General features: G+C 37.3%; 2 protein-coding genes, 1 long non-coding RNA gene and 1 pseudogene across 5 annotated transcripts; all 4 read right to left on the bottom strand.

Annotated features, from left to right (window-relative positions):
* Positions 1-5,405: 5,405 nt before the first annotated feature.
* Positions 5,406-21,321, bottom strand: LOC136258309 (uncharacterized). Its single transcript, XR_010702744.1, has 6 exons — positions 21,206-21,321; positions 20,257-20,357; positions 12,926-13,016; positions 12,712-12,785; positions 11,911-11,965; positions 5,406-6,183 (listed from the first exon to the last, which is right to left on the bottom strand). It is a non-coding gene; the product is annotated as an uncharacterized lncRNA (long non-coding RNA).
* A 4,078-nt stretch (positions 21,322-25,399) lies between these two features.
* Positions 25,400-26,477, bottom strand: LOC136257809 (uncharacterized). The gene is made up of 2 exons (XM_066051116.1): positions 25,744-26,477; positions 25,400-25,624 (listed from the first exon to the last, which is right to left on the bottom strand). Exons 1-2 carry the CDS (start codon positions 26,400-26,402, stop codon positions 25,408-25,410), a joined length of 876 nt encoding a protein of 291 aa, XP_065907188.1. The 5' UTR covers positions 26,403-26,477; the 3' UTR covers positions 25,400-25,407.
* Positions 26,478-33,107: 6,630 nt separating this feature from the next.
* Positions 33,108-55,578, bottom strand: LOC136257922 (uncharacterized). Of its 3 annotated transcripts, XM_066051248.1 has the most exons (6): positions 55,495-55,568; positions 55,153-55,261; positions 41,940-42,020; positions 38,125-40,293; positions 38,028-38,070; positions 33,108-33,768 (listed from the first exon to the last, which is right to left on the bottom strand). In XM_066051248.1, the coding sequence occupies exons 4-6, from the start codon at positions 40,282-40,284 to the stop codon at positions 33,461-33,463; spliced, it is 2,511 nt and encodes an 836-aa protein (XP_065907320.1). In that variant the 5' UTR covers positions 40,285-40,293; positions 41,940-42,020; positions 55,153-55,261; positions 55,495-55,568; the 3' UTR covers positions 33,108-33,460. The 3 variants fall into 3 exon arrangements, with proteins under 3 accessions (XP_065907320.1, XP_065907321.1, XP_065907319.1); XM_066051249.1 differs by lacking the exon at positions 55,153-55,261 and having other exon boundaries at positions 55,495-55,578; XM_066051247.1 differs by lacking the exon at positions 55,495-55,568 and having other exon boundaries at positions 55,153-55,418.
* Positions 50,517-52,252, bottom strand: LOC136259416 (zinc finger BED domain-containing protein 4-like; annotated as a pseudogene).
* Positions 55,579-60,569: the final 4,991 nt, after the last annotated feature.

Genomic DNA, 60,569 nt, shown 5'->3' on the forward strand with positions numbered 1-60,569 from the left:
ATATAAATAATAAGCTCTTTTGTAGTACTGTGGTAGCTATACTGTAATAGGTCTGGTATGGAGTGTCATTGCATGCACCTACCTGTACGTGTATAAAACACTATACCATAGATAGTATATAAAAACTATATACTATCTATGACTATACCCACCTGCCGTTCCTTAGTCTGGCGCAGCCTCCCCCACAATAAATTAAAGGAATAATCGAAGGAGTAGCCGCGCCAACTGCTTCTTAAAATAAGCACTACCCAGGGGCGGATCCAGAGTTTGGAAAGAGGGGGGGGGGGCACCTTTCTGAAAAACAGTTGAAGACCAAAAAAACTTGCTGAAAACCAGTTGAAGACCAAAAAAAAAAAAATATGTCACGACAATAATAGCTAGTTATCCTTACCAACTATATCACGTCTGTTATGTAAAATAAAATCCTATTTATAGCTTCATAGGTAAGCTACACTGCCTCATGGACATTTGTGACTGCTTTATTAGAGTAATTGACTGCTCTATTAGAGTATCTCGATCTTGTATGCAATTTCTTGAAGGGGGGGCATTTGGGGGTCCTGGATCCGCCACTGCTACCGGTATTCCCTGTACTCAACACACATGCAAGATAACAACAGTTCATAGTGTACAATTAATTAAGATCCACTGTACTGGTGACAGGAAAATTAGATGAAATTGATTGATATTCTTTCCACTATCTGAAATAACATGTTGGTATAAAGTGGTCGGTCTAAACAGGACCTACTAGTGTTTTACACTTTACAACCTCTGATAAATGTGTATAAATTCACCACCACAACAGATAAAAGAATAGATGTCACTGATACCTGCTACAACCTGTTTGACCATCACAACAATTATGACAAAACCACATCCTTCACGAACCACTACAAAGAAATTCCTGATGTCATATTAACAAAAACCATTCTTACAAGTTGCACATGATAATACACAATTAAGCATCAGTTACTTGAATTTTCAATAAACTGAATACCAAATTGACACTGATAATAATACATAATGGTTATTCAAAAATTAAACTTTAGGCTTCAGCTGTTTGCTCATACCCATGTTGTTGATCATGACTATGTCAGATGGTAAGGAATTCTAATCATTAACAACCTTCTGAGTGAAGAAGTTTGATAACAATTGGTTTTTTATAACTTGAAATGATGACCTCTTGTGTGGCGTACAGGACTTATAGTGTAGGCCCAATATTGTAGTAGCCATCAGTATAGTTGTAATAGTTACTCAGGACTGCCAACTCCACCTCTCCTGTGTCACATCCTTGTCAACTCTTGTTGTTCACTACAGTAGAGCAGTCATGTGATGTACCTCACAACTAGTCATCAAATTGTTGTCATACTACACTACTAGTGATACAACAAAATAAACTATACAAACACCAAAACCATAAAAATTCCTATAATACGCCTATTGACTAAACATTCACAGATGATGACAATCTCATTCACATGCAATAAAACACCAGAATTGTAAATAACTATGTTAATACACAACCTATAGTCTTTTCTAAAGGCACTCTGAATTTTAGAAACACAGACCCCAGTAAAGCCTTTGGTGGTGTCAGTAAAGCTGAACAATGCAGACCTCAAGATGAAACTGGACACTGGAGCATCCATATCAGTCATCAGTGAAGCTACATACAACTGACTCTGTCCTCAAGGGAAAGCACCTGCTATACAAGAGTCCCAAGTAAAGTTGAAAACTTGCAGTGATGAGCAGCTGCAGCTGACTGTAAAGGGAGTGATTACAGTAGAGGTGCAGTACAAAGATCATTGTGAACAGTTGCAGTTAGTAGTATCTTGGGGAAATGGACCAAATTTGTTTGGAAGGTACTGACTGATGAAACTTCATTTGGACTGGACTCAATTGTGTGCTAACCATGTATGTTCTCTCTCCCTGCAGGGTATCTAGATGAACACTCCTTAGTATTTTAATCAGAGTTGGGAATTCTGAAGGATACGACAGTGACAATTTCCTTGTACCCTACAGCACAGCTACGTTTCTGCAAGCTACGAACAGTACTGTATTCACTAAAAGGGAAAATTGAAAAAGAGCTGGATCGCCTAGTACAGCAGGGGGTAATTGAACCAGTCACTCTTTCACAATGGGCAGCCCCAATTGTCCCAGTGCTAAAGAAGGATGGAACTGTGCGAATATGTGGTGACTGCAAGCTTACTGTGAAACAAGCAGCTAAAGTTGACAGTTACCACTTGCCCAAGATCAGTGACTGCTTTGCATCAATAGCTGGAGGACACATTTTCTCAAAGCTTGATTTAGCATGCCAGAAGTGATGGTTACTGACAATGGAACATGGTTTACTAGCAATGAGTTCCAAGAGTTTGCACAATGCAATAACATCAGGCATGTGTGTATTGCCTCTTACCATCCATCTTCCAATGGCCTGGCAGTACAGACTTTCAAGTTAGGAATCAGGAAACAACTCGCTGGTATGTTGCAGGCTAAACTGTCACGTTTTCTTTTCCACAACAGACTCACACCCAATGCCACAACAGGTGTTGCCCCAGCTGACTTTTTGTTAACCAGAAGACCTAGATCACATCTAAATTTTGCAGTTCCTCAGTTGAAGAACAGAGTGCAACGTCAGTAACAGAAACAGAAAGCTCAACATGATCAACATTCGAAGTCTTGCCATTTTACACACAAGGTGACTTAAGTGTTTATTGGTGAATTTCACAGAGGAGCAACTAAACCTACTTGGTTAGCAGGCACAGTAATTCAGAAGGATGGTGGACCAAACTATGAGATTAAATTGTCCAACAATTAGATTGTTAGAAGACAAGCTGATCATATTCGTTCTTGTGTAAATGATTGTGAAGATGTCTCATTGCACAAAGAAGTAGATGGTGTACTACCAATCCCTGTTGTACAGCCTACTCCAGTTAATGCCCCTGTCGCAATAGAACTGCATTATTCTAAGAGAGTTAAAAAGCCTCCAGAGCATTTTCAATCTTAGCGGGAAGAAGTGTAGTAAACAGAAGCTTTACCTGTGAACTGTTTTGTTGAGTTTCGTAAATAGGTTATTAACACTTATGTAAAACAACAGTTATTTGGTTGTGTATGTGTGTGTGTGTGTGTGTGTGTGTGTGTGTGTGTGTGTGTGCGTGTGTGTGTGTGCGTGCGTGTCACAGTCTATCAAACTATTATTATACTATATTATAGTATCACTGTACATGTACCACTACACATTGTAGTATAGTATACTCCTCTTCAAGGTCCCTCAAGGACAAATCTTGTTGAGATATTCCTCCAGTGAAGGAGCTCCTACACACTACTACCACACAGTGCTGGACTATGGGTCTTCATCAGTGACAGGATCCTCTGATAGTTGGCAGTGACTGAATGAGACAATAATACATCATTATGACATAATAGTATGGAGAGTAACAAGTTAGTCCATATTACTAGTAGTCATTCAAACCAGTATGTACCCACCTCTCTGTTGGGCTCATGATACTGTTTGTGAACAGATAAAATGGTTATGTAGTTAAGTAAATAAGTGAAGGTAAAATATACTGTATACCAATTTCATAGTACAAAAGCCACATTTGAAAAAAAATTGCTAGTCTGGATTAGGCCCAGCAGATGATGCAGACATGATATAAAGCATAATCAAGACACATGGTAGTGGGTCGTGCAGCCAAGAAAGCCGGTGCACCACACTGTGAGTATATATATTAACAGAAAAGAAAACAGTTTTTCATACAAACATAACTCCATGGCCCCTTCTCTAAAGCACACACATTATAGCTGTCCGCCAGGTACAGTAGGCCACACAGGAATTTTGATTAAATTTGCAGCAGCCATTTGTGAGATATGGGCATTCAATCAATTTTATTTACTTTTGTCTTCTTATGTCATATGAGGGCTACAGGATCATCAATTTCTTTTCACACACACACTTTGCAAAAATTGCTACAGTATGTGCAATTCAGTTGCCTTGATCTCTGGCACAAATAAAGAATGTATATAGGTGAATTCACCTACAAAGTTTGCTGTGAATCTGATGAATATCCAAGGAGTTATCAGTGATTATATTCACATTAAAAAGAAATCAAACTATTGTCATGGCTACCAGGTAAGCTGAGTGTGGGAATAACTGGAAAATTAGTGTGTACATAGGCTGATCATCATAACAGTGCCTTTTGATAGTTTTAATAGCAACATATTTATAGCTACAAAGTCATAAAACAAAAACCGTGGGATCAAGACACTCTAATGGGGCAGTTACTGCAGGGTAAAAGGTACAGAAAAACAGATGAAATTTCTTACTCCCTGCATATAATATACTGGCTTCAGTAACCTTAACTATCACAGTGTGAAGATTGTGAATTATATTTAAGCTGCTGATATATCTCTAGTACATAAAACTGGATGAATACATTATTATACGCAACCATAAATCATAGCTGCAGTCGTGAGATGTCTCAGCTAGGTATATAAACTGAAGAGCTTTTATTTTCAAATTCACTAATATGCCCACTGTACTCAACACACTTGCAATATAACAAGAGTTAGTGTACTAGTAATTAATGTACATTAAGTGTGTTGAAGGTCCACTGTATAGCTAGCTATTGGGAAAATAAATTATTTGATATTATATCCACTATCTGAAACTAACATATTGGTATAATGTGCTCATGTCTAAACAGGACCTACTAGTGTTTTACAACCTCTGATACATGTTATATCAATTTCAACAACCACTTGATTATACGGCCAAATGAATTCACCACTACAACAGACAAAAGAGTAGTGATGATGTCACTGATACCTGCTACAACATGTTTGACAATTATGACTAAACTACATCCTTCACAAACCACTACAAAGAAATTCCTGTACAATTCTTATTACACCAAAAAATAATTACATATTGTTTCATTCATACTAACAATTCAGTATCACAGTAGAACCTCTCTAATTTGACATCTGCATAATCTACAATCCTATTTAATCTATATAAAATGTCATATACCAACACTTTTGTATAGAAAACAGTCTCTAAAAGCTGTAATTATAATATTAATTGATGTCAAAGAAATTGTGTGATTTATTTTACCTGTAAATTACTGTATAATCTAACATAATTCTAGATATTGCACAATGTCGGATTACAGATATTCCAACAACCTCTCCCATTGATCATAGGATTAGAGAGGTTTGACTGTACATCAGTTATCTGAGCACCATTATTTTATACTTGGAACTTTTTAGAATGCCAAACTATACAGTGACTGTTCTATTAGAGTAGTCCCCAACTACTAAAAATCTACACTTAACATACAATATCAATGGTAATATTCCCAACCTGTAATAGCCAAAATATACATGAGCATATGCCAGTAGAAGAGGATCAGCTGCATGTAGTCCATAACTACACACCTCTTCAAGTAACAATTCATTCATACATGATAACACAAGATCTGTAAGACCAACACTAACTTGTACTTGTTATTCACAACAAGTACTGCTATAGACTTCACAAGTAGTATTCTGTATACAGGATGATTTGAAATGTAATGTAATAAACTACTTCTACTAACTGTGAAAATTGTTATGGTCATAACCATTCTCCATTTGAGTGACACATGTAATGAAATGTATGATAGTTGAATCTTCTGAACATGAGCAAGGAACAAATCATGTTAATATGAAAAGACACAACATAATACTGGGAAAGACTAGACAACTTCAGCATTATCACACTATACTGACATAATTCCACACATCTTACAGATGATCAGATACAAAATATTTCATACATGTTGTACATGGAAGAGTTGATGGTCTAGTTCCAGCTGAGGTCATCTCGTTGTAATGTGTTCTGTAGAGATTTCATGTTGTACAAAAGTTTACAATTTTTCTTAAGAGTAGTTGGGCAAGATGACTGTTTTGGTTTAACTGTTGTTATAATTTCTACCTCTCCATCAGCAGGAATGGTGACTGAAGAGCTTCTATGATGAGTGGCAGGACGTTTGTGTTGACAGCATTTAGACTGAGTGTTGATGATCTTGATGTGTTCAGCCTTGCTAGTCAGTCTGGCTTCAATGTAATAATACCATTCATCTTTAGTTGTAATAGTTCTTCAGGACTCCACTTGTTTCTTGTAACATCCTTACCAACTCTTGTTGTTCACTACAGTAGAACACAGTCATGTAATGTACCATCACAACTTGTATGAATATAATATTGTGGAATTGTTGTCATACCAAAAGTAGTGGGAGCTACACTTGTAGTGATGCAACAATTAAACACAAATACCTAGCACATCTGTTGTCTCAACATTCACAGATGATAATCTTACTCACAAATGTGATAAACACTTGTACTATACAGAATTCTAAAATAATTATGTATACAGGCAACCTATACTCTTTTCTAAACGTACGCCAACATTTAACAACACCGACTTAGACAATGATAATTACAGTCTCAAACTCAACTTTTAGTCTTAACAGCCTCCCTCAAATAAGTTTAACCTATCCCTACACCTAGAAATCTACTCTGAGATAATCTACTTTAGCTAACCTTCCTCATATTTGTTAGTTATCCATCGCCTAACAAGTTTAATATAAACTCGAAGGGTTAAGTGTTGTGTTTAGCTCCCATCACCTTATGCAGTATGATTCTAATAAATTCGGGCAGTTACTCGTGTGTGATGGCTGGTGTAAGCAAGTGTAACAGAAAGAACTTATAGTGTTGTAGCGATTGTGTAGTAAACTGTATTAGATTTAGCATAGATAGGTTATTCTAGAGTGGTTAGTTTTGTGCTTGTTCTATTTAAAGATTGCCCTAAGGATCGCCTTAGTATTGTCTGCCAACGTGATCACATTCTCGGTGGAATTGCTATGAGGTGAGTATTGTAGAAATGCTGTAGACAGTATAAATAATATTAAAATGTTAAGAATATAACTTTCGCTGATTCCGTTATTCCATATTCCGGGTTTTACTGCTTCCCAGCACACTAGGGCAAATACAGTACAGTTATGAGAATTTATTTAAGGAATGCTGCAAAAACAACACAATGTAAATTGCTAAAACAACTAAACTAATCCTACAAGTTCGTTCTACGGTTAGGAATACACTTACTGATCATCTGATCACAAAGCTCTTTAAACACAACTCCACTAAGACAGCATGGTTGATCATGTGCGTGACATTGTAAATCACTAAAACTATTCAAACTAATCCAGTTAGTTCATTCTACGACTAGAAATAGATTATATGAACACTTACTCACCAAAAATCACAGCAATTTGATGACTAGAGAAAATCGCTCTGAGCCAGACGACCAGGAAGTACAATATAACACTTAAAGCACTGCCTATGCTTATGTGAACGAAAAATACAGCACTTAGGGGTGCCTCGAGGCAATTATAGCACTTGGCTTCACCTCGTGCGGTATTAGTCTCTCAGCACACTCCCCCGTGCTGTATTGTCCATACACACAAACAGTAGTGCTTTAACTATAACATAAGCCACTTTTTAGGCTGTATGTACGCTGTACATCTCAATATGACAGGTTCCACTGTTTAGGCATACTACATTCAACAAATTTTAATAAGTGATACACACGAATGCATGTATGTACACACAGACGCACAAACTCATACACTCACGCATTCACACCCACAGCGATTGTGAAAACTTTGGTTGCTGTATTCACACCACAGAAACATAGGGACATTTGTGCACTACCAAGGTGATAAGTGTCAGGTAAATCCTCCTGGGACAGGACTAATACCCCACATATTATCCACTATGATATAACCAGCCACGTGGACATCACTAAACTACACCTCATCACATAACAAGTCATATCTCAGTACCTAATGGAATATCTGTAGCTTTGTACACAAAAACAATACTCATGTGCGCATGTACACACACACACACACACACACATTATCTGAACAGTTGATATGACTGTTCTATTAGAGTATTTGTTACATGTTTACAATGTTGGTGTATGTTCTATTAGAGTAATCTAACTGAGCTCTGGTCTTTATCTATCTGAACAAATTCACTAATTTGTAACTTGTAACTTGGCACACGGGTGTTCAATGTGTCACTGTTGATGTATGTATAGTCAAGTCATAGTAGTCCATATTGTATTACAGTGTAACCTCTCTGTAATGGACACAACAATTTTGGAATAATAGCATGATACATACTATCCATCAAAACATCCTCAGCTAGCAAAATTATTACCATCTCCTAGTAAAAACTGATTTTAGTACAGCATATACAGTATGATCTTTACTCTACTTACTGACTTTGGTATTGCATCTGATACCGACTGATGTATGCAATGATTGCACCACTTCCACATCAATCTATAGGAGTGTTACTTTTGTTACAAGAAGTAAGACACAGGAGCTGTTTCCATGCAGCAAACATTATAGTGCCCGTATAACTACTTTAGATTTACTTTTTTATTACACTCAGATTATTTGTTTTAAGTTGGTACAGTGAATAAATGTATATACCTGTGCATCGGTGAAAGCATCAGTTTGTTGGTCAGGTATACATGTTTGGGCTTGACGATGCCTAACCACACTGCCAAGCTGTTGTGAAGGATAGTTGGCCTTTGGTTAATACTTTTTGGCAGAATAAAAATCCTACAGTACTGTTGTGTTACTGTATGATTAGAAAATTTACACATAATTTCCTTTGATGTCTAGAGGCTTAATGAGGGTATTAAATCCAATAGAAACCTGTAGCAGGGTTACTAAGTAACCTGCGGCCTAGCTCATGGTTGTTTACTACATTGATCAAACGCATTGGCAAAGCCAAATACACAATAGCCTTACTGTTAACTTACTTTCTGGACAAGACACACATCATTTGGGCCAATGCACTAGTGCCACAAGTTGTGGTGCTGACACCATCAACTCAAAGAGTGTATCTTGATGCCAGTTTGCTAGTTTCTTCCACTCTTTCTGTACTTGCTTCACTCAGACAAAGTTTCTAAACTACTTAGAACGAGCCGACACACCGCTTCAGTACAGCTACTGTACTATACACCATGTTTCAATGTAAGTGTGCACTGACACAATTAATAAACTCGAAGGGTATCTCTCTATGCTAGCAGCCATTTTTCCACTTGTTATAGCTTACTTTCTATACTAGACAAGTGTCATTGGTGCTCATCCAGGCATAGTAGCTACTATGGTGTGGTGCTGATACCTCAAAGGATAAATCTCGATGCTAGTATACCCACAGTGCCACTTTCACTCAATCTTTCTTTGCCTGCTTCGCTCAATGAAATTTTCTAACTACTTAGAATGAGCCAACATCGGTTTCTACACTATTTAGTGCCCCTCTGATGATGTGACTAGCGCTCACCCACATCGTCATTGGGTCACTAAATCGCGTAGAAACCTTGTCAGCTCATTCTAGAAGGTGTGAATATGGCTTCTATCTTACAATAGTTAGTAGTACTATTCCAGTAAAAACGTACACCAAACAATTAACCAATCAGATCACTTGTTAACATGTTAACCACACCTCTGTAATTAAAGGACATCTCCTCTGAGCTAAGTCCATTTTGTTTAAACCATTACACTATACGTTGCTATGCTCTTATTAGCCTACCATTTGGCTATACATTACAAGTTACAGATATTCCATTAGGTACTGAGATACGACCTGTTATGTGATGAGGTGTAGTTAATGATGTCCACATGTTATGCGGATGGTTGTATATGTGGGATACCAGTCTTGCTCACCTAAAGGATTTACATGTACCTATACTGACTCTTGTCTCCTCAGTAGTGCACAAGTGTTTCTACGAATGTGTATATGGCAACCGAACCCTTCACATTTGCTCTGTGTGTGTGTGTGTTTGTGTGTGTGCGCGCTAGTGTGTGTGTGTGTGTAATTTATTAGGATGCCTATATACGTAGTGGAACCTCTCATACTGAGATGTACATTCAAGTTGAGTTGGTGGTATATTGAAGTTTGGGTGAGATGAAAGCACAAGGAGGGAGTCTAAAGGTTGTTGTTTACCTTTTAGGTGGCTTCTTTTCCCTTCGGTTGCTAGGTAATTAATACATTTTTACAATTTATTTTCAACTTTTCTTGTAGCATTTGAGTTGCACAATGATTGCATGGGGCATGAGCATGATTGTGGGCTTTAAGTTCACCAGGACACTTCCTTACTTAAGGTGGCGGTTACCTGACAATTTCCAGTTTGAAGGATATTTTTAAAATTCAGCTGTGAACACATTTGTAGAGCTACACGAAAGCAAACGCCGTTACATCGTAAACCAGCTCTTCTTCTACCTACATGAAGATTTGTATGACCATTAGATGCTGAACTATAACGCTATAGAGCCGATTGTAAGAGCATGCAAAAATATTTTCGGCATCAGTTTACGCAAAGCTTGTTGCACATTATGGTAAAGTAAAACATGTAATCTATTCTTTAGCAGCAAAAGCAGGGCGCAATCAACACAACTTCAGCCTATGCCAGGTTGAAACACAGCTATGGGATTTTGAAACCCTATTGGCCACCGTGAAGGGACCTAAAACCTGCTGTAACATCAACAGGCAGTACAAAAGTCTTTTTTTCTCGACATGCGGCCCTGCTACAATAACCAATCGCTTATTTTACACTAATACAGAGGTCTCCCTCACTAGTATACAAGAAAAAACTGACGCAGAAAGTTGTTCTAACACTTTAGCATACCATACAAAACCACAAATGACGTATGCCGCCTAAGTTTCGCGCGAACCACCCGAATCCTCGTGAACAAAGCTTCTAAACTACTTTAGCGAATGTCTTCTTTAATAAGACTCATACAATAGTAACAAATTTCTTCTTGTTACAAGGCAATGGGTCTTAGTACGCGCAGCTGCCATTTTAATTATTACGTAAACACTAATCACATGACGCAATATATGAATTTTTGTGGCAGGACGTATGGCTTCGTTTGCAATGGCTTCAAAACCACGACTTCCAGGTAACCGCCACCTTAAGGGGGAAAGCAACTATGTCCTATGGCTTCCATGAATAAAATTATGTGTTTTATATGAAGCTGTAAAACCAACACAGATACTGTTCTCCACCTGATGAATAACACATGCTGTAGTTGAGACATTGAACTTCTGTTTAGTGTAAATCTGAGTGAAATCCTCTGAAGTATGTACAAATTATGGCGTGGTTACAAAACACTGTAATTTTAACACTAAAATCAATTCTCCTCCTACAGCTAATTGTGAAACTCCCCAAAAATTCTTGCAGTGGCTTGTAATAACATTATCTTTAAAAGTATGGAAACAGATGACTACTATGGCTTCAAAAGAGGAGATAACTGTTTTTCATAGAAAATTTAAAGAGTTCAATAGCTCAATTGATAAAATGCTTTAAAAAATTACTTCCATACTTTTGTTACAAAAATATTTAGGTAGCAGATGACAAAGTTTAAGAATCGTAGAATTAAAGCTGTGAGACTAGATCTAAAATTTGTAGAATTCTCATTCTTTAGGTCTAAAATACTAAACTGAGTCATAAAGTCAGTACTTCTAACTGGAGATGGTGATTTTTAATTACCACAAACACAACTGATGCAAAAGGGAATGGAAAGCAAGTACAGATCAATGAAAACCAAGATTTTGCATATGAAGCCATAAGAATTAATAGCATACCCCCTTAAATCAACATAGGGATTAACACTACAGGTATGAGAACACTAGTAATGAGTATTTAAAGTACAGTACGGTACTATTCGAGGGTCTGGTACTATTAAAATTATTTTCAGGAACAAGGATAAAACCCTTCAAATAGTACCACACTGTGGTACTATTCAAGGGTGCACACAAAATGAGTAAATATGGTAAACAAACACAAGCACTTACACATTGGTAACAAGGTGCTCTTTTCTTCTCTACTGCAACCATTTCAGGTGCCATCCTATAGCAAGACATGTTGTCATGACAACAGGCACATCACTAGGGGCATGATTCATATGTAAAGTACAGTGGAACTTTTCTTATCTGGGTGGTCTGGTATATACCCACTGTCTGCATCTCAGAAATGTCTGTAACTAACAATAACATGCTAATGTGCTAAAGTGACTAACTTAAATGTTATAATTGCTGTCAGTTAATGCCATGCAGTTTAATGGGCAGAGGAGAAAGTCACTACAGAGCATTCATGGTCACTTCCCTGGGCTGTAAAAATGCAGTATCACCTAATCATTCACAGCATTGCCTTTGTGAAAAAGACAATAAGTAACAAAGTGAACTATGAATAATATTATGCTCTCTGCATGTTGCAAGGATTCGGAAATCTTCAGTACTTTAATGAGCCATGTACCTCTTCAGTTGAGGCTTCAATCTTTGGCAAAGCTACTCAACACATGACCTTTTTGTTGTTGTTGTTTATGACAGAATTGAGCACTTGCTTCATAATTACAGTGGTAATGTCATTTAGGAAGGTTTGTGAGACACATACAATATGACATGTAATTCACATTATTAGACTTGATATTGAGGTCTTGTCTAGCATAGTCAGATCCTCGACATAGCCTTACGACAAGGGAATGGTTGTGCCAGACTAACTGAGGTGTCGGGATTGAACTTATTCTGACATGTGACCAAACCACAAACACTACAACATGTGTATACATATTCAGGAATACTCTAATTAATACTCACCAGTAACAATTTTCTCCTCATTACATGTGAGACATCTGTGCTGTTATATCAGACAGGTGTTGTGCTGAAATCAACTACAAGGAAAATTGAAACATTAGAAAGTGGCCAGGCTGAAAATTGATACAGTCAAAAATCTAATGCTGCAATAACTTTATGCTAAACAGGGGGTAGACTACCAAACTAAACTTCTTCAAACAAACACAAAACAGCTTACCAAGATACACATCTTCCATTAAATGTTATGTACATAGCTCCATATATCACCAGGTCCCTGACTTGAACTCATCCTGTGTGTATTTTCCACCCTGTGTGTTAGATGACAGTGTGGCTATTTGTAGTAATAATAACAAGTCACCATTCAGGATAAGGAAAAATAGTCTATAACTGACCTCCCTTATATTTCACTGTTGCTGATTTCTATGGTCTCAACTCAAATGCATTTTTTGTGTGCCCACAGCTGCCAGCTGTGGGCGCGCACTTAATTGGTTTACTGAAATTCTTTTCATAAAAACATGTGCGTGTACCTATCTATGTTTGTCTGTACGCACCCACATGAGCAAATCGTTTTGGTGGTAAAAGCAGTCAGCCTATGAAATTAAACACTAAATGAAGCCCATATTAAACTCGAGCAATTGCACTAAGGTGGTTTCATTTTGCCGGTTTGAAATACGGGTGTGGCGACTCTCTATAAACTTCATGAACCACCTTCCCATTGGTCTCTTCATGTATTTAACTACCGAAAAACACCATAGCAGGCCTCTTAGGCTAATAGGAAATGTGCATCGCTTCGACTCGAAAGGGGCGTGTTCCTACGTACGTGAACGAAAATGAAGGGTAGCCTTGAGGTTTTGTGGAGAATTTGCAAAACACTATATAGACAAACTATAAAACTGTTGAGAAGATATTTCTGTGGTTAATAAGTTGTTGAAAGCAGTTTGTTCGAAATGCTCTTCCTTAGCAATGCATATATTGCAGAGAATTATGAAATAATTCACCAATCTGAAATTACACTAACTATGCATGCATAATTGCATTAGCTACTACAAAACAGAGGCCTTAGTTAAATATATTTCCAGCTATACAACTACTGCCTGACTTTTAGAAGTAGCACAACATCAACTTGTTTTATTTATACACTTGTGTGCTTACATTTGTGACCAGATCTGCGAAAACCCAACACAATCACGCATTTTTTAAATTCCTGTTTATTAAATATTTATAATCTACTTAGCCAAGTGTTCCCTCTGGCAAAGTTTCAGCCTCTAATGCCAATAAATTTAGGAGTTACAGCCCTACAAAGTAGCAACAACAGAAAAATCGATTTGTACAGTAAGTATAGGGAAAATAAATTACAGAAACTGCTGTTACAGCTGTTTTAGAAGTACTTTTGGTCCCATATCTTGCCACATATGACGAATTGAGGTACGGAGCTACAATTTTCACAATCGTGTTTGCCATGAACAGGGAATCAATTACTGGGTAAGTTGTTCCTTTACTCCCCTTTCTTCACTGCATAAAAAGGAAAAATTCGTGAAGAAAAATCAATCACGTACGATCACTTTGACGTGATGTAAACAAATGCTAATAACTTCCGTATCCTTGGGTCTACTGCAACGAAACAACTCCTCTTGAGCAGGCGAACAAGATGATATCCAGGGTTTTATTGTTAGTCCCTTCCTTCACTAAGAAAGATCGTTCAAAAATTAACGGAATTTTTCAATAATACGCAAGTATTTCACCCAATGTATTCAGTGCTTATACTGTAAATTTAGGCATTGTGTCGGATTTTTGCAGATCCGGTCACATTTTGTAACAACATGATTCATTACTGGTCAGCGGCGGAGCAAGTAGTTGATATGAGGGGGGGCTGGGCTGACCCAGACTTATTTCTATAGTTTGGTAAGGTGAGACCAAAAAAAAAAAAAAAAAAAAAAAAAAAGGTCACAACCAACTGACAAGAGCTTTCCACCTCATCAGCTACCATTTTTAGCTGATAAACTACATAAAAATCCTTACATAGCATTAGAGTGACTGCTCTATTAGAGTATCTCGATCTTTATCACCCCACTCCAAGAAAGATAATTTCGGTGTGATATCATTCTGAGGGGGGGCTAAGCCCCCCCTCAGCAGACCGAGGGGGGGCTTCAGCCCCCTAGCCCCCCCCTTTCCGCCGCCTATGTTACTGGTAACCACTAACCAGTACATACCACACCAGAAGACACCAGACACATTATAACAACTAGTTGTTGTGTGACTGAATATATCCCCTGATAACAATTACTAAACAGCACAAAGTGACTATTTCACTTCATTATCAGTTATCTACCACCTGTTATACACTGTTACTAGTGAAGGACAGTATGAGAACTGTCTCTGTAATCAATCCAGTTACTATGGAAATTACACACTATTCTCATTATAAACAGTACTGTAGCCATGACTTGTTACGACATAACAACACCTTACATGGTATAAAGTAGAGAGAAAGAATTAGGACAAAAAGGAACTCAAAATGAAAGTCCATGGTGTATGCATTGAAGCTGCCATGGTTGCACGTCTTGAACTGAAGTGACATCAAATTCCAAGTCCACAGCCTTAAGGGTGTTTGCAGCAATATGCAACTTTGTGTTACTACTTGTACTCACACAATGTGCAACTATTACAAATTGCTTAAATCAAAACTAGTCCTTCAGTTTTTACAGTAGCACACTGCAAACCACATTGAACAATCTTCAGCTTATAACTCACAACTCTACGTTTAAATAGTATTAAAACACAGTGTACATAAACTTAAGTGAGCACTACAAGTATGTTCCACCATTTAAAACCTTGTGTTCTCATCACCCTAACTAGCAAAGCCACAAGGCAACGCACAAAATGTAAACATAGACACTAATTCATCAGCAAATCTCGTCATTGTGTCAATACAGTGAAACAGTTCAACTCTACCAAAGTACACATACAGCTACCTTGTAGAAAAATACTCTATACTATAAAGCCTTATGATTATCATCATACAGTACGGTAGTACTGTATTTATTACTTTTGAAATACCATTAATGGAAAATACCGCATGAGGATAGCAGACATGGGGCCAAGTACATTTAAATGTACTGTAGTAAAGTACAAGTACTTTTGAGTTTTCAAAGTACCGTATATGACCGTATAGAAGCCCAGGCATTTATTTCCTATAAATCATTTTTGACCCGGCATTTAAATGAGACCGGCGTTAATTTGGACCCAGGTGTTTATTTCTTACCAGCCACTCGTTGAGAATGACAGGTGCCAGTACAAGTACCTACGAAATACAAAATCCATAGCCCATCACGTACATAAACCCATTTGGACTCCTCTGCTGGATGAAACATTGGAAGTTGGGCAGAAAGATGGCAATGACCACGATAAATATGCTATGGCCATCACCAGAAGAGAAGGCATAGTCGAACAAGACAAGACATCATAAGACTGGTGACCAGACATCACTGTATAGTTAGCAGCTGACACGAGTTTAGAACTCCTTTCAGTGCATATCATTAGCACCCTGGCATTTAAATGAGCCCCGGCGTTTATTATGACAGTCCCCTAGCTGTACCCTGCGTGTATTTGAGCCCGGCTTTAATACGGCCACATACAGTACAAGTACGTACTCCAACTGAAATCACAAAAGTACTTAAGTAAAGTACAAGTACAGTACATTTTCCTATAGCACAGTTTATATAGCCGTCCATAATAAGTTAAGCTTGAGGTACAAACATGCAAAGTACAGTTTTTGTATTCACAGAACTATCACACTGCACAATAATCCTAAAATTTATAAATCAATGTTAAGTCTACTACGATCAAATTTAAATTCTTTTCCTACGCTGCTGGGGTAAATGATACAGGTACTGAAAGACCATCTTTTGCCACAATGGAAAGGTAAGGATATATATTGCTTTGCGATAATCTTTCCAAAAAGTTTACAGGATTGATTTTTTTTTCGGTACACATGGGGTTTCCAGTAGTTTATTATTTTTTTTTTTATTAGCACTTTACAGTGACCAGCACTGAAGGTCTGACAGCAACATGTGCTGCAGCCTTAGGATTACCTAACCTACAAGGACTTAGAACTAGTGACTTAACTGACTGAATAAGGTGTAACAGGAAAGGGGCCAAAGTAAGGAAAAAAATCCCTCCAGCCCCAGGATTCGAACTGCAGGTCACCCAATGTCTAGTCGGGGCCACACTCAGTCTTCCTCCAGGAGGGATGGATTTTCTTCCTTAAACCTAAAGTATTTATTATTAGCACTTTACAGTGACCAGCACTGAAGGTCTGACAGCAACATGTGCTGCAGCCTTAGGATTACCTAACCTACAAGGACTTAGAACTAGTGACTTAACTGACTGAATAAGGTGTAACAGAAAAGGGGCCAAAGTAAGGAAAAAAATCCCTCCAGCCCCAGGATTCGAACTGCAGGTCACCCAATGTCTAGTCGGGGCCACACTCAGTCTTCCTCCAGGAGGGATGGTCATCCAGTTCAGTATGTAAAGTAATTTCAGTTACAGTAGTTGAGTTGTCTTCTTCACAAGTAGTGATGTCTGGCATAGAAGAATGCATGCACTACAAATAATATTTTCTTACCACCAATTCATCAAACTACTCCTTACAGTGGTTGCACTTAACCTTACAGACTCAAACTTTAGAAATCACAAGCTACGTATTTTAGGACAGCAGGTAATTTCAGGTTTTGGTCAACCATTCTCTTCAACTCTCAATATAAATAACAGCATTGTTTTTATTACAACAGAATTCCAACCAGAATAACAGCTGCTTATGGGTACAAACTACAATGTTTGCAGTACTTAAAGTATTTACAAGTACTTACAAGTATTTTAAGTACTCAAGTACATGGCAAAATACTTGAGTATAAGTACAAGTACATTGCATTAAGTATGAAAGTATTTCAAGTACTTTCAAACTTGTACTTAAGTGTACTTAAGTATAAGTACTCGTGTACTTGGCCCCATGTCTGGAGAGTAGAGACCAATATGAATTAGTCTCAATATACCCAAGGCACTGTACAGTATTTTTCACACACGCATGCATGCACGCACACACACACACACAGGAGATGTTTCAACCAAACATATTCTAGTTGTAGAACAACCAACAGGATTAGATTAGCTAGTTAAAGAGATTTACATAACAGTTGTGTGTTTGAAAGGAAATATTAGCTGTACTGTACACCAGGGTAAGGCATGATGTCATAACACATACCATGTTACATAATTAATTGAATTCCAATAATAATTACTGTAAATGATAAAATAAAAACTAATGTACTGGCTGGTAGCGTTGGGAAGTTGATTGTATTTTTAAGGTATGCAATTTTTGCGAACACTCGCTTTCATATGCACATGCAGGGTTCTGCCCACACTGGTCGGCAGTGGTTCAAAACGACCAGTACCTCTAAAAACCGACCAGTACCCTCTTAAATCCGACCAGTACAATTCTTACATATATCACTGATGCACGTGCAAAATACCCTAATATAACACACAACATATCAGTTCATATTAACTTTAGGCCACCACTCAGGAATTTCTTGGCAGAACCCTGCACATGTATCATGCAGACTACGATGTTTGATGTGTGATCAATGACAAATATGTGACCAGGACTACGAAAACAGGGCACGTGGGCACAAACTACACCCTGTCACATAACAGGTCATTGGAACAGAATATTTGCATTCTGTAACTTGCATCATAAAGCCAATTAAATGCTTACTACGGGCTAAACATGCCATTGCCATAGTGTAATAGCATTAAAAGTTATGAGTCAAGGATGTTTGAAAAAGGCAAAAATCATGTGCCCACTTGCCCTGTTTTCGCAGGCCCAGTCACGTATATCACAGTAATGCGGTGTACCAAGTGGGAGTAGGACATGATCAGATGATGACCTATTGCTATAGCACAATCAAACATGGAACTTTAACTTTGCACTGTTATTAAGAAGTAAATTTAAGAGTATACACATGTAGAATTTAGCTAGGAAAGTCACACAAATTGTTGGGGGCTAAAAAGGCCTCTAGGAACACTGTCATCATTAAAAATTTAGTCAAAGCTATATTCATGGGCAGTGAAACAGGTGCAGCAGTATTACATTTATAACCAAACCAAAATGTGTCTTCAGAGCATTTAAAACAGCTTAGCATTTTTACGTACAGTTGCTGAATTTTAAATTGAAACTAAATACTAATGCCTGAACAATCGCAACTCAATACAGAGGCTATAGAATGCTGTACCATAGTGAAGTTTAGGGACACACACACTCACGCGCGTGCGCGCAAGCACACACACACACACTTGCACACAAGCACACACACTTGCACACAAGCACACACATACACATGCACACACATGAGGCAAAGCAACTCCTTCAGTCACTGTGGCTTCCCAGTGAACCAGCATTGGGACACAAGTCAGCACATCTCCTGGGATTCAACCATCAGGAGGCTATACCATGTCTCAGGTGAAGAGAGGTCCCACCCGAACCTTTACCCACTGAGTGAGACATGAACAGATGGCATTTGTATCCCTAGAAACCCAGTGATGTTACAGCTACACATGTACTAACACACACACACACACACACACACACACACACACACACACACACACACACACACACACACACACACACACACACACACACACACACACACACACACACACACACACACACACACACACACACACACACACACACACACACACACACACACACACACACACACACACACACACACACACACACACACACACACACACACACACACACACACACACACACACACACACACACACACACACACACACACACACACACACACACACACACACACACACACACACACACACACACACACACACACACACACACACACACACACACACACACACACACACACACACACACACACACACACACACACACACACACACACACACACACACACACACACACACACACACACACACACACACACACACACACACACACACACACACACACACACACACACACACACACACACACACACACACACACACACACACACACACACACACACACACACACACACACACACACACACACACACACACACACACACACACACACACACACACACACACACACACACACACACACACACACACACACACACACACACACACACACACACACACACACACACACACACACACACACACACACACACACACACACACACACACACACACACACACACACACACACACACACACACACACACACACACACACACACACACACACACACACACACACACACACACACACACACACACACACACACACACACACACACACACACACACACACACACACACACACACACACACACACACACACACACACACACACACACACACACACACACACACACACACACACACACACACACACACACACACACACACACACACACACACACACACACACACACACACACACACACACTATTAGTAGAAGCTTCTCCGGCTATAACATCTTGTCAGTACATTAGCTACTGGTCTAGCTAATGTCTGCCGCATTATTGGTCTGGCTTCTCATGAAAGTATCTATAAAATATTAAACATACATACTAAGCAGAGACATTTAATTCACAAGATACAGACACACGTAGGCACACATGTACAGTTACACACAGATTGTACATAACAACTTGTGAGCATAAGAGCCAAATAAATTTGACAGCATTAAACAAATAAGCAACTACTTGATCCTCCAGCAACATTACTAAGAAACTATGGATAGAAAAACAACATCTTAGGTTACTGAGACTTACTATGTCAATCAGAGTAAGGCCACTCCAAATAAATTCTCTGTTTCCCGTTCACCGCCGGCATCTGGTTACTGTCTGCTCTAAATTATTCCATTACTCCACATTCTTCCATTATTTTCCGGTTATTATTGCATACTGACAGACTCTATCTTGAAACATTTTCAGCTCACGTGTCAGCAGCAATATCAGCCTATCACGTCTGCACAGAATTCATGTTTGTGCTATTTTGCAACTTAAAAAGGAAAGAATAAGCTTAAGCATGCTTTTACGCAGCTTTTTAGTTTCGCCAGGCAAATAATGGCTTGAAAAGCTGCCAATATTGTAATGAAATAATGGAAACGGACCGCCCGTCTGCATGAAAATATGCCTGAGTCCAGGACGGGAAACAGAGAATTTTAATCCACTGGCTGGATGAACGGCTTTACACTCATGCAGCGTAGTAGGCACTATATAGAATATTACAAGAAAATGTCACAACACTGTAACAATGAAATCTCGTGTGAGTTATCACAAAGAAATAGCTCGTGCGAGTTATAAACACTACCAGACCCTTAAAAACATCGCGAAATTAGATCCGAAAAACAAACACGAGCGACATATACACAAGCACACAAGTGATCTTACCTGATACAAAACACATATTCCACAAGTAAACGCAACGCGACTATTGGAGGCCACTGTTCGTCAATCCTTTGGATTCGAGTTTGGATCAATCGAATTGATGCGCACGTGCCAGCACGTGACACTATTGGAGCTGACTTGACCCATATGCTTGAACCAATGAACAACCTTTGGAAGTTTTGTTGGTAGCTAGCAGTGGTCATGGATCATATTAGGACATTCATCATGAAACTCATGCAATGAGTATGCTATACCAAAATTTCATAATATAATATCAAGAGTTAATAAGAGAGGAACTCTTGATAATATTTTATTTTTCTAGTTCAGTGCATGTTCACTTGAAAATTATAGCTAGCTAATATTTAAATGAGTTTTCATCAGTTTTCACGATGAATATGATATCCTGTGAAAATATACATTTTCATGGCCACTGATAAAAGCTACCATATCAGGGGCGGATCCAGAGTCTGGAAAGAGGGGGGCACCTTGCTAAAAAAGTTGAAGAGCAAAAAAAAAAAAAAGGTCACAACAATAATAGCTATAGTTATCGTTTACCAAATATATTATATCACGTCTGTTATGTAAAATAAAATCCTATTTATAGCTTCATAAGTAAGCTACACTGCCTCATGAACATTGTGACTGCTTTATGGAGTAATTGACTGCTCTATTAGAGTATCTCGATCTTGTATGCAATTTCTTGAAGGGGGGGGGGGGGGCATTTGCCCCAAATGCCCCATCCTGGATCCGCCATTGCATATATACCAGGCCAGCCTGTCAGACTGATTGAGTTACTCGAAACTTCACTTTTCAGTCATTTCATGTGAGGTCTGATCTTTCTGCAAATGTTTATCATTGGTTAGCTCCAGATATATATGTGAATTGTCAAGCATGCACAAGCTCCAGTATGATTAAACTCTTGTGCTTCTTCTAGTACTTAATATGGTGTTGAGTACATTAATTTTGTAACAGCTGTATAGCTACAATTAGTGAGGTGAGTATAGCTAGCTATATTGAGTCAGTATATTGCACAGTAAAATTGTGCCATAGCTAATGATTCAGAGTCAGGAGACAGTGGCGGATCCAGGATGGGGCATTTGGGGCAAATGCCCCCCCTCCCTTCAAGAAATTGCATACAAGATCGAGATACTCTAATAGAGCAGTCAATTACTCTAATAAAGCAGTCACAATGTTCATGAGGCAGTGTAGCTTACCTATGAAGCTATAAATAGGATTTTAATTTGCATAACAGACGTGATATAGTTGGTAAGGATAACTAGCTATTATTGTTGTGACCTTTTTTTTTTTTGGTCTTCAACTGGTTTTGAGGAAGTTTTTTTTGGTCTTCAACTGTTTTTTAGAAAGGTGCCCCCCCTCTTTCCAAACTCTGGATCCGCCCCTGGGAGATTCGCAACAGCTACCCTGTATAGCTATTAGCCATAATACTTATAATGATTGTAACTCCAACATGCTGGGATAATTATCCCTCCTTTATTGATCGGTTTCATGTGTCCAGTTTTCTTAACCGAACATCTGTGCATGGGACATTTGCAAAGCGTTCATGTATATAGAATTTGAAGCTGTCAAGTCATTCTAGCTATATGCAGGGCATCATATAGCAAGTTCATGTACTATACATGTTAACCATGCCTGGAGGTATAGAATGACAAATGAGTCATGCACATGAACAATCAAGATTCTCTAAATAATATTAGCTAACTATACTAGTTAGTACCATTTTGCAGTGATTAATTTAAAAGTCAACATTGCATGTTGTGATGGTGCTGTAGGTGTATTATATCCTGGGTGTAGCTATGGACCATGATCATGCAGTGCTGATGTTGGTGATTTTAAAAATTTTGTTTATTTAGATTACTTATAGATGTGATAATGTTTAGTGTATTAACACTATCATTATATAGTGACCTCCTACCCTTTTGTCCTAGCCAGCTCTTAGGTATGCTGTACTTGTATGCATGTGGTGACCACTGCACAGATTCATTTTTCAACAGAATCTACAAACTTGTTGTATACTTTCCATGTTTATTCCTTGATCATGAGAGGGTTAGAACACACAACTGGTTTAGATATAGCTAATAGTACACTTCTCATCTTATTTGTCTATACTTTGTGTATGTATGTGCAATGTCATATGTGACCGGATTTGCAAAAAGGTACCTTTTTCACACACAAAATTTGACCCATTTTTTGTGAATTTTGAAGCTTCATAACTTTTCGATCATTTCATATAATTGTTTGAAATTTTCCATGAGTGTAGCTACAGTATCTAACTGCATTTTGAAACTAAGAGCAAGTTAATCAGTGTAAGGAGTCAAATGTTACACCATTTTGTTTGCTGGTATGTAAAATGTGTGGAAAAGGTACCTTTTCGCAAATCCGGTCACATATTATAATTCAAAGTTAGCTATATAGCTCTATACCAGTGTAATACATCATCGTGACAAGTATGTGATGTCATGACAAAGACAGTATAATATTATGTTCCTAAACATTTGTGCTATATAGGCCTGCCTCCTGAGTCAAATATAAAATGCTTTTAGGAATTTCCCAAAATTTCCACCTATTGTACTGTTCAGTACTCCCATTATGCTTACATTATGCTCCTAGGTTAATAACATTTCTTATAATAATCTTTGAACATTTTAATCAGTGAATGCTCTATTAGAGTATTTCACTACAAAGTGACTATTCTATAGACCTTTTCCACGTAAAGTATCAACATTGGAACATAGTACTTTTCCACGTATTCTATAGACCTATCAGTGAATGATATTATATCAATTGCTCTATTTTAACAGCTTGGAATGCATTTTAAATACCAGGAGCTTATGAGCCGCCAAAGTATCACTCACTGATAGGATACTATTTTTTTGAAGGTATACTTGTAAATGTACCGCCTCGACTTGGTTCACAAAAGCAGATGTCAGCGTTTGATGTTGAAAAGACCAGGCGGATTGCTGAGTACAGGATTCACATAGAAAGAGTTATTGGCAGAGGCCGGCGATTTAAAATCCTTAACCGTCAATTTTCTAATTGTATGTATGATATTGTTAGTGATATTAATTGTGTATGCATGTATCTTACTAACTTTGACAACCCTTTAGTTGTTGGTTAATTTATTGTAACAAAACACTGTACATAGAAATGATATTTTACAAAATCATGGACATACAACAAATCTATGTAGATCCAAAGTCTTGTGTAAATATTTTTCTGGATAGTATTTCAGGAATGATATGACAAACATAAAAGTCTTCTAACAACTGTTCCAGTTGATTCCAATATTCTAAATCAGCCAGAATGCGGTCAACCACAACAGTGTTATTGCTGTAAACAACAAAATCGCACCACTCAACTCCAAGGATGGCGATTTCACCCTGTACTTGTGCATAGTAGCGATGATTGTGTCGTAAGTGTAAACTACCATCAGTATCTTGCTGCATAAAAATTTTTTGTCTAAACTTGCTGGCTATTTCAGAGGGGGTCATTTCAACGGTAATGCATTTCTCAATGCTATACGGACACTTCACTTCCACACAGCCTCGACATAAAGTATCAACATTGGAACATAGTACTAGACCATCTGAACTAGCACCAAGGTAAGACTTGGTAGGCATTAAATGTAGCCCTGAGTGGGTGACTGTCATTTCTTCACCTACACTTAGACGATCTTCAATGTAACATCTAATAGCATTCTGTTCATTTTCTCTACCCCAACGGATTTGGGGTGGCAACACTTTTAGCTGTTTGCCATATCCCATAATATCCTTGACTAATCGTCTTGAATCTGTTGTCTGCTTTCTGCTTCTGATTTCACCAAACCAGGAACTAGTCAGCCTTCCATTCCTTAGTGCATGCCATAACTTGCAATCACTTTGATCCCTTGTTGCTCCCTCTATCCTTTCAACTACATCAATATCCAACTTAGCTTTATCCAAGTACTCATAGCACTGCTGTGTTGTAGGGTCAAACAAATTGTCGCAAGTGAGAGTAGTGGCATGCTCCCGGCTGAACAAGACATGATTCCACAGTGTTGAAGACGGCACATCTAATACAGTAGCACTAGATTTCCAAAACTGACCAGGCCCTGTACTAGGAACAGTTCTCTCTATTCTTTCAAGCAACTTCTGTGCTGCCTCTTCATCTAATTTCTGATGACAAGGACGGCGAGGATCAAAAGAGGTTCATGGGATGTGCTTTTCTTCCACTCGACCATGGCTAGGCTTCACAAATACCATGTCATTCGCACAAGTAGGTGGAATCGATTTCTTGGGTGGCTGATTCCACTTCATCGGCTGAGAAGTCTTGGACACTTCAGTTGGAAACTCATCACTCTGTCTCAGTGCATGGTGCTCCACAAAAAACAGCAGAGCTGCCACATGATTGCATGCTTGGCCCAATCTGTGAAAAGAGAAAACGTATAGCTACATGTAATACTATGGAACTATACAATTCATGAACTGGGCACTATTTATGCTCTACATAACATAAGGATCAGGGCAATATAGTTATATTCTCACCCAGAGACACAAGAACACTGAGCACTGTAGACATCACCAGTTTCACTATTCACACTGACAAACACTTCCAGTGCTTCATCACAGGTAAATGAATGGTAAACAAAAGCTCGAAAATAAAGCACTTTCAGTGCGGACTCGGGCAAGACAGGGCACTGGTACAACCACACATTCTTTACGTATCCATCATAAAAATACTTATAGGCCTTTAGGGACTTGAAGGCTCTCAGAGAATCCATGTCAAATGTCTTATCACGACCATAGACTAAGTAAATTATAAGATTCATAAACGTGAAGTCATTTAAAACACCTCTTAAGGTCTTAGTCCAGTGAGTGACACTAGAGAATGGTGGCAATAAATTCAAGATCCTCTTCACTTCATCTGTCAAGTACGACAAAGCAACGGGAGTTGTGTCATCGCTTCTGCTTGGCTGTATTGCTCCAATTCGTGCCATTCCTAATAATCTTTCAGTTATGTCACTCTTCCGCACCGCGCCAGTTAACCGTACTCCCAAATGCTTCGACAGATTTCTCAAGTTCTCCACCTTCATCGAGCCTAGTGACCGTTTCAACGAGTCGATTTCATCGTCTGTCAAGTATTGTCCTCGAAACAACAAAGATGCCACTTCACTATTCATTGTATTCCCGGAGACATTCGCCATTTCACTCAACACATCATAGCACCTGCCCAGCTGGAGCCAGTCATTTGCCTACCGTGATACGGATTGTAAAAATTATACGGCTTCTCCGTGTTACGTGGAAAAGGTCTATATATTAGAGAGTATATCAATCTAAGGAGCTATGTACAATGCTATTATTGCAGTTTGTAGTATCCACTGACTGCTCTATTAGGTAGTAATCAATCTATTTTCATGGAATTAAGTTCCATAGCTTGAAATATCCACCTATTATGCTATATAGAATTATGCTGGCATATTTAATTTGATGCATGCAGGCCTGGTATTGATATTTGTGGGTCCTTCTGTGGCACACCAGTATAGCCAATAAAGGCACTCAGCTACATGATGGTATAGTTATTGAGCATATTACACATATTTCTGATGATGGAGCTAGTTGTAAGAGTCATTAATGTAATTATTTCCACTATGATCTTAACTACTAGAGTCTTTGGTATGCGGATTGAAGTCCACATTATTTCCTTCCTTCCAATTCACTATTTCCTTATTAGGTTGCATCCAGAACTCAATTTATTTTGTAATAACTACTTTAGTAGTAAATCCAAATTCAATGATTGATGACTAAATAATTTTCTGTGAGTAGCATGATCCCAGATCTATATACCCAGGAGCATGCTGCTACTAATGTGTTTATAGACACAGCAAAAATAGTGTTACGATTGCAATATATACTACCTAACTAACTCCATCTTTATTGGTCAGTATTGGAACAACTATTTCAAAAAAACAAACTATAACGAGACAAAATAGACCTCAAAATATAAATGACTCCAATGTTATTCACTGTGGTCTGTTTTTGTTTCAGCTTAGGTAAAATTTTTGAACTGTTAGTTTCATTCGAAAACATAGTGGAATCAGTATTGATTTTGTGCATAAATTGTGACCAGGCCAGTGATGCATATGGCTGCAAAAAGGGCATGTGGGACAAACTGTACCCCATCACATAACAGGTCATATCTCAGTGCTGGAATAAAATATTTGTATTATTGTATTGTGTAACTTTTAGTATAAAGTCAATTATAGTATAAAGTCAATTAAATGTTTAAGATATGATCTGTTATGGCTATAATAAGATATCTTACTCAAGGTATGGCTCTATTTCACTTATACTATATATTTTAGAGTGAATTATATTGTGCATGACCATAGCACAGTGGCATAAAAAGTTATGGGCAATGAAAGTTTGACAAAGTAAGCTAATTTTATGTGCCCACATGCTCTGTTTTTGCAGGCCTAGTCACAATTATGCTGTGACAGCAGTTAATGAGACTGCACTGTCATCACAAGTCCTCTCCTTAGTCTCTAGAATAAACAGGACACAGTTATCACGATGTAATAATACCACATGAGTCAAAGTAAGTTTTGCTGAAGTACTAATAAAGCAGTCAACTAAACTAAACTACTCTAATAGAACATACAGTTAGTATGTGTGTAGTATTTTATTTAACTTCTACTGTTGTGACTAGTGTATCAGCATAATATCATTCATAGTAACTGGATCAGTTTTCCTTACTAGCTAGAGCACACTCATATGTACTGTACATGTAGCTATACACATAAAAGCATCTATCCCATCAATGCATTTTTTTTGGGGAGGGGGAAATTTCTTTTATAAGAGCATAATTTCCCAAAATCTTTTCAAAATAAATTCTCATAATCAAAAACAAAATTCATGGCCAGTATTTTGATGTGGAGTACAATTATTGTTCTCTCACATGTTCTCAAGCTTAGCTGCAGTAGTTATTTAATAGTTAAGTAAGTTAACTAGGATAGCCAATCACCAGTAAACTGTACTTCTAATCCAGAAGAGCTGTTTAATATTTATCTTATAGCCTTTTACTTCAAATTTTAGTTGTTTTGACATTCTCTCCTAATTTTGTATCCGGATTTGTGAAAAGGGGCCTTCCACACACATCCAATTCATAAACTTGGGAGACTACAACTTAATTTTCAAATACTACATTACCCTGTACTTTTCACCACATATTCAACTATGTTAAGTCGGTGCACACTGCTGACCAAATTTCAAGTCAATATATTATAGTTCTTTCTGATCTGACATTATAAATTGTCAAATTTGGTAACTGGATGTGTGTGAAGGCCTTTTTGTAAATCCGCTCACATTTATAAGTCCTATATATACCTGTGAAAATCCTTTCTGCCAAACATTTGGCTTCGAAATCAATCAGCTATACTGAAGCACATAAAATATAATACAGCACATAATTATGAGGTATGCAGTATAGATATTAGACACCTGGTAATTATGCTGGTATAATTTTAGCACAATAGTCAGAAAACGATGTTGTACTATGAGTCCTACGATGTAATCACTAATGGAGCAGTCAGTAACTCTATTAGAGCAGTCAGAAGAATGACTGATAATATAATTAGTGCTAAAATGAAAAAACAAAAATTGTCTATATTTTTTTACAAACAGTTGCTCACTTATTATCCTTATAAAGACAAGCTTATTAGTAAAGATTGTAAACTGAGGCAATAATATCAAGCATTATTATTATATGCATAATAGGGATAGTACTATAGAGCACAGCAGCAAAGCATAATTGGCTGGTAGTGGTATCCAACACAAACCTCAGAGAAATACACTTCAACACATACAGATTCTGAGATCCAGACAACAAGCTAGCTAAGAAAGAACGTTAACTTTATGATCTGAGTACATACACCCATGCATGAGTTGGACATAAACTTAGTTATAGCTACAAAACATGGCTATGAATACTTAGCTACTATGTAGCTCCAGCATCTCTTATAACTGGCGGATCCAACAATTATTTTCCTCAGGGTGATAGACAGAATTCTTGAGAAAAATGACCACATAGAGGAGACAGATTTCTGAACTAAAATGGTCATAATTATAAAGATCACCAAAGGTCAAATCTGTGATGGCACCTAACAGTTACATTATAGTATTCAAGATTTTGACATATCACTTACTAGCAGTTTGAAGAGTTCTTCAATCAAAATTCTGATGCTAGTTCAGATACATGATCATACCTATATAGAAGCAGTCAAGGATAACATTTACTGGCTGTACTAACTTGTTGAATGCTCAGGTAGTAGTACAATCTTGCTAGTGGCATATATAATGAAATGGTATGTGTGTACTATTATTGATACAATAATGATCAACTTATACACTTTGACATGCATATGAATATGTAATATTAACTACGTATATTAGAAATGAAACAGGAGGCAGAAGTTCTGCATCCCTATACTATTATTGTACAATGCTTGTATTATTAAACTTAAGAAAGATTAAGAGAATAAATCACTCTATTAGAACAGTCACGTGACTGTTCTAATAGAATGATTTATTGCACAGTATTATATAGTTCATTTACATTGTCTTGCAATTTTAGGTTTGAATGATATAATTATAACATACACAAGTAAAAGGCCTTGGAACACAGGCTTGATGGTGAGTGTTTGCTGGCTACAAATTTAATTGGCTCTGGCACAAACGTTAACAAGAAATAATAAATCCGTAAACTTTACTATGAAAATTTCATTGTCAAAAATGTGTTTGGCCTGGTCTGCTATAGCTAGCTATTGTTTATGGTCTGTTATGGACGTTTTAATGGCCAGCATGGATGATACCATCACAAAGTATACTATAGTAATCAGGGAAGCTACTCAGAAGGGAACCATGGTAATAAAGTAGAGAGGAAGTACTGCAGTTTAATGTATTATAGGGTGTGTTGCTGAAACGTACGCATGCAGTTACATGTGCACACTTAGGCCACTTATTGCTTAATTTATGTTTCAGATTCCCCTGTTGTCTGCATTGTTAAGTCTCACCACCTAAATTCAGTCATTATTATGATATTATGAAAGTTTTCATCATAATTTCATCATCTCCTGCTCACTCCTGCTCAATGTTTAGTGATTGTTTGAAAATAATTAAAATGCTAATTTGCTTGCATACTATGCATAAAGAAAGGTAGGCTGAAGATTCATCTCGAAGTCAGTTTTAACCCTTTCACCAAAAGAGGTACTTTGTATAAATACTGAGCATTCGGCTAATGCTAATAAAAGTCAGGACTTGTTAAGTATAGACACTGATATTCCAATGATTTTACATCCACCTGTAAGTAACCTGCGGCTATAATCAATTAAAACTTTATCATTCAATAACTTTTGCTATACACATGCACCTTAAGAAAGACACGATAATATACACATTAATATGATTCTTGCACATATACTACATATCTGCAAGCATTGGAATTGCAAAACTTTAATAAACTCCTTGGCCTTCATTTTGTTTACCACCAGGCTAATAAATTAATTTTGTTTAATATAACATTTTAATGGGCCATCATGTTGCAGTTGCAGGCTTTGTATTGGTCTAATACTAGATTCAACTATTCAACTAATGGAATATTTTGATTGTTTTCCATGTAAACAAAAAGTTTATTGACAACATTCAAAAATAGGGTTTAGCTAGGGATGCGTTGATTATGCTAGCATAATTTCAAGCATAATAGATATGTGTGGAAATCAGGAATTATGCTAGCATTTTGAGGTGATTATAAAGCTTTCTCAGTAGGAAAATCTGCAGATTACACAATTCCGTTTTAAAAAATTGAGATACTCTTAGGACTAATAGAGCAGTCAGAAGCTCTAATAGAACAGTCACTGAATATTATTTACTCTAATAAAGCAGTCACATTGAAATGAAATACACTAATACAGCAACCAACTAAAGAATTCAAGGCTATTTGAAGCTTAAACATCATTGAAAGTGATCTGATATAGTATTAACTGGCATTATTAGCCAATTATGGTGGCATAATTTTGGGAAATTCTCAAAAGCATAATAGGTGATTATTTGAACATGAGCATTATATTGCTCAAAAGCATAACGCTCAATTTTTGGAGCATAATAGCCTCATGCCTAGTTCAAACTTCTAATTTCCCATACCTTTTTTTTTTACTGTAACAAATACAGTGCACATAACATAGTTATGATGGCTGAATACAAAAAAATAATTAAATGTCAGTGAAATTCCCTTCCAAAATCATTTAGTATATGTGCTACAATTAACTCCATACAAAATTTGGTACTTTTATCAAAAATGTGAACGATAATTTATAATCTCAAATAATATGAGGATTCAGTACAGTTATGTTGAGCTCACAGCCTTTGCAGTGAAATGTATACGTACCATAGAGATATAGCTAATTTTACATCACTATAGCTATTGATCATGTAGTACAATGATTGTACGTACAGTAACTATGTATACATTTACTTAAGTATTACACAGAAGAACAGTAAAATTATGAAATAATATAAAATATCACATATAGTAAAGAAGCATAAATATAGGGCTGTTGCTGAGAAATGTTGTATGTACCTACTTTCACCTTTTGTTGTCTCAGTGGATCATGTGATGCTTTGACCATTTTTCTTTTGCATCATTTGGGGAGGAATTTATTGGTTAGTTGGGAAGAGCTATATTGAGCTGGATCAGGGCATGGATATCATTTTGCTGTCATCTGAGCTGTACATGCATGTATACACACCTGTATTTGTGAGGATCATGAGTAGGTTGGAGGTCATGTACAGGGATGATGAGACTGGTCTCCCAGCTGTTATGCCTGTTGATGTCTAAGTGATTCAGTTAGTAATTAATTAGCTATTATTTTAAATAAGTTTATATTTATTTTCATAAATGATGACCTGTTTTAATTTAGCTGCAGTTTATTGTGATTGGTCTTATGTGAAACATATAGAACACAGTAATTTATTTTAATTATAATTGGCCTATACACATAATATATTATATAGTACAAAAATGCAACACAAAACAAAATAATGTCTGAAAATCATGACTTTCTATGGTATTATCAATATTTTTATGATATTTTATACAGTTTTCATGATCAGCCCTAATTAGGTTTATTTGACTACAAAGCACAAAGTTACAGAATGCAGATACTTTTATCTATCCTGAACAATATATCCTGAGATATGATCTGATGTGTATAGAGTAATATATCTTGTGCCCACATGCCCTGTTTCTGTCCATGATCCATCACCATAACATCAAATGTGACTGGGCCTGCGAAAACAGGGCATGTGGGTACAAACTACACCCCGTCACTCTCCAGGTCATATCTAGGTAGTGGAAGAGTATATTTCCATTCTGCAACTTGTATCATGATGCCAACTAAATGTCTACTAAGAGCTAAAATTTGTAATGCCATAGCATAATGGTACAAAATGTTATGAGTGATGAAACTTTGAAAAGGTAGGCAAAAATCATGTGCCCACATGCCCTATTTTCGCAGGCCCGGTCACAAATGTGATGCCTGACCCAGCTGCCTTTCCAGATATCAAGGTTTTGCAACTGATCACTTCCCATGCATGGTTTTAATAATCTATTTGAAACTTTCTTACATTTTAAATTAGATTATTTTTTAATTCCATCACTTTTGTAATGTGCTATCTTTCAAATAATCATAATTCCAAATGATATACAGTAAAGTGAAGTGTATCATGCATTTGGCTGTGACCACTCAACAATGTTGTTGTTAATAGTAGTAGCTACATGTAGCGTGTGTTTCATTCTCAAAGTTCATCATGTGTAATTTAAACTCAAAGATTATTCTTTAGTTTCATATTTTGTGCAAGAGTACAAGTTAAAAATGTGACTGGATTTGCAAAAAGGGTCTTCTACATGCATACTATTCTATGAACTTGGGAGACCATAACTTGGAATCCAAGAAACATTAAGTGTTGACTCCATCCATTAAATGTTGACTACTGACCAACATTCAAGTCAATAGTCTGAAGTTATGAACTGTAAAAGTTGGTAAATTGGATGTGTGTGGAAGACCCCTTTTGCAAATCCAGTCACAAATGTGGTAACTATGTATTGCATGTATGTGCAGTAGCTAAAGTGTGACAGTGCATGTGTGTGATATAAAGGAAACACTATGGTAATCAAACTGCATGGAAGACTCAATACAATGCATGAGTTCCATTATGGAAGTGCTCTTCGGATCTCTGTAGCTAGATCCTTTAAAACATCATTATTAAACTGTTCCATCATGGTTAGTAGTTTATTGAGATTAGTTCTGTTACTAGCCACATCTGGGAGAATTACTTCATCCATAAAGTAGTCAGTTCTGCAAGCTGATGTGGATAAAGACTGCACTTTGGCCTTTAAATCACCAGGAAGGAGACCTGCAGCTTTCAATTCAGCAATAAAATATGCATCCTGCATAGGTAAAGTCTGGACAAGTCGTACACTAAATTTCTTTAGTACATCATCCTCATTTTCGTCTGGTTCTAAACATAAAAACATAATATAATTTATTAAGCTGGTTATATAGCAGTATTTGCTTATACGTATATAAATAAGTAGAAATGTGTAGTAATGAAATTATATATATAGACATATTATTAGAAGTAATGGGGTACTTGCATCTCCAATGCATACTTAAGGCAGTATTTCAGATATGAAGAAAAATTATGTGACTGCCCCCCGGGGCCTGTGGACTCTAGACCGCTAGAATTATGAATACTACAAGCCATGTACCCATGTCCAAATAATAATTAGACACCAAGACCAAGGGAACTAAGCGATTTAGTAACCCCAATGGCCCAAGGCTGTAGCGTCCTGAGTGCAGCGAGGGCGCTACTAAGGGCCAGAGGGTTTACTAAATCACTTAGTTCCCGTTGGTCGCAGTGTCTAACTTATTTAGACTATGGTTTAAAGTACATACCTTTATAGCCAGAGCATTAGGGTGGGGTGAAAGAGCAACGCAGAATGGCAGAACGGTTTCTTCCTGAAGTCCTTACAGAGCCCACAAAAATAATTATTCGACCGGTAACCAGAGTAACAGCTAGAGCTACAGTAGATACGCTGCTCAATCTACTATTTGTCCAGAATTATTCGCAGAACACAGAGAAGAATTGTATCACAGTATTATCAAGTACTCCAGTGCACCTTTTGTGTTATAATTATTTTTCACGTACAAAATTTCCCGAGGGCGGGTTACTAAATGAACATGTGTAGGTGACTAAATGAGCATGTTAGGTGACTAAGTGATTTAGTAACCCTGTAAATGAGCTGTATCATAGTCTAAGGCAAACTTGGTGCTTCATTTACACTGCTTAAAGGTTCTTAGTTTATCATGGTTGCTATGCTGCTTTACTGTAGTTGTACCTAGTTATACTGATAGTAAAATATCAGTATATGGAGCATAATGTATCCTAAGTTTAAACTCTCAGTAAAATATTGTGGGTTTGCTGAAAAGCTACTAAAAGATTAAACTGTTAAATGTTCCCTATACTAGGGATATACCATTCTAGTAAACTAAGAAACTTTAAGCAGTATTACCAACTGAAAAAATATAATTATCACTATGGGCCAAAGATTGATACATCCAATGCCTATCCACAGAAGTACAATTTCCTACTCAATACTCGTCAGCAACACGGAGCCTGCTTAACTGCCACAGAGATGGAAGGAGCCTATACTACTGCAGGATATTATAATGTTTCTTTAATAGTGGGCAGTCCACTTACATTGGATATTTACAGTGATAATGACTCGGGAGAAAAGTACAACTTCAGGTACATCGCTGTAGATATTCACTATGGACTGTAGCGAGTGTTGAGATTTGCTTTGGACTGAACTGCCATAACATTTGCCTACTTTTCAAACTTCACATTTTTGGCAACACAATTTTCAACACTTGTTAAATGCTTAGTTGACTTTATAATATGAGTTACAGAATCTGGATATTTTATCCTAACATCAAGTTATGTAATACGTACTTACCTAAAACAAAAACAGCCTTGGGGCTGTAAAAAAAGGGCACTGCCAAGCAAAGTAGGATCAATCAAACTACCTTATCCAACATTACTGGTATGAACAAGGACTGATATCAAGTTGCAGCCAAGTGAATGCAGTATTACCCATTCTCTTTGCATCTAGCTATAGCTATATAATAAAACTAGGGCAAATACACATGCAACTGTTATTAAATTATCCTTTGGCCTCTTTTTTGTAGTGTGTGATTATAAAAAGTGGCCAAATTAACAGTTTCATATGTATTTGCTCTAGTTTTATTATATAGCTATAGCTAGATACAAAGAAAATGGGTAATACTGCATTCACTTGGCCGCAACTTGATATCAGTCCTTGTTCTTACCAGTCATGTTGAATAAGCTAGTTTGATTGATCCTACTTTGCTTGACAGCACCCCTTTTTACAGCCCCAAGGTTGTTTTTGTTTTAGGATATCACACATTTTTGTCACTGTATAAGACAAAAAAAATTAATACATAAAGCTGATAGTTTCATACAAACCACCTTTGGTTATCACAACAGCTTCAACAGTTGTTGTGTGTATTGCATCTAGTTTGGGACATGAAGAGGCAAAACCAAACAATGTAGTTTGGTACAAGAAACAGGTACTTGTCGGTACTGCAACCTCAATAGGGTATGGCTTCTAGACACCATTAAAACCATCAGTGAACAGATTAAATAATACCATTTCCGGCAGGTGAGAATGTACCCCAAACTTCTTATTATACTGGATTGTCCCTTGAAATGCACAAACAAAGCTGTATTGTGGGCAGCATTACTGCTAGTTCAGACCCATTAGCTACTGAATAACAAACTCTTATGACAATAGCACGTGATAGCAAGTTTATTGAGTTCACCATAATGCATACTGATCATCGTTGATGCTTACGGCCAAATTTGCACCGAGTTAACCGACTGTAAATTAACACTACTGTAATTAGAGGTGTCTTAAATTTAAGATAGTGTTCTAAAAGACTGCAAAATGGATCAGCAATTAGTGTAGGCGACATCATTATCCTATGAGCACACTTATGGAAAATAACTTCACCACTTTCCAGAAAAATGGCAGGTCATAATTGAGGGAAACTACTCCATATGTTTGATTACATATCAAAGATTGTCCCATGAAGCACAAGAGTGAATGAATCAAACTTTGAAAAATCACTAACGGTGGCTCTCGTAAGAGAGGTGGAGTTCCAAGATTTGTACTGAAGAAACTTAACTAGTCAAAGAACTTGTGATAGTATTACAGTCTAAGATATAAGAGTCAAAAAATGGATGACTCACATTGACGAGCCTGTGAAGGAGAAGAAGAATATGACATTTTCAGCAAAATTTCATGGGTGTTACTAAATATAACAGGGATTACTTACTTAGCAATATGCCTAAATAACAATATATCAAAGGTTTTGTTGTATGGCAAGGTTTTTTTTTATAAAAGAATAGTTTTAAAGGTAGGTGTGCATTCTAGTAGAGTTAGTCGTTTGTGTAAATCACTCACAGTAGTCGCGTGTCCTACTTTCCTTGGCTGCACGACTCACTACCATGAGTATTGATACCACAATTGTGAGGAATAAAGAAGAAAACCAACCTGATTGAAGATTAAAGGAAAGACAAGGTGCACAGGTTGTACACTTGTCAGAATCCCAAAAGGCACATCTCACAAGTGATTTGTTGTTGTGTCGTAAAATGGTGACCGTGCACTGCTTTGTTTGGGCTCTAGGCTTGCGACTGTGGTCAGTGAGTGAGATAAAATTTCAAGTTTTGGAGACTTAATTTAAAATTCTATATCTGGTCACTGGTAAGTGTTTTCTTGTTTTTAATGCTGTATTTCATGTTAGATGGACTAATATTATTCCATAAAGGTGATTTTTGTGGTGTAAGATGCTTCTAGAATGATTTTTAATTTAGGCGGCGCATGCAATTTTCGGGGGGAACCCTACTTTAACAGTATTACTGTACTATTTGATACTTTTGTTACACTATCAAATAATCTAAACTTTGCAAATACACTGAGCCTTGCCTAATGTGTAAACTAAAACCCATAATAAAATGCTTGTGTCGCTCAATAAAATGAGTCAATGCATTTTGTATCTTTGAACTGGTTGGACATCAAAGCCATGAGCAAACCGCATTCCCATGACATTGCCCAGGTAATTTTTTTTTTTTTCTTGTGAGTATGCGAGTTAAACCCTGAGCGGTGCCTTTAGACACCAACACTAGAGTGGTATATATCCTGTTATGTGACAGGGTGTAGTTTGTGCCCACATGCCACAGGCTTGGTCACAATTATTACAGAATGCACAGTTTTTATATTGCATATGGTACAATGGAACTTGGATTGCTGTTGATGCCAGTCCCATCCAAAATATTTGGCAACGAAAGAATTACAAACTGAAAATAATTTTATGTTATGATTATAGTACATCACTGCATTATTTTCATGTCTTTCTCTCTACCAAGTAATGCTACGTTCAAAAATATCATTCAAAATACAGCAGACTGTATACAGTAAAGGTGAATGCTGTTGATAGTACTAAGGAAAGGAATTTCATTGCTCCAATGAATACTGCACATATATAGTATCCTACAATGTGTTAACAGTATTAGGTGAGTTAAGGGATAGACATTAATTTTTACATTAAGAGAGTGCATGTCAGTTTGATTTTACTGCATCATGATAATCAGATAATTACAGTGCATAGCTAATCAGTAGTATTCTAAACACTAACCATTGTGCATTTCTGCAGCTTTGCTTGCCATTTCATCCAACTCCTGTACAAAACAATACTTAATTACAATGTGAATGAATATATGTAAAAAGCTTACCTCTGTAAGCCAAACTATGTGAGAATACTGCAATTTGGTAGATGTTACACTACCATGACTACACTGAGCATAATCAAATGGAGGAGATAGTGTAGTGAGTATCGCTATGTGTTCATCATCTGACTCTTCACACTGACAATGGAATCCGTATTGGAGTCGACCATTGTTAAAATTCAACTGCTCACAAACATTCTCTAATGCAATAGCAAGAACATCTAGTACTGTAAAGTGGATAGAACACTTTTCATGATAATGTTTTTCTTCATGTCGTATTTGAACTTCCAAGTATGACAATTTGTCCACCAGTGACAGGAAGTAAGCATGAGGCATACGAAATGTTATTAGGTTGCTGTAAGTGTGGCAAACATTATTTTGAGTGATTAAGTGTCTCCAGCCACTTGGTAGATGTTGTAAGATTTTAACAATTAAACAACAGAAAAATCCTCTTGGTAGGAGATTAGAAACAAACTGAATCAGTAGTGGTTCACCTTGTAGACATCCATATTGGGAGAGTATATCATCACCTGTTGGTTGGCTGGAGTATGTTGGTAGAATATATGGAATAAAATAATCCTCTCCATCACCATCTTCTCTTGGCACTGGAGCTATTATATTCATTACAATAAGTAAAGATATGAAGTACTCTTCTTTCAGTTCATCTTTCCACTTCAATTCTCTGATTAGTGCTCTGGACAGAATTCCACTGCATTTTAACTTTGTTGCTGCTTTTAAGTTTGAAGAAGGTTGTTTGAGTGTAAAGTACACTATTTGGCTAAGCCTGTCAAAAAGCCACTGGTGATCAATGATGATGTAATCACACAAACCAGGCACCTCAGGGTAGTACAACAAAACTCCTAATAGGTGATGATACAGTAGAGCACTTCTCACTTGCTCCACATCAGTGATCAGTTTGCTTTGTGAAGCAATGGAGGCACATTCTTGAAATGATATGTATGCTTTCTCTCTTTTAGTGCACACCTGACGTATTTCCAGTTCAAGCAACATCCAAGTGATCGGTAACTCATAAACATCTTTATCCGATGACAAACTTTCAACCTTATGACGAATAAATGTTGCATTTGGATCTTCTGTATCATTTCCAGCAGTTGTGTTATCTACTGCAAACAGGACGCCACCTTCTCTGTTTTGCCATATTGCAGCTTTGCAGTCAAGTTTCTGAACCATATTTGTCAGCTGGCTGTTAATTTTGTGAATATTTTCTGGGGTTGCTTTGTCTGCATGAGTACCCACACAACATAGATAAGAAGTCGAATCTTTTCCAGGAGCTGTAATCAACTGTGGAACTTGGGATAGGGGTCTTTCCAGTGAATCGTTAATTGAGGACATCAGAAATTTGATCATGTCAAGGTTGGAGTATTGAAGATGATAAGGCTCAAAAATGTGTTTACCATGTTCACTGCACTCCACCAACACTTGGTCCTCAAGATTTTTGGATAAGTCATGAACAATAAATGTTATCATTGGATGGATATTAACTGTGGGCAATAAATGTATGTACTCAGGCTGCCCACCTGTATCAAGTATTGTAATAATGTTCAGTACTTCTCCAGGGTAATGTGTTTGTGGAGTGGCATTACCTGTATGTGTCAAACTACAATTTTCCACTAGAGCATCAAAACTGGCCAATTTTTCGCTTTTCACTGAACCCTGAAACAAACCAGCAAACCATTGGGTTATTGACAGTTGTGTGTCTTGTTGTATTTCATATTTTTGTCTGATATTAGCATTCATTGTGCTGATCTGCCTATCATCAGTTACTTTTGGTTCATTGTGCTTTTGCTGTTGTGGTATATTTTGAAGGTGAAGTTTCTGCTGTTCAGGAGTGACTGATGGAAGTAACACTTGTCTCAGGTGAGTGATCTGAGTATAATCATCCAGTTCTAACCAAAAAGTCGCTTGACCCTGTACATGTTTTGACTCAACTAAAGCAGCTTTTCTGATTGATATGGCATGTTTGCTTTGAGCCACATTAGTACTGTGATGATGTCTATTGATTTGTTTCTTCATTAGTAAATTACTGAAGCTAGTTTTACCAGATGCTCCAGAGCCAGTTAGTAAAATTTTAATAAAACGAACAGGTAACTTTCCATGCTGATTCTTAGCTTTAGTTAGACTTTTCTGAAGTGAATCAACTACCATCTTCCTTCTCTATAGGAACAACACAAACAATAATTATAATCAACAAGGTGTAATCATATTACTGTGTTACACCAACAGAGGTCAGTGACGTAGCCAGGAAAAAATTGTTACCGAGGCAAAGTTGAGAGGGTCTGCTTCTGACTCAACTGATTCACAAAAACTATCAAGCATGGGTGGTACAGCATTTGCAGGTTGACTCTCTGGTTGGATGGAAGAAACTGTTTCAGAGTATTATTCTACATGTCATAAGTAATGCTCCAGCTTACAGTTACTGCTACAATATACCATGCCTTCAATTATTACTCAACACAAAATACTGACTTACTCCACCGGAGATATTATTTTTGAGTGGTCGGGTCATCAATGGACTGCAGTGGAGGTCATAGTCATGCACACTAGCTATACTTTTTATTGAACTGATGTGATATTTAAGTCAGAAATTATGTAGCTATCTCTTTCATGTGATATTCAACTACATCTGCTAAACATGTCAAGCTAGAGAGTATGGGGGCATGCTCCCTCAAGGAAAAGTTTGAAAATATATGCTTTGAAATGGCATGTGGAGGCTATTTTTTATTGTAATTGCTAATGTATGATATGCATGATCAATTAGCTCAATGCAATGCCATGCAGTTGTCTCACTGGAACTCAGTTTGAAAAGTCAATTAACATATAAAGTGTAAATGATTTAGAACAAGCAGTGGCTATAATCTGTACTGAATGCTCTATTAGAGTATATCATGATGACTGCTCTATTAGAGTATCTCGATCTTTCATACAAATTCAAGTAGCTGAAAAGTGGTCCAGCCAATGGGCTCCGGCCCTGCTTACTACAGGCATAGATTCTATTATGTGTGGTGCAGTAATGCTGTCTAGTAGTAATGTTTGAGTAAAAAATTCAGGGTGCCAAAACTCAGGCCTGCTCAGCCTGAATTTTTTGAGCAGTTTTTACCGAGGCAGCTGCCTCGGTTGCCTCAATGGTAGCTACGCCACTGGAGGTATATGTAAGTGTGTACACAACTATACACTGGTCCATAGGTGCTGCTGTTGTGTACAGATAATAAAAGTATGTCAATATTTCACAAATCACTGGTACCAACAACTTACACAAGTATAACCATGTACAAAATAACTCAGTAGCTCGCTGGCAGTTCATAAATAAATAATTTACTCAAAATAAATTGCTATACCATATAATATTGTAGATATACTTTCACATGTAGTTGAGAAATAGTATTTTTGCTCACACAATTCATTGTCTTACATGCAAAGTATCATCTAGTAAACTGAACAATTAAATATACAATACCAACAAAAATAGTATCCTGGCCTGTGAAAATAGGACATGTAGGTAAATTAAATTTGTCTACTTTTTCAAACTTTTATCGTTCATAACTTGTGGTCACACTCCTTTGAGTTGTAAAGTGTACTGTGTCATCACCCAACAATCAAATGTTAGTTATCAAAATAATAAACAAGCCACCTAACAGGTAAACAGCACCCTTTAGGCTTCCTCCTTGTGCTTTGATCTCATCCAAACTTTATTACTATCAGTATAAGCCACATGTTAATTTGAGCTGTCTGGACAATAGAGGTGTCCAGATGAAAATATCAGAGGTTCAGTTGTATACAGTATATGATTCTGCTGTACAAACCTTTTGTGCACGTGACTCCAACAACTGTGCCACCTTATGATGTCCATTAGTTGTAGCATAATAAAGTGGTGGTTTGTTGTACTACATTATGAAATAGAGATGAACATTTATTGCACATCAACAGATACATATACACACTATTTCTGGTTCAGAATCATGGCTACATATTGAGACATTCTTATGATACATTTGTCTTCATATTTACACACTTAGTACAGTGACACATTCACTGTCATTCAATGATGTTCTCCAGAAGCCCAATTGAAACTGATGTAGTTACACATAAGTTATGACTAGGTGATATGCATGCTCATGGTATACCTCACGTGTATTACAAATATGCATAGATTGTTTTGAAAATAATATTTAGATATAGAGAAGGTGTTTATTTTTCAGGTAAATTGACTGTGGTGAAAGGAGATATATCTAGTAGGGCTGCACTGATTCCACTTTTTACCGATACTTCAAATACCAAGTACTCAGCTGGGAAGTATCTGCAAGTACAAGTACCGATACCAAGTACCTTAAAGTAGTTACTTCATAGTGCACATATTTATTATATATTCAGGGCCACCCACAGGGGGGACAACTGGGGCATTTTGCCCTGGGCCCCAGCCTGAAAGGGGCCCCAGGAGGCCCCATGAAAGGCCCCCCGAATACCTGTTTAAAAGATCGAAATACTTTAATAGAGCAGTCACAGTATTCTTCAGAGGAGCAGTGTAGCAAGTTTATAGATAAGGAGATATGGTTGGTGATGGGTAGTTATTGGCATTGTCAGCAGGTTGTGACCTTTTTTTTTTTTTTTTTCCTTGGTCTTCAACTTACAGCTTGGGTGAAGTTGTGATTCAGAATGGAAACCTCCTTGCCTCTGGGGCCCCACTTTAACTCTTTGCCCTGGGCCCCTTAATTTCTCTGGGCGGCCCTGTATATATTGCATTTCATGGTATTTTTGTACATGTTTTCAGTATGGTTCATGTTTATAATGAAGTAGCCAATCAGATTCAAAAAGAAGGAAGTCACTGAAATGCAAACCAGTGGATATTCCAGTATTCTTTGGGAGAAGGCAGATAATAATATCATAATGGTGCTTACAAAAAAAAACAACTGAAAGTCACTTTTACCTGATTGCTCTATTAGAGTTATTGACTGTTCTATTAGAGTATATCGATCTTTTTCTCAGTAAAGCATTTTCACGTGTAGGTTTCAGCACAGATCAGTGATTTTGCCGGTAGTTCGCTATTAGTGTTATACTTGATGCTTTTAGGCGTCCACTGTGCTAGTAAAATAAGCAAGTACAAACAAACGTTATTTTATTCTCGCACGTGATAAGAATCGGTATTTGCAACAATATAATGGCCGATTCTGATATTTCATGAAAACAGCAGTATCGGCCCAATACCGATACCAATACTAGAATTGGTGCAGCCCTAATATCTAGATCATGATGTGTAGGGCATTGCAACTGGATATCACCCATGACAACAGATTTGCCTTTTTTCACCAAGAGAACACAAAGTCACATGATTAAATTATGAAATTTCATTATTAAAATCAGCTAAACATGAATGGTCTGCTTTTTCCAAGCATAGTAGTAATCCATACATGTGGTCTGGGGCCATAATGGAGCTCTCGTCAGTGGCTGTATGTGACCACACAGCTCAACGGTGTTGTCGTGTTGAATAAAGACCCGTGCTGTGGATTTCCTTTTATTTTAGCTAGTCTTGAGGCCTGAATAGAACTTGGGCGTAACTCATCCTTTTACCTTACTCATTAATTTTTTAAAGTTCACATTGTATTGTGTACTCAGATACTTCACTATTCTTATCACAATTGTAACTGATCTTTAGTTTGCACTATACACCAGGGTTATGCATGAACACAAAAGAAGGTTACAATGTCATAACACAATGTAGACATTGTTTCTACTCAAGTATGTACATACAGCAGTAAAACAGATGTTTTAAGCTATTAATAAAGCTTCATTCATCCCTCAAGTCAAATATAATACTGGCAAAACATGGTTATAGATACATTTTGCACTTTCATAACTGACAAGCACAAGTAGGCTAGCACTGAAAGTAGTGTTGTTTCAGTTAACTATAACTAAAACTAAAAGTACTTTTAGTAAGGTGAATATATTTAAGTTAACTAAAACTAAAACTATAACTAAAACAAACGTATATATAATCACTGAAACTATAACTAAAATCTAATCTATATTATTACTAAAACTAAAACTGCTTACAATATAGCAAGTTGATCTTATTACTAAAACTGTAACTGCTTGCTAAATGTATTTGATACTACTTCTAAAACTATATGCTAGATCATATAGTTACGTACATACTATTAAATCTATTACTAATAAAAACTGTTTGACCAACATTCACGAACTCAGTAATGTAGGTACTAGGTAGTGATGTATGTGGTAGGTAGTAGTAGTATTTTCTACAAGTGGGAAATCGACATCTGGCAAATGCAACAGACTTACTGATAGTAACTTGGAAAGGGAAGTTCTACTAAGAAAGAATAAGGAATACCTGTGACAGAGATTGCGTCAAATGCACTGTATTAAGTGTTGTATTAATCTATATTATAAAAATTGACAGGTCTTGTAATACAAAGGTTTTGTATTACTAAGCTGGAAAAATGGTACTGAAATTATAACAAGAGTTTCATTCACATAAAATATAGTCACTTGGTGCATACTATTAAAGCTAAACAAGGTTTTCTTATGCACAACTAAAACTATAACTAAAAGGTTTTCAGATACATAACTATAACCGTGTCTACAACTATAACTAAAACTAAAACTAAAAGGTTTTCATGTTTCTAACTATAACTAGAACTAGAACTAAGAGATTTCGATGTACATAACTAAAACTGTAACTAAAACTAAAAGGTTTCATGTTTTTAACTGTAACTATAACTAAAACTAAAACAACAAAGAGTGAATAACCATAACTAAATCAATAACTAAAAAGAATTAAGAAAGATTACTATAACTAAAACTAAAACTAAAATCACTGATGAAACTAGCTACAACTATAACTAAAACTAAAACTATGGCCACCACAAAACATCCTTAATTAAAATTTTATTACTAAATTCCACTGCTTTTGTAAGGCTACTAGTGTTGCTGAACAACAATAATGTTCACCTGATCAAACAACTCCTCACATGTAGTGGATTGCACAACAGCTACATAGCTTTTGCTGCATTACATCATCCAACTAATTGCACAACACCTTGTATCATGTATTTCCATTACAAAAAAATACAGAAAAATAAAGAGATAAATAAATAAAATATGGAAGTTCAGTGCTACAGCAGCTACTAGACTACATATCTCATGCTAAGGCTCTCAACAATAACAAACCCACAAGACTTCCAAGTTGACAAATTTACTAGAAACATGTTTATTACCTCTTCATTGGCTTCAAACATATTACATCTCCTTTTATGATTAGTGAGATACATGCTAAACATACAACCCTAAATTATTTTTATATTGTTTTGTTCAGTCAATAATGACACTATTATCAGTACTGAGTGCAGGTAAGCACATTATTTAAAAATTAATTTCAACACATTAACTAATTGGAAAAAACTGATGATGTCATAAATAAGGTCACACAGAGATATATGTAACAAACCAACACATTAATTACTTTGTTCTTCATTTCCACACTGGCACCATGTTGTAGCAGTATTAAACACGCATCATACTTATTATTGTAGGCAGCCAAGTGTAGTGGAGTATACCCATCCTATAAGTATATGTTAAAATATAGCTGCGAGTACTATATGAAAAGGCTGTTGATATTTAGCCAGTCATTGCAATTTAAAGAAAAAACTTAGAAAAAATCGTGACACATAAAGGTTTAAGAAACGAAAAAAAAGGGTGACGTGACCTAGACTCGAACCCACACATCCAGGTTTAGAGTACCAACGCTCTACCACTGTACCACCGGTGCTTGCTGGCTACTTGTCTTGTTTTTGTACTATCTAAATGTTACAAATATAAAATACTATATAGTCTAACCATACCAGTGAAGAAGAAACCAATGCTGACCCGACCCTAATCCTAACGCTAACCTGATGTTTGCCTGTTAAACATAATGATGGCTTTCACTGTCTGTATGAAGGTAAGTTTTAGGGTGAGTTCAAGGCGAGCTCACCCAAAAACTTACCTTCATACAACTAGTGTGTTTGATACTAGAGTTATAGGTGACACTTCCCAACAAACGACCGGCTAAATAAATATTTGCACCGCAGAGCTTATGATAACGTCCGGACACCGGACAAAATCCAGTCAAATTGCATAGATGTCTGACCATAATGCAATTTGTCCGGACACAGTGTCCCATCAAAGCATAAAGAAGTAGCCTAAAGGCTGAGCTGGCATGCTATCAACAATAACAGTCACTTGGTTGCCAGGAGATAGTAAACATTCTTACAACCCAAGGGAGTGACCATATATGTACCATTTCCAACCCTCTGGTGTACTTTAACCGCATAACAGCTGCAGTAAGGCATGTGATGTCTTACCACTATAATGTTCATTTGCTATGCCACAGTGAACATATTGGGCATTCATCTCATGTCCAGTCAATTTTGGCAATTGTCTGGCCAATTTTGGTTTGTCAGGATATTGTGGCAGGACAACAGAGAATTCTTATCATAAGCTCTGCACCGTGACCGGTGACCGGCTAAATATCCACTTTGATATGAAAAATAAAGTACGAGATGCGCAGCCGAGTACTTTATTTTTCATATAGCAAGAGCAAGGCTATGCTTTAAATGATTTATGGAACTTTCTACTCATGTAGCTTCACCATACACTAGAACTCGTAATTAACACGCATTGCATGAACTATTAGCAGCCTGAACACACACAAACCAGTTTAACAAAGTAACTCACGCATAGTTCACCATAATTTGACATAGAAGACGTTCATCGCGTATTTTGGCAGGTTTTGCTCGCAACCCACAATCGATTCTATTGTGAGCCAAATGGCAAAATATTTCTGTGATATCTCCAGGACTTGTCCGTTTACATTAACAAACATAACAGCAACGTTACCTTCTCCCTCCCATCATCGAAGCATGTAGGTATGTCTATAAAAGTAATCCGGTGGTAAAAATTGTATTGGCTGGGGTGATTGATCACTCAGCGCGGCGAGGCTATCAGCCTTCACCGGCGTGGGTGATTAGTCGTACTGGCGCGAACCCCGTAGGCTAAGTAGGCTATTAGCCTACACTAAGGCACATGGGAAACTGTGCTTTATTGCCCACAAAGAGTGCTTTATTGCACCACAAAGAGTGCTTTATTGAACGAATAAAGCACTCTTTGCGGTGCAATAAAGCACTCTTTGTGGTTGATGAAGCAGTTGGCCGGCTGAGAGTGTACTTTATGAAATTTAAAGTACACTTTCCCTTTGATCTCGCCCACGTAAAGTTCTATAACAATAAACAATTATCACATGCACCACTAACTACCACACTTGATATTGTATACTGGTATAGAGTACATAATCATAACCACCTAATGTTGTACACTGATATGTAACTATACCAGATACCTTATGACATGTGGTGAAATATTTCAATTAATGCTTTAACTACAACAGTACACAAAATAGTTGTTACACTACTAGGACTGTGTATTGTACAGTTATTGAGCAGGTGAAACATATTATCATAGAGCTACATAACAATAATATGAACAGTTATTACAGTCATTTAGGGGTGTCAGAGTAAAAGTGAAAGTAGTAAATAAGGCTTAGTGTAGGAGGATCTGAGGGTATGCATCAAGGAAATTTTGAGAATTACTTTGAGATACTAATTTTGGGCTGTGCAAAGTATTAGCTACTGTTAGCTAGCTAGCTAGGTGCTTAATACAGGTTTTTGCAATTGAATTCGTCGCCTTTGCAATTGAATTCGTCCCGTTTGCTATTGAATTCGTCGGTTTTGCAATTGAATTCGTCGGTTTTGCAGTTGAATTAGTCGGTTTTGCAATAGAATTCGTCGCGTTTGCATTACAATTCGTCGCGTTTGCATTACAATTCGTCATAAACAAAAAGGCTCCAAGAAACCAACCCGTTCATTAAGAGATGAACTATTTATGCCTTGGAGAGTTACACTTGAGACACTAGAAGGTAATTGAAGCTGGTAGTACGCGAAGCTGATAGCTGTATGACAAGTTAATTAGCTTGCTCGCGAGTGACCACACCCATCGTGAATGGCGTAGTAGAGTTTGGAATGTTTCTGGAGAGGCTGTAGAGGAAGAATTATTGCCTTATAAAGAGTTGTTTACTACTGTTGTACTTGAACAAGTTCTTGTAGCAGCTGCTACATCATGTTTTCGTGTTTGCTCCAGCTGCCATTCTTGTTACGGACGAATTTAACTGCAAAACCGACGAATTCAATTGCAAAACCGACGAATTCAATTGCAAACGCCGACGAATTCAATTGCAAAAGCGACGAATTCAATTGCAAACGGGACGAATTCAATTGCAAAAGCGACGAACTCAATTGCAAACGGGACGAATTCAATTGCAAAGTCGCCGAATTCAATTGCAAAAACCTGTAATAAAACTGGACACTGATCAAAAAAGTGGTGAAGTGCTGGCCTCATTGGTCATGCCTACTCTAATGTCCTTGCATTCATTAGAGTACTACATTTACTGTCAGTCACCAATGTGACTGGATCTGGGAAAACTGGTCTTATCGCTCATGTCAGCAGATTCAATTTTTCACCAAGAACACAAAGTTACACGAATAAACTAACTAATTTCACAATCAAAATCAGCTAGACTTGAGTGGTCTGGTTTTGCTGGCTACTTTTCCCAAGCCAGTGGTGATCTGTACGTGGAGTGTCGGGCCTTAGCCTGAGGATGGTTGTATTCATTTCACTTGTAATCCTCAGTTTTTCATCCTTTGTCTTCAGTATCGCCTGCACAATTGAACGCTTTTGCTAATTCTCTAGATGTCTACATGGGGTGATATTTTAGTACGTAGTCTAAGTACATCCATGTCATTCAATGACAAAGTGTTTCTACTCTTAGCTGTAAAGTAGATGAGTCTACCATCTCGTTATTAGCAGCTGTATTTCTCGTGACTGGACAATATGGATTGTCAGTACAAGCAAATCATTCATTTTAGTTCAGTTTTTTGTGGTTACCATGCAAATCAACATCTATGGATACCTAGCATTGGTGAAGTGTTGGTTGTTAAACAGGAGCAGAATAATTGTCATGACAAACATGTAGTTGATATCATCAAGATGGCTGCACTGCTGGTCATGTACCAAACAATATCTTCAAGAATGGCTTTTAATTTCTTGAACCACGATGAAGATGTAACATATTGTGAAATATTATAACAGAAGAACATTACAATAATGGTGCAGGAATTGTACTAGAAATTCCTTAAAGATTTGGACATCGAATACATGTTTTAAAACTAATCTTCTCTGCAGATACTGTAGCTAGTTATGTATATTCTGACCACTGTATGAGACTCAATTCTAATGCATCGATGCTCCTGTTGTACCAGTCAGTGTTGAAACAGGGTCAGGTCATTCGGGTCACATTTTCTCAGGGTCGTCCGGGCCTGACCCGGATTGGATAACGTGAGAAACGAAATTATTCATTTCACGATGTGGAAATGTGTCCGTTGCTGTCTGCAAGCTTACGTGGAGCCACGCCCACTAATCGATTGTTGTATGAGTTGCATATAGCCTAGTCTTACAGCAGGATAAGTACTTTTTCGAGCCACACCCATTTCAATATATCGGGAAATTGTAATACTAGGTATGCATGAAGCCACACCCAATTACTGTCTGTAAACTCACAGTAGCTACGTGGAACTAAACCCACTGACTGATTTTAAATTATATTAAAACTTATACTGGTTTAGTTATCACATAACTGTTCGTTTACTCAACAGGAACATAGATCTTATCACACGACTCAGCTATAATTATCATCCGGGTCAATCCGGGTCTGACCCGGATTGCTATCAGGGTCAGTGGGTCATCCGGGTCAGCAGTAGTGACCCAGTTTCAACACTGGTACTAGTTGTTGCTGGCCATTACACACGTTAGACTTAAAACACATGCATACATTTGTGTATGGCTAAATATTTGAGACCTTGTAACCATGGCTGACTGCTTAATTCAGGTGACCGTTAATACAGGTTCTATACTATAGTTTCTTTTCCTGAGTAGCACATTCAAGTAATTGACCCTGGCTATATGGTTTAATATGTAACCATGAGCTATAAGACTGAAACATAATGATGGGCACGCAGAGAATTACTAATTCCCTGGTCAGTTTGTACAATATACTTTCCTTAGTGTGCACCATGAGCACAAACTCCCAATGCACCTCGCAATGTGAAGTAATGTGAAGCATTTTATACTACTGAGAGTCACACACATTACAGCAATCAAATAACCAGTATTGCATCATGTGATTAATTGTGCACATGATGCATGGTGGAAATGGTGAAGGACTGTATAGGTTGAGGCTTATTACAAGGAAGCAGCTGCGATATCCTTGAGTGGTTGTGTTATACATGTGTTGGGTTAGCACACACTGTGAATAGTTGATGCTTGAATTGATGAATATTTATCTGATGAATGTTTAGTTTATTTGTCACATGTTGTGGGCACATGATGTCTAGAATATACATAAGGACAGCTACAGTTGACGCAGCAGGAGATAATCTTTCTAACGCTGCTTTAAGCAAATCCAAAGATCTTTCTCTTTCAGCATTATCAGAACACCACCTAAGCTTGAAACGGGGGTCTAGGATACAAGCTACAATGTATGTTTCATTTTCCTCGTAATATGGCATATGCCAATGTAATGATTGTTTAAGTCCACGAACTAATCCAGAGTGGTATTTGGACACCATGTTTTCAATGTGATGATATAATCCTCGAATACAGGGTAAAACATAACCTGCAGATGGAACACAACCAACGTGAACAAATTCTGTTGCCTCTTCAAAAGGAGTTAGAATTTCCACTATATCTTGAAGCAGGTTTTTTTCATGAGTAGTTAACTTGGGAGCATTTTCAAGTTGTGACAACACCGAATCTGAAACAGCAAGCACTGATCGTATCATTTTAAGCTGAGAATTCCATCTAGTTGTATTATCAGCTTGTAGCCTAGTTTCATCCTTAAGGACATCAGCTGCTACTGTTGACCTGCGCACAAATGATACCAAACTAGAGCACCTTTTGATGACTGTGTTGATCTGACCTGCCTTTGCCATACCATCTTTACCACTAGCTGCAACACATGTGCAAAACAGGCATGATGTTCAAATAAGACTTGGCTCTCATCAAGGGAAACATTATCACACCTCTCAAACTCTGACTCGCCTTCAGCCTCACTATCATCACTGGCTGTATGATCTTCAATATCTTCATAACCTGGAAGAGTCAAAAATGCCTTCTTTACATTGGATGCACTGTCAGTGATTATGTGCTTCACTTTTTCCCTCACACCAAAATCAGAAATGATTTCATCATACCACATCATAATGTTATCACCAGTATGTCTTCCACTGACTAGATTGCATGCAAGCATAACTGACTCAAGGTTCCAGTCATCTGAAATATAGTGCCCAGTAATGCCCAAATAAGATCGCATTTGTCGATTGACCAGAGATCAATTGTTAGGTTGATGGTATCAGTCTTCTTCAGCTTGTCTAGTACACTACTTTTTAACTTATTATATTTTTTCTTCAACAAAACTGTGGACAATTGTTTATGGCTTGGCACCTGATACTGAGAATCTAAGATCCTTAACAGTGATTTGAATTGCTTGCTCTCTACTACAGACAGAGGAATGAGGTCATCTGCAACGAAATCGACTACTGCATCAGTTACTAAAATCTGCTTTGGGTGCTGTGAGCTGTATTTTCTTTGGGGCTGCAGTAAATGTGTCAATGTTTGTTGTGAATTTGACTGTGATTCAACTTCATCCTGTTGTTCTTTCAAGAGAGTTGTGTGTACTCGTCTCTATTAAAAGATTTTAAAATGGGCAAGTACAATAAACAGCATTCTTACCATATGCTTCCACCAATTTGTAGTAGTCCTAACAGATCCAGTGATTTCCTTGGTGCAATACTTGCACTTAGCCTTAAAATTCTCTGCTGGCAAGACTTTAGGTACTTCATAGTGCTTGAGCACAGCTGGAACCTTCTTCTAAGCTAACATAGCTGCCATAGCTGCCTGCTTCTTAATAAAATTAACTCTGAAAGTCCAACAGCAGTCCCACTATTTCCAAGATCATCAGAGAAATGATGGGGGAAGGCTGGATGGAAAACCTTTCAAATACTGTTTCAAAGCAAACTCAGCAAGTGGTTCAAGCAAAAGCTGACCATGTTAAAATCCCATATCCAGGAACATAATTATTATCTTTGAGCCAATATACAACTTATTCACTTGCATGGTTTGTATACATGTAAATGTACTTCATTGTACTTCAAAGTACTTCAAGTACTTATAAGTACATTAAGTACATTGCTTGGAACTTAAGTATAAATACAAGTACATTACATTTGTACAAAAAGTATTTAAGTATAAGTACAAGTACTCTAAAAGGTGTGCTTAAGTACACTTAAGTACAAGTACCAAAGTACTTCGCCCCATGCCTGGTCAAGATCTCATTAATTGAGACCAAACCATAATTATGTTAGTCTCATAGACATCTCAGATAACCAGAGGTGAGCACTAGTACCTATTCTACAAGATTTACCCCATTTCAGCTTTTCAAGTTCAATTTTCACTCTATCCAACTTGGGTGATAAGAATGTAGTGTCCTCTGGTAATGTAGTGACAGTTAGCAACAAAATATGAAGTAGTGATTATGTGAGAAGTATTATTATTATTATTATTATTATTATCTAGGACCGGGTCACACATAACCAAGTAAATTTGACTATGCAGTAACCCTTTGCCTCTTATGTGCCGGTGTGTATATGATTTTAAAGAAAAAATTTACTGTTGACATCAGCTTTATAAGTTGACCATATAATATGTATATGTACACTGTGCAAATGGGTTGCCCCTTTGATATTAAAAGTTTGGGCCTGGGTTACTTTCAACATCACCTGCTTGTAGCAGCAGTAGCATAGTAATACATATCAGAACAATTCAATATATTTTAATGTCATTCAGCTATAGTATGAAAATGCACTGTTTGTTCAATTAGAATTATTTTTTAAAAACTGATTCTACAGAAACCTGTTAATTTTAGCAACTTTTATATGCTCACCTGTATAGCACGTATATCATATAGGGGGTGGGTGGGTGGGAGGGTGCGGAGGGGAGGGCCCACGCACAAGAAGTGGTTGACAGTGAAAAAACAGTCTATAAGTATCATGCAACTGTTTAAATATATATGTTCTTTGATATTGTATATACATTAGTTTGCCAGTGATAGTTATAAACGGCAAAAAGGATGTAATGAATTGCCCGCCCACGCACAATTGGCCTTGCTCAAAGACGATTAAATGTCTAGGATGTAGTTTTCTGTATAAATACTTCGGTTTGTTTATCATGCTGTAATATTGAGCTGCTGTGTTATGCTATAATAATATTAATGCTTATATTATTATTTTAATGATGTTTCTATTACTTTAGTGCACGGTGGGAGGTGGAAGCGTCCATGATGACGATTGGGCACTGTGCAAATAAGGTGAGTGTATGCTTTGTACAAAGAAACCCACATAGCTGTGCAGGGCTCATCTTCTGTATAGTCTTTTTGTTTTTGTTTGTTTTTTCGAGGGGTAGTCAACACCCATGCAAAACACCGAAATGGTGTACCAGAGGGGTTGCCAATGCCCACGCAAAGCATCCAAATGGTGTGTACGAGAGTCCCAATCTTTATGTATTTTAAAAGCATTTAGTGAGATTGCTAACTAGTAACTACCTGTACAGTTGTTGATCTACATCTTGTTTTAGCTATTCGTGATCAATCATTGTCTACTTTGTTAAACTCACTTTCTCCATTATTTTTACGTGATTTTGGATTTAGGATTTGGTTTCTAAAATATTTGTGTATTTTTGTTTGGATTTCTCACATAGTGTACAAGAGTCCCAAGGCATTGGCTACCCCTCGCTTTTTACCAAAAGTCAGTTCATCTCTAGTTGACAAAGGTAGTCTGACCATCTAATTATGATATTAGAATCTAAATTAAATTCTTGATCACAGATACACATTTCCCTTGTTGCTATATGTGGTGGACCACAAAATTAACTAATTTAAACAACCCTTACCATACCTTGTAGTGTTTTATTTTTATGTGAATATGTAGTGTAGTGTAGTGTAGTGTAGTGTAGTATAGTGTGTGCGTGCGTGCGTGCGTGTGTGTGTGTGTGTGAGTGTGTGTGTGTGAGTGTGTGTGTGTGTGTGTGTGTGTGTGTGTGTGTGTGATAATTTTTTTTTTTTAATTCACTAATTAAAATGTGACCATTTTTTCCACAGGTTTACATTCTGGAGATCTGCAAACAGCTAACTTGAAAGTTTTATATTGACAATTTTTAAAAAAAAATTAATATTTATTTGATTACATGTACAATGGCTATTGACCATTCAAAAGTTGATGAATTAAACATTCATGAAAGGAATACTTCTCCATTGCAACTCGCCCATGCAATATAGCGCGCGCTTCACTAATAATTAGTGCTCAGCCGGGGTATGCGACTACTGGATTGAGATGGTGATTTTTATAAAATTATTTGTATCGTGTATAACGTTCGTCACGAACGGTATAACTAGCTGAAGTATTCAAGCAAGGAGTAATCTAGGCTTGTATCACCGGGATTCGTTAAAAAGTTCGCGCCTGGATTGTTGGGGTGGGCCAATATTTTCATTGCCAATGGTTTTATGTGTAATGTTAAACCCCCTACTTTGTACGATGAAAAAGGCCGTATTAAGCTGTTGCGTTTTACGTGAAAGTAGATGTCATCTTGGCCATTCCTGCTAGAACGGGGGAAAGGTTTAAAAGTTATCCGACGCTCCATGACAGAGCCTTGAAAACCTGCTTCCAGTGTAGACGTGTGTATCTTGTAAACGAAAAAAATTTTTTTTAAAGTCACTTAATTGTTTGATATGAAAAACATGCATACTAATGAATACCTTAACCGATAACGTAATGAAGAACATTAATCTGTCTACATGGTACTCACCTAAAGTTGTTAACCCGTAATTAGAATTACGCCTCCACCGGAGGTGATGAGTACCTATCGCTATTCTCCATTGCATTATGTCTATCATTGCCTTGCTTGTTTCTTCGCACTACAACAAAAAAATGTACGACAAGTAACAGGAAACAACTAGTTATTTTATTGTAAAATAACGTAAAAATAACTTCTGTAATTGTACAACAACTGTGAAACATTTAGCCCATCAGAAGAAAGCAGTACAGTGCCTGGTAACACCAGTAACATACTTTATTCAGACTAGTACTTCGACAGATATTTATTCCAACAATGGCATTCCATGCGGTAAACAAACTAGTTAGGACTAACCTTCAAACACCTGTAAGTGTAAGTAATGCAGTTCAAGGCAGGAAGACAACGTTCTCAGTTTTAACTTAATAAACAAAAATATTTTAATGGCGCGCGTACGGCTGGTTGCTATGTATTCAGACAGGTTTTATGTGTTTGGCGACCTGTTTAATGCGCAGTGTGTACAGCTTGTTTTGCGGGTTGAACGTGGATTTTGAGTGAATTTCGCTGGAAAGTGGTTGTTAAGGAGTTCAATGTTTGTTAGAAGAAAGGCACTATTTAGAAAAGTGTCCTGCTTAACGAAGGCACCGGAGAAAAAACGCTTACTTCAATTTGACGTTCGGGTTTCGTCTAACTCAATTCCGGTGTGTGCACTACGCAGTTTCGTCTGGACATTAATTAATTAATTATTTATGACGTCACGTTCTTATTATTATTATTACTTGGTTATGTAATTAATGGGCTTGTAGATGCCAAGGCAAGCTAACTTGCCAGGCTAGGCCGCAGGCCTTTAAAGGTGCCCATATCTAGATTGCTTCCAAAAATTATCCAAGCGCAGCTTGAAGGTTGCAACTGTTGGTGCTGAAATGATAAAGTCAGGTAAGGAGTTCCATAGATTGACTATTCTATTTGTAAAAAAGTTCTGCCTAACAAGTAATCTTGATCTTTCTTTAAAAAGCTTAAGAGAGTGGCCTCTGGTAGTAGCAGTATTTAAAGTAATAAATGTAGATGGGTCCAAGTCATAATGTCGTTTAAGTATCTTATATGTTTCAATCATATCACTAGGCATTCCAGTATCCGAGATTTTTAAATAAAAAAATTCTCCGTATAGTCCCCAATAGAACCCTGGAACAAAGTAACAACTCGTGTTTAACTTGGGATTGCTCCGTCGTCCGAGCTCCAATGAGGATGAAACTCGCTGTGGGGTTTGTCCACATGCTGATCATCATGAAAATCTTAGTTTTATCGTGTGTGTTACATATAAGTAAGTTTTGTGTTGTTTTGTAATCTTTTCAAGCCATGCAATGTATGTAGAATACATTAAAACTTTAAAGAACGTACTGTTGGGTGGAAGGTAGTCACTAGTGCTTACTTTAAAGTGCGTAGTTACTTCGCTCGGGTTAGCAATTTTCAGCTCCAGAACAATTTTCTGATGGCTGTGTTATCAGCTCAAAAGTATAAACCACTTCAAAGTCGGCCAACATGTACAATGCCATAATTGAAACCACAACTCCACCTTAGGTATTGTTGCATCATTGTGGCACCTCCACTTTAGTTGTTTACCTTTATAAGTTGTTAACTTGATGTTTTTACCAACTTGAGATAGCCACTTGCCTATGGGTATACACCATTGTATTGAGAAGTGTGCAGTGGGTGAAACATATTTGCTCACCACAAAGCATACAAAGATCACTGAGATCCGATACTATCTGAAGTTACTCTCATTACATGTACAAACTTGCAGCTAGAAGCAACTATAGTTTCAAGATAGTCCAGATTGCTAGATGGCTTCCTGATTCAATTGTGCCGTTTTTCCCTTTAAAATGTATGGGGAGCCCCGGAGAAAAAATGTACCTTTTTTCAGTTTTTAAGCACTGTGCATGCCAAAGTAGCTAATTCTAACCCAACAAACTATATATTTCTGAGATCAGCAATCAATACTCTATCTATTGAGCATATAAAAAGCCCATTTTTCCAAAATTTAAAAATCGGGCTGGAATGCCTAATATCACCCTTTGACGTCTGCAATACAGAGATTAGAGATCCGGAATTTCAAGACGGCTTTCATAAGTCAAGTGGGTACATAATAATACTGGTGGTAACTGTACTACTTACATCATTAGTAGCTAATATGTTAGCTCCACTACTTAGTAGAGTGTTGACCACCTCCAGGTGTCCCCAAACACTGGCACAATGTAGTGCAGTCCATCCAGCCTAGAAAAAATGATAACAATTACGTAGTACAATCACAACATGTCAAACATACTCTATACTAGTGTAACATCACAGTAAGGTTGAAACAATCTTTAAAGTTCGATATTATAGTACTCTATAATAGGGCTGGGACGATGCTTCGTGGGTTCGAAGGTTAGGCCCCTATTAGGTGATTATTAGTTTCTCATCCACCGCCCGCATCCTTCTTAAGCTACCGCATGGTAAGCCATTATTTACTCCGCGCATGCGCAGAAGAACACGTGATACCAAACTGTTATTTTTGTTGATGAACGCTACAATGCACTATATATCACCAGGAGAACTGTTGTTTTCCTTCGCAAATTGCTGCAGTGCCAGTTGCAATCGTGCTCTATTGACTTCATCAAAGTAGGCTTTCAGTTGACTGTCGAAAAACAGTTGGCGATTACGAAAAGTAGATGAAGGAAATGTTTGTAGTCTGAAAGAAAGACAATTTGGACAAGGTCTGTGCATCAGTGTGTTAATATTATAAAATAATGGCATAATGGTAATACCCTCCCGCCCGCATCATAATAAGGCCACACCAAGTCAAACCTTAGTTTCTGGTCACCCGCCCGCATGGTAAACCTGGAACCCTAGTTTATGAGGACTATTATTAATATTACAGGTGCTTAAGTGCATGTGACCCAGCAAGACACTTATTTTTTACTGCAAAAGATTGAAATACTCTAATAGAGCAGTCAGGGATTCCAATAGAGCAGTCACACTACTCTTAACTCTAATATTAGGTATATATGCCACACTAATAAAATGTTTCTAACTATAGCTAGTTTTGTCCTTGATTATATAGCTGTTCAGATTATAACTGTTACTAATGCTTCTGTAACCAAAGTAATTTCAGTAGCATTAACTACTAGCCCATGCAGATGGGCCATAGCTTTAACTTTATAATTCAAATGTAGTCCTCTAATGATTAGTCTAGTAACTTCAAATTCCTTATCACTGAACACTACAGGGGTATGGAAAGCCGGCAACATTCGGTGAGCTTAATTAAACTTAAACTTTTCCATAACTAAAATTAGATTGGCAAGTAGAAACCCTTATAGTTTAAACATTCCCAGATGATCACTAAAAAACACTAGTCTGGAGCACTCAATGACTCAAAACTTTGACAGTTACTTTTCTCAAGGTTTACTGAATAGAAGGCTGGAAACGCATAGTTAGTGGGCTAAGACTTCACATAATTTCTGATGTGAAAATAGAAGTTAAATTTCATTTTGGGTCACGATCATTTGAACAACTTAGCTATAAGTCATAGTAATACTTTCCTGACATAGCTAATGAGACATTTATTTCACTTGGAAAGCATAAGTAGCTACATGAGCAAAACATTTCCTATAGTATATTCTAAATAAATAAATAAATATACTTAAATGCTATACATCAGTGTATAGCTAGCCATGATACATCAACAACTTTCCTAGTGCATTTTTTGCCGAAGCACAACTACTTATGTTGTTGGTTAAGTTTGACTAAAAACAAAATCAACATGAATTTGCTAAATTGAGCAAATAATAATACCATACAGTATATTGTCACAGTAGAATCTATAGTCCTGAAGTCCTGATCATCCGCCCGCCCGCATCCATTTGTAGGCTTGGGAGTGACCAGAAACTAAGGTATGACTTGGAGTGGCCTAATTAGAAAGGCTGGATGAGAAACTAATAATCACCGAATAGGGGCCTTAAGTAAACTTCGAATCATAAAAGTATCCTTTGAAGCTTCGTAATGCAATCATGATCATAGTCTACGAAAGAATTACAAATATACGTCGTCATCTTTATTGCAGCTGCTTAATCCTCTTGCGTGATCAATGTTCGTCTCTTCGCGATCGATCTTCATGTGCCACGTCCACTTTTAAAACCATCGCAGTTCAGTTTGCTACCATATTTTCAGCCTTAAAACACCTTATAAAGTGATAGATAATGCACGGAAAGCGTACTTTTAGCCATTACTCTGTGTTTACCTATGCACGATTGCAGTGTAGCGGACACGCCCATTTGCAATCGTTCGATCGCGTCATTCAGTATTGCAGCTATGCACTTTCCAATGATTATGATTATGATAATTGGAAGGCAGCAAAATGCTGATTACATCCAATAAAAAAAGAGATAAAAATAGTTTGGGGATATTTACAGATAACTAGCTAGAGTGTGTGCATTTATTACAAAGTCTTTGTCATAGCATAAGGAGGGTAGATTGTTCCATTCTTTAATAGTTCTGTAAAAATAATTCATGTGGTATTTGTTGGTGTTGGCTGCTGGCAGTATGAGTCTGAGTGGGTGGTATTGTCTTGTGCTGGTGGATTGTGGCAGAAAGTAATTGGGTATTTGTAATGCTGGCTCCTGCTGGTGAGCAATTCTGTGAAATAAAGATAATCTAGATGCTTCACGTCTCTGTTCCAGTGTGGTCCAATTAAGATTATCTAACATTGTTGTTACACTACTCTTAAAACTGTAATCTGACTGCACCCACCTCGTTGCTCTCCCCTGAACCATTTCAAGTTTGTAAATTAAGTTCTGTTGATGTGGATCCCAGACTTGAGTGGCATATTCAAGAACTGGTCGCACAAGTGTTGTGTAAGCGTCTGATTTAACCTTATTGTTACATTTACTTAGATTTCTTTTTATAAAATTCAGCATCCTGGTGGCTTTGTTTGTAATGTTATTAATGTGAGGTGCCCATGAGAATGAATTGTCTAGAAGTATCCCTAAATACTTATATGTGCTGCTGAAATTGATGGTCTGGTTGTTTAAAGTATAGTTATTTTATGAGAGGTAGATGACGTCTCGTAAATCTCAGTAAGACACATTTGTTGATATTAAGCTTCATCTGCCACCTCTGTGCCCATCTAGAAATTTCATCAATATCTTTCTGCAACAGAACCACGTCATCTTCATTACTAATTGTTCGGCAGACCAGCGTTGAAACCGGGTCGGGTCATCCGGGTCACATTTTCTCCGGGTCATCCAGGTCTGACCCGAATTGGATCACGTGAGAAACGAAATTGTTCGTTTGACGACGTGGAAACTTATAAACGCTATCACGTAGCTCTTTCGTGAGCCACGCCCACTTATCGCAATACCAACATACGCTCAGCCACGCTCATTTGTTAGTAAGTG

Source organism: Dysidea avara, chromosome 6, assembly GCF_963678975.1.
Source record: "Dysidea avara chromosome 6, odDysAvar1.4, whole genome shotgun sequence".
In the NCBI taxonomy this organism is placed as follows: domain Eukaryota; kingdom Metazoa; phylum Porifera; class Demospongiae; order Dictyoceratida; family Dysideidae; genus Dysidea; species Dysidea avara.

Coding starts and splice junctions, on each gene's coding strand:
- LOC136257809 (XM_066051116.1), bottom strand. CDS start 26,402: ATGGCGAATGTCTCCGGGAATACAATGAATAGTGAAGTGGCATCTTTG. Junction 25,625..25,743: donor CAGTGTTCTTGTGTCTCTGG/GTGAGAATATAA, acceptor CTCTTTTCACAG/ATTGGGCCAAGCATGCAATC.
- LOC136257922 (XM_066051249.1), bottom strand. CDS start 40,284: ATGGTAGTTGATTCACTTCAGAAAAGTCTAACTAAAGCTAAGAATCAG. Junction 38,071..38,124: donor ACATAGTTTGGCTTACAGAG/GTAAGCTTTTTA, acceptor TGTTTTGTACAG/GAGTTGGATGAAATGGCAAG. Junction 33,769..38,027: donor AGCTGCAGAAATGCACAATG/GTTAGTGTTTAG, acceptor TTTTATGTTTAG/AACCAGACGAAAATGAGGAT.